General features: G+C 38.6%; 2 protein-coding genes across 5 annotated transcripts; one reads left to right on the top strand and one right to left on the bottom strand.

Annotated features, from left to right (window-relative positions):
* The first annotated feature begins 5434 nt into the window (after positions 1–5434).
* LOC147619588 (SEC1 family transport protein SLY1-like) lies at positions 5435–9029 on the top strand. The gene is made up of 3 exons (XM_086773252.1): positions 5435–5449; positions 5654–5732; positions 7079–9029. Exons 2-3 carry the CDS (start codon positions 5702–5704, stop codon positions 8878–8880), a joined length of 1833 nt encoding a protein of 610 aa, XP_086629378.1. The 5' UTR covers positions 5435–5449; positions 5654–5701; the 3' UTR covers positions 8881–9029.
* Positions 9030–20539: 11510 nt separating this feature from the next.
* On the bottom strand, positions 20540–29653 carry LOC147619587 (uncharacterized). Of its 4 annotated transcripts, none has more exons than XM_086773579.1 (5): positions 29185–29650; positions 28207–28322; positions 21650–21763; positions 21364–21447; positions 20540–21188 (listed from the first exon to the last, which is right to left on the bottom strand). In XM_086773579.1, exons 1-5 carry the CDS (start codon positions 29405–29407, stop codon positions 21132–21134), a joined length of 594 nt encoding a protein of 197 aa, XP_086629705.1. In that variant the 5' UTR covers positions 29408–29650; the 3' UTR covers positions 20540–21131. The 4 variants fall into 4 exon arrangements, with proteins under 4 accessions (XP_086629705.1, XP_086629706.1, XP_086629707.1 ...); XM_086773580.1 differs by having other exon boundaries at positions 28207–28310; positions 29185–29647; XM_086773581.1 differs by lacking the exon at positions 21650–21763 and having other exon boundaries at positions 29185–29653.
* Between the last annotated feature and the right edge of the window lie 22770 nt (positions 29654–52423).

The raw sequence follows: 52423 nt of genomic DNA, 5'->3' as shown, positions 1-52423 counted from the left end.
CTTGATGTGAAGTGGCATCAAATTCTTGTGAGTAATTATCATATATTTAGGGTTTGTCTATGTTTTGTCTTAATGTGAGAAATGATCATAGGTTTAGGATTTGATTATGTTTTGTCTTGATGTGTTGTTGTTTATTTTCACAGGAGTAACAAGGTTGTGAGAAGTAAGTTGTTGTTTATTTCTTGTTGTTTTAATCTTTATTTGTTGATTACAATCTTCTCTGCACAGTAATGATTTGAAGTAGCATAAAATACAACAGTAATGATCATAAGTTTAGGTTTGTCTATGTTTTGTCTTAATGTGAGTAATGATCATAGGTTTAGGGTTTATCAATGTTTTGTCTTGATGTGTTTATGTTTATTTTCATAGGAGCAACAAAGTTGTGTAAATCAAAGAAATAAGTTGCTGTTTATTTCTTGTTGTTTTAATCTTTATTTGTTGCTTACAATCTAACATATATATTTATTAATCTTAGCTTTATTAATTTAGATCTCTTCAAGGAGGAGGAATACTAGTAATATTCACACAGTGGAGGTGTTTAACAAGAGATATGATGAAGGTAACTGGATCCCTGATCAGTACAGTAAGTTAAATTGGATTTTAATGTGATCAAGTACTCGTGGTGGGCAATTTCAAGATCAAGCTTAAAGATGTCACAGGCCCAAACAAGCAATGGAAAGGTAGAATTATAGAGTTCAGGAGACACACAAATGGTATGAGTACAATAACAGAGGCTTTCATTCAACATGTTTATATGCACACAAAGAGAGATTCAAGTGCATCATGATAACTTCAATGAAAGACATAAGCCTAACAATAAGTTTATATCTCTGTGCTTTGTGTTCTTGTACTTTGAGTCCATGGTTATTAGATAGAGTTTTAATACAAGCATGTTAGTTGCTTGCAGCTTTATATCCATCCACTCTGCATGAATGGCAGAATGTAGAATGTTTTAGTGGAAAGCTAAATGTTTTACATGCAGAGATAGGTGCCTTGATCTAGACAACAAGAGTGCAAGCAAATTGGCATCTCAGAATGTTTACTTTTATGATTCAGTGTATGATGAGGAGGGACATAGTTTGGAGTATATTCCACTACCACCGTTGTCTAGCTAGGAATGGTATAATCCTAGCTTAGACATGTAAGAAGCATGTAGGGTAAAGATAAAAACTGATGTTCATGCTGCCATGAAACCATCCATAGGCTCTAGAGATGTGCATCTAAGTTGGTTTGTACCATTTGGTTTGTTTGCACATTTGTTTGGATCCTGCGAAGTAGTTAAGAAAACTAAGATTACTTATCAATGCAAGTGCCCATCTGAGGATTGGATGACTCAGTTTTACTGGGTGAGTCATGGCATCTCAAGAGAACTCACCACGATGATGAGTGTAGAATTACTATGTCAGATGTTATCTTTAGGTAAGATTGCATTGTTGATGGTTTTTATTCAGAAGTACTTCATTGCAAGACACTGATTGTTGAATGTTGATTGTTGATTTTATGTTTTTATGTTGGTTGTTGTTTGTTTTTTATGACAGGTACTTCATTGCAAGACAAACTTTGTGCTTTCGCTTCTTCAAGTATAGGAGGTGGCGACTTCTACGAGGGGAGTGGCTTAGCTTGGACCAAGACATGCAAGATGGCATGCATTCAGCACTCATTGATGTGGTTATTCTTTGAGAGGGTCATTACCCTTTGCATTAATGTAGAGAGTCATTGGCCCCTTAGTTTTCTGAGGCAGGAAATCTTAGTTTTCTGAGGCAGGAAATCCAACTTATGTCCAATAATCCGTCTTGTAATTTCTATTTTAAGTTGGATGGTAGGAAGGTTAGGAGTCAAAGTGAACATTGCAAAACATGCAAGCAGTGTGTTGCTCCACACATCCTTGAGATTGTGGAGTCAATGTAATTCTTATATTCTTCCAAGTGAATATAAGAAGTTGTTTCTCTAAAAGTGTTGTAAATTTTTCTTCATTTTCATAAAGTGTTGTAGTTTTTTAAGTCTACTGTGTTTCAAACCCTTTAATATGTAAGAAAATAATGATAAGTATAAGTAAGTACAAATGTAAATATAAATACAAGTATATATTTAAGTACAAATGTAAATATAAATACAAGTATATATTTAAGTATAAATAATAATATAATTAATTATGCTAGAAATATAAATATATTTTTATGATTTGTTATATTTTAATGAAGTGTTATCCCATCCTGGACTTTTCCCTTTAGGCAAATGCTTCAACACAGCTTCCACCTCATCCTCATAAATCTCTCTTTCCAATTCATTTGCAGAAACATTTGATACCTGGTGAGACGAACCAAGTGAAACAAAGACTCTCTAGCTGCAATGACATCAAAAGATATAACCTCCTCTGTGGACCCAACAAATGGTGATAAAAGTCCATACACACATCTAGAATACAAGCAAGATCAGCAATCAATACTCCTTGCCTATCTTGCATCTTGACAATATTCTCATGTGCATGCTTTTGCTGTAAACGAGAAAAGAACGTATGTGACTGACAATTAGAATCCATTAGGGCATCCATTCGATCCATAAGCTTATATCTCACATATTGATTCTCATGCAATGCTGCCACCTGATGGAGCAACCAATCAATAGCTATCTCAATGTCAGGGCAAGAACCATCCTCTTAAACCACCTGGTTCAAATCAACCAATAACGATTCTAGGTTCTGCAACTTCTCCCTAAAATATGATGCATTATGAATCCCATACTGGTGGGCAAGCTTTTGAATATTGAACATACAACACTCCCAAGCTGACACCCCAACAGAGATTACATGGCCTTGAAAGTTTTGTAACACCTGCAACATAAACAAATGGAAAACAGTATGCTCCAAGAAAGTCTGGTTAACCTTAAGAGGAGCCTTTCCCAATAATGTCCTATAAGCATCCACAGAATGGCTATGCATCTCCAATACCAAAGGGAAATGATCTAACAAAATATGATTATATTCCACCTGCATGGACAATATGATTATATTCCACCTGCATGGACAATATGATTATATTCCACCTGCATGGACAATATCTCTGGTAGAAACAAATCATCTGGCAAATATACATTCGGTCCAAATGAGCTCTTGTACCCACGTACTTTTGAGAGGCATATATAAAACCTCTCTCATGTGGGTGTAGCCATGACCACATATCTTATTTCAAAACTTGATTGGCAAACACATTCCAGCTAAGCCTCTCCATCCCATCCATAATAGAGTGAGGTGTAGAAGCATGCTCCGGTAATTCACATACATTGAAATTGCCCAACACAAAGCTAGGCTTAGCGTTGCACAAACACAATAAATCGTCCCATAACTAACAACGTTGTGCAATACCATTGGGCACATACAGCCTCACAAGCCATAATGTTTCATCCATAAACTCCACCCACAACAATGAACTGCCCCTGGACATCCTGCATAACCAATGATGGCTTAAACTGAGATTTCATTGCAACAATCATTACCCCTTATTGTGTAGTGGGGTGCCCACTATAAAACACATGAACTTCCTTGTAATCATATACTTGTCCAGCCATGGAATGTTGTTTATGATCCACAGCACAAAACATATCCCATTGACCTTAAAACACAGTACGCCACATGTGATAATTCTTGGACTGTGAACACACACCTTTTACATTCCAAAGAGCAATCTTTGTAATCCATCAAAACATAAAGCCAATCAATGAGAGGTACCACCATCGGCCTCTCTTTCCTTAAAATATTACATAGGATCCTTAATGCCTTCACTCTCCATCTGTTTCCATACTCTTCGTAGCAAAACATCCACCCATTCCTTCTCACCTAAAGGACCCATGGGCATCACTAGCTGACGTATCCTGTCTCCACTTGACATCCGGATACTTCTTATCCGAGGTTGAGACCATAGCCCCTTTTTTATCAAATAGAAGAGGAAAATTTACTTGATTTTCTTTCATAACTTGAGGTCTCAAATTAGAACAAGACCTCCCCAATAGTATGCATGGCCAATGGTAACAATTCCCACATAGTTTATGGAAAGTCTACAACCTCCACCCAAATAGGGCATGCTTGGCACAACATATATCTATACTCTGCCATAGGGCGCCATGGTACAACATGCACCAACTGTCCATCTAGAAATAACGGGACTTTCTGCATAACCAAATCTCTAACTTTCTTTGGATGAGAATAGGACCTCATAGAATCCTCTGGGACCGTCAAAGATCTTCTCCACAAAATTACCATCTAATAAATCATGTAACCAATCTGTAATCGTGTTGAAGAATGGAATTCATCTAGTAAAAAAGAAAATTGCAGCCTTGTTATGAAAGGATTCCACTTGTGCCACAAACCGACATGTTTCCACTTGGGCATCTACCACTTCCTCTATTAGAACATTGGTAGCCCTAACATGATTTTCCAGCACATATGGCTGCAAAATCTGATTAGCTTGTGCAACTTGAAAGTCAAAAGCCACCTCATGGTTCTCTTCCTGAGGTGCATTAAGAAGCAAGGTATCGTGAAGCATCCGACTAGTCTCCTTCTCTCCATATTCACCGCCGATCAATCTCTGCCTTTTAGCCCGATCTTCAAACTCTGGCTCTGGCCCTCCACCCTCAAACTTCTCTGCATCTTCTATTGAGACATGTGCCCTCTACAAAATCCATATCTATGGTTCCTTGACTCATTTCCACTGCTCAACACCAAAAATTAATGCTTCCACCAGAAGAAGGAGAAGAGTTATGTTTCAACCCTGCAAACAAAGAGGAGAAGATCCACTGCCTGGATGGAAAATCTGTCTGCACGAGTGGCTCCAAAAGGGGGTGGTAAAACCCCCAACACGGTTGGTAGAACCGCTTCAGGCTCACCCACAGAGAGAAATTAGGGCAAACACAAATACTATGCAGGCTAAAAATCTGCACGCGGCTATGATCGCGAATTCTCCACCGCCTAGATGGAAAATCTCTCGGCACGGTTGGTGGAACCACTTCAGGCTCAACCACAAAGAAATTAGGGCAAACTCAAACACTGTGTACTCTCTCTCTCTCTCTCTCTCTCTCTCTCCCCCCCCCAATGTCTACACTCACATAGACATTGGGGTTAAGATAGAGCTTTGCATAACTCTCTCCCTCCTTGCTCCATACCCATTTGTGTAGCTCCATTGGTTGAGGACCCTAGTTTCACCACAAGAGAGAGGGTTGCTCAATCTTGAACAGCTAAGGGTGCAAACCAACTATGACCCTTTATTTTCTCCCTTCCTCTTCCTCATGCAAGGTACAAGAGTTCCCATTTTGGTGAACACTTTTCATCATGGATTGAAGACCAATGGAGGCGTGGTTGAGGACCCTAGCTTCTCCACAAGAGAGGGTTTCTTGAATAAGGATACAAACTTTTATGACCCTTCTTCTCCTCGTGCAAGGCACAAGAGTCCCCATTTTGGTGAGCACTCTTCACCATGGATTGAAAAGGGAATTGTATGAAGAAGCAATTTCTTCACACTTTAATCTCATTAATCTTGAAAATTTTGTGGTTGAAAGCTTCTTTTTGATGGGCACTTTTGCTAGGCAATGGCCAAAATTTGCTTTAAGAGTGTTATTATACAGTTAATAACTTCATAACCCACTGTCGTAATTCGTTTTCAAGCATCCGATCCTTAGGGTCGTTTCTATTTGATGATCTGCACACTTCAACATGGCTCTTTCTCTTCGCCAGAAGCAAACAGGTGTGTGCAAACCCTAATCCTTTCTGAACAAATTAGCTCTAAAGTTTCACAAGAACAAACAATTGTGTTTTAGGGTTAGGGTTTTATTTTTCACTTTCTCTCTGTGCTGATGATCATGAACAATCCTTAAACGTTTTTTTCCCCTCAATTTTGCGTTGTTTTGTTGTGATTGAGGACGCTATTATGGTGTCATTGACTTTGCATTCTGCTAAGCTTGCATATAAGAATGGAGATTTGAAATGATTAAGGTAGTTTTAGCTCATGGATCTGCCACTTCAAAGAAAGAGAAGTGGTTAATTTGAATCAAAGCCTTTTTATTTGGAGTGAGTGAATCTCAACCAGTTCTGGAAAGATTTGATGTGAAGGAGGGCTTAACACATCTGAATATCAAACTCTCGACTATGTGTGACCTAACTTGTGATTATATAAGGGTAGTCAACTCCCTTTCCTTCATTTCCTTTAGCAACCCTCTACCTTATGTTGCCGTGGCACAAAGAAATACACCATTTCATTGCTGTTTGTCCAAGTAGCAAAGGAGGCACACCTGTTTTGTAATCATGTGCAGCCGGTGTAAATGTCCAATAATGATCTAAGGATCAGCTTATGGTATTCGGCAGGGGATGCAAATTCTAACATGCCCTTTTTGGATGTGGTTGGGGGCATACTGTATGCCATTCTGGACAATCAGTTATTGTGCTCTGCCTGGCTATTATGGTTTTTAAGACATGATGATGGATGCTAGCGTTTCATCGAAGCAAACATTTTCCTGAATGCCTGGGTACCAGCAGGTGAAACTCTGGTGAAGTAAATTCTTCTCTTTACCACTAGAGGTCAATCTCACCGATCAGTGGCCACCAAGGCACTTCAGCCTGTTTTTGCTGCTAAGAGAGTGAATGCTCATTTCATTTGAGGTGGTTATGAACATTCTTGTTCTGCCTGGGCATGGTCACCTTGGCCTGCACTTTCTAATGCAGGGTTTGAAAGGCTGAAAATGAGGCAAAGTGTGGTGTTGAGAAATTTGGCATGTACAGAAAAACAACAGTCCCAATAATATAGTGAACAACACCAACGCTTTTGATATCCACACACACACGGTTCATTGCTGGCAGGGGGATCACTGCTATCTGAAGGGCATAGATGGTGCCATGGCAGTCCCAGCAATTATGATTGCTGTGGGAGAGCCTCCCTCTTATCTGCTTAGAATGCATGGTAATGTGTACCTTGCTGCAGTAAGAAGGCAAGATAGACCTGGTGATGTGGTTGGTTGTTTATTGGTATTATGGTTTCTCCTCATGGACAGGAGTATCATTTGCTCTAAGGCTTTGATATTCTGTGCTTGCATGCAGATGCTGTGGTGAAGATGCTGAACTTGAACCATTCGGTTGTGAGTGGTGGCACAGCTGATGAGGAGGTTTACAAAGTATTAATCCTAGATCGCTTCTGCCGGGACATTCTCTCTCCTTTGATTCGTGTTAATGATCTCCGAAAACACGGGATAACCCTCTACTTCACCATTGACAAAGAAAGGCAAACTATACCAGATGTGCCAGCTGTATATTTTGTCCAGCCCACTGCCTCTAATGTGGAAAGGATCATCAAAGATGCATCAAAGGGGATCTATGAGAGTTTTCATCTGAATTTCTCCTCTTCCATCCCACGCCCTCTTTTGGAAGATCTTGCAGCAGGCACACTCAAGGCTGATTGCATTCAGCGCATCTCCAAGGTGTATGATCAGTATTTGGAGTTTGTCACATTGGAGCATGGCATGTTCTCTTTTGCCCAGCCACTCACATATGTGCAGCTCAATGATCCCCAAGCACAGGACAAGGACGTGGAGGCAGCAGTGGAAGGTATTGTAAATGGGCTATTCTGTGTTCTAGTCACTCTTGGGGTGGTCCCAGTGATCCACTGCCCCAAAGGTGGACCTGCAGAGATGGTTGCATCGCAGTTGGATGCCCGATTGAGAGATCACCTGGTTGCACGAAACAACTTGTTCACAGAGGCCGGACATCTTGGTAGCTCTTTCCAACGTCCAATTTTGTGCATCTTTGACAGGAATTTTGAGCTTACAGCTGCTGTGCAGCATGTGTGGAGCTATAGACCAATGGTGCATGATGTTTTGGGGATGAAGTTGAACAGGGTAGTGCAAGGTGGGAAGCCTTATGAGCTAGATGATTCAGATTCTTTCTGGGTTACAAACAGTAGTGCACCCTTTCCTAAAGTCGCAGAGATGGTGGAGGCACAGCTGAATAAGTACAAACAAGATGTTGATGCAGTGAATAAACGGACAGGCAGCAAAGGAGAGATGGATTTTGATGATCAGGAGCTACTTGGAAACACGAAGCATCTAATGAGTGCTGTAAACTCTCTCCCAGAGTTGACTGAGAGGAAAAAGATGATAGACAAGCACACAAACATTGCCACTGCTCTCTTAGGGGAAATCAAGGTAAGGTCTTTAGATGGATACTATAACCTAGAGGATGATATGCTTGGGCGAGGGAGTGTTGATCGAAATGCACTTGTGACTGTTCTCAAGGGCAAGGGGACCAAGGAGGACAAACTCCGAACTGCAATTGTATATTTGCTAGCAGTAGAAGCTACCCCTGCCATAGAAGTTGAAGCTATTGAAGGAGCTCTTAGAGAGGCAGATATAGACCTTTCATCTTTCCTCTATGTCAAAAAGATAAAATCTCTCAACTCAACTCTGGCAGCAGCGACTGGGGGAAGTAGAAGCAACCTAGTTGATTGGGCTGAGAAGCTCTATGGGCAATCACTTAGTGCGGTTACAGCAGGTGTGAAAAACTTGCTATCAGGAGGAAGGCAGTTGGCTGTCACAAGGGCAGTGGAGGCACTAATGGAAGCTAGACCTGGACCTGAAATGGAAGCATATCTTGTTTTTGATCCAAGGTCTCCAAAGACGAGCTCTAGGGGACATGTGCAGGGACCATTCAAGGAGGCAATCGTCTTTATGATAGGAGGAGGAAACTATAATGAGTATTTGAGCCTACAAGAGCTTGCACAACGACAACCACCTGTCAAGAATATCATCTATGGAACAACCGAGGTTCTCACGGGGAGAGAGTTTGTGGAACAGCTTGGAGTTTTAGGAAGGAAAATGGGTTTGGGGGGTAACACACAACCACAGTAACCATTAATATCCAACCTTAGTACAATTTCTTGTAAGACCTATGATTATTTGTATTGATAAAGATGGTGATGGTGCGAACACATTCCGCGCGGATGTTGCTGCTGTAGCAATCAAGTTGAGGAGTACTTTAATGAGTATGCTTAACCTTAGAGAGTGTTCCTCCTGTGATCACATGTCTCGACTCACATGTTCATTTACACTTGCAGATGAGAAGCTTTGTTTCTGTATTGAGTTGCTTTGAGGTCGAAGTTGACATATTCAGTGTTTTTGCAGCATCATTGTAGTGATGGCTATTTCCAGGGACTTCCAAGGTATGATGATTTGGTCTTTGGATACTTTTCCACTGGGTGGACTCCCATGGGTGGATCACCTCCAGCTTGAGACGAGTCATCACCTCCGATATCTCTTTTCATCCTATGACATGGAGAAAGAGTAGTAGTAAGAGCATGGAGGAGGAGGATGATGAGCCTTCTCATCCCTATGACATGTATAATATGCATGTCCATTATGTGTATGGTATGTTAATATGTATGGTATGTACATATGCATATGGTTGTGCAAGGTATATGCCCACATCATGGTATGATATGTCTCCGCATGTATGATATGCCCACATGTGCCACATGGTGTCCTGACTTAAAAACTACACTGCCACATTAGTAACCCTATAAAAGAAAATCGTGCCAAAAAAAGGAGGTAATTTTTAAAATATCACCAACATAAAGAATGAGAACAAAGAGTACAAAGTAGCTAACTTTCGTATATTGAACAGGTGGGACTCATTGTCTAGCATAATCAAAGCCATTTATCTATTCAATTCATGAGCGCACACAACAAAGCCACACGAGGAAGCCATGGAATAGAGAAGATGAATAGTTCTTTCTTGTCGTGTTCATGAATAATTCAATTAGAAGGGAGAAGACGTAGATTGTGCTTCATTTTGGGTCACTATCAGAGCATGCATGATGTCTCTCCATGAATGAAGTCAACTCCTCTACCTAACAAGGCAACACAGCTTACATATCTCTTAGGTAAATTAGTTGCTTACATATCTCTTAACAAAACTAGTTAAGGTATTGGAACATTTACCAATCCAATGGTAGCACAGTATTGAATGTGGCATGCATGTTTTGTTGAGGTAACCTCACCCATGTAGCCACTATCCAACACCTTTCAAGTAGACATTACAAATCTCATTTTCCACTTTCGTTGCTAAGCAAGAGATGTGTACATTATGAAAACAAAACCCCCACTGCAATAGTTCATGGCATGATGCTGCCTGAACAAAAGTTTACTAGAAAACCATATTTGGCACAGTTGAAAGTGTGTTTGGTTGCATTGCCTAAATAAAAAGTACTAAATAAAGTGAGAATCAAACTAGATCCCAAGGTTAAAAGGTTGTAGATGCAAGTGAGCAAGGATGTTATTTTTTATGAGATGAGTAATTGGTATACACCAATGAAGGAATTCCATATAGAGGCTGATGTAAACAATAATGTGGTTGCAAACAAATGGAGAGCTGCAATCACATGTGCTTAGTGGACCTGGAGAGTCCTCTAGTAGTGGGTCTATTGTTAGAGCTTGGTCAGGAAGATTGAGGCAAAATGCCATGAATTTTGACACATCATTAGTGGCACTACATGTGTTTAAAATTCAAAAAATTTACATGTATCACGAAAGGCAAAAGAGAACATGAATCAACCTTTCATAATGCATGATGTTTCAGCTTGTCATTTTAATGGGGATAGTGGCTCAAAACAGAGCCTTGATGAGGAGTTCAGGATCATGTCTGTTATTACACCATGTACAGAGAGCCAAAGAGGTGTTGAGAACACTTGGTAGTAGTGCTCCAGGTGCAAGCATGTCTACGAGGGTCTGATATCCAGTGGATAGTTTGAGATATGATGGGTATATAACCCGTCATTATGCTTAACGAGGGTCAGATATCTAGTGTGGCTGGATTAAGATGTGATGGGTATACAGTCCGTCATTATGCTTATGTGGTCAAAGCAATACAAGAGATAGAGTCCACATATTTTAAGGAGGAGGCACTTAGACATAAGCATTGGGATGATGCTATGGATAAAAAGATGGCTACATTGAATCCAAATGAGACATGAAAGTTGGTGCTTTTTCCTAAGGAGAAGAAGGCAATTGGATGCAAGTGGGTCTATAAAGTAAGAAAAATTCATATGGGTCTATGAGTAGGTAGTATAAGGAAAGATTGGTACCCAAGGGATATGCACAGACCTATGACATTGATTATAAGAAAACTTTCAATTCGGTTTCTAGGATGGCAATAATGAGAGCAAACGTTGCTATGTTTGTAGCTAAGAAAATGGTCTTTACATCAAAAGGATGTCAAGAATGCATTTCTACATGGTGATTTACAAAAGGAGGTCTACACGGTGTAGCCACTAGGATATAAGAACCATGTGCATGTTTGGTAAGATTATGGGTGATATGCCGCAAGTGGTTTACAAGCTCTGTGATATATCCATTTTGGTTTACTAGAGTTATGACATAGTTATAGCGCCAGTTCATATAGTCAGGTTTACTAGAGTTATGACATAGTTATAGTGCCAGTTCATATAGTCAGGTTTACAGGCTGTGTGATATATCCATTTTGGTTTACTAGAGTTATGGCATAGTTATAGCGCCAGTTCATATAGTCAGGTTTACACTATGAACTGACCATTTGCATGTTATAGTAAAAGATTATTTTCCCTTATAGTATGTACTCTTATCTTTATGTTATGGTTGTAGAGAAGAGAAGATAATAGAAGAAAATTCAACCATCCATCTCTCTTGTGTGCTTGTCTACTCTGTGTGTGTGTGTGTGTGTGTGTGTGTGTGTGTTTTCTCATAAGGATCTCAAGTTCACCCTCTCCTTCGCATTCTTCTCAGTCACAAACATAATACCTAAAAGCTCAGAGTTGGGAAAAATAAAGCCAATCTATATCTTCAGGATGATTCTCAAAATTTTATGGAACAGGAGATCCCATTCACTATCTAACGAAATTCAATTAAATTTACAAGGCCATGGGAAGGATTGATGAGCCCACCAAGCTCTGTTCATTCGTACTTTTCCTTGAAGGCAAAGTGGGCTAGTGGTTTAGGTCCCTAAACCCATATGAAAAGGCTAGCTATAGAGATCTTGTGACACATATTCATTGTAGGATTCTCACCTAACGGAGACAGATGGAGCCCCATCGAACAAATCTATAACCTCAAACAAGAGGAGGGAGAAACAATGCAGGACTATATCGCTAGAACCAAGTATCTCCACATGAGATGCACTCAAGACTAGACAAATTCTCATTGATCAATTTATGATTGATCTCAAGAACAAGAGGATAACCATCTCTACATCTTTGATGAGTGTTTTCGTGCAAAGCAATAGACCTAGTAGACAATCTGCAAGATAAGGATGTAGAAGTTATCCACCCGAACCAAGAGATAGGGGACACATCCTCCAAAGCCTCAACGGCTAAGGGTACCCGACAAACACCAGCTAGAGTCCTAGTCAAGGACATGAGCATGGACGAGTTGGCAAAAAATCTGCTCAACCGTTTAGGCTAGCAGTGGTGGCAGGGCCAATCCCAAGAGCAATCCCAAGGCCACCCCAGCCAGTTCCTCAAGTAGGACACCGACATTTATTTCATAGAGAGATATGGTTTGGTGTGCAATCTACAGCCGTCGAAACCATACAAGCACGGAGTGTCCAGTACTTAGGCCTAACAACAATATTGTGCTCTCATTGCCATCACCAATACTTGAGCAAGTGGTCAAGTAGTACGAACTATTGACCCCGCCTGAGCATATCCCAGATCCTATTTCTTCAGAGTAGCCAATCATAGAACCAGTAAGAAAACCTCAACCTTTAAGAGGTCGTAGGCCAAACCCGTGGGTTGTGACCATTCTTAAGAAGCTGTAAAAAGAACCAGTTCTGAGCTTGAAACGAATCCAACTAGATTCCACATTGCTAGATGTAGTGAAGGAGGGCTCAATGGGAGGTGAAAATTGGCCTTCCATGGGTCATCATAGTCACCACAATATTTTCTCCGATGTAATAGGCCAATGACGACTTTATTTTGACCCCATTAGAGGTACCGCCTCCTATAGGGACGGATCAGTGCACATACCCTACACATTGGTAGGTCCAAGCCCACCTCTGAGTGAGTTTGAGCCAAGTGAGCGTGAATATCACACGAGGAATATAGTAGCCCCACACCTCTGAGTGAGTTTGAGCCAAGTGAGCGTGAATATCACACGAGGAATATAGTAGCCCCACAACCTTCTTATCCTCGAAAATCCGAGTCCTAAAATAAGTTCTCTTTTACAAAGGAACTCTTAACTTTGGAGAGACTTACCTGACTAGATGATTGTGAATTTAGGAGCCCACACTCGTGAACTTGAAGAGAAGAAGGATGAACCGGGGTACATTGAGAGCTCTTCTTCCATACCTAAGACAAAAGGACAACCAAGAGTGCCCATGAATAAGCTAGGACACTACTAATAAAATGAATGTCGTGCTACCTTTCGTTTATAAAGGCACGATGGTCTCTGTAATCTCAAATGGTAACGCTAGTGTGTCAGCATAATCACCAAGGATTGTTGGGAGGCCTAGGGAATCCCAATGTATGTATGTATATATAAATAAATAAATAAATAGATAGCTAAAAAGTTATATATAAGTAGATATATACCTATATATGTATACTTATAGATATATAGATATATATAAGTATACCTATATACCTCTACACACACACACACACACACACACACACACACACACACAGACACATACATGTGTGTGTGTGTGTGTTTTCAGTCTTCTATATCAGCAGTCAAAGAAACTCTAAGAACCTTATCCAACTTGACCAGTAAAAACATTAAACATGATTATATAGCAATGGTTTTGTGTACAATAATCATGTTTTAAGTAGCCAGTTACTCCATTTGGTGAAAAAAACATTTTTTATTGTAGAGCATAAACAACGAAAATACTTTGAGAGAGAAGATCCTATTACCTGCATCCATCCAAACAGACAAACAAAGAGTTAGCATGTGTGTGTCTTGCAAGTGTCATAGGATCTACCATGTGTTATAGATGTCACCCAAAATATCTTATGATTTATATGGTAAAGGGATCTTAGACCCTTGATATGTAATAGGTTTGTCATCTTAGTATCATCTATAAGGAATCAATCCGCCAAAACTGATCCATTCATACTAAGGGATTAACTCTAGATAAGAAAAAGTGTAGGTCTAGTATATTTTTTTGGAAAGGCACCAAATTACTTGCTAATTTGTGTAAATCAATCATCTGGAAATTATCCCCAAAAAAGAGATGCACAATAAAATAACAATATGCATGAGTGTGTGTGTGTGTGTGTGTAGATAGATACATAGATAGTAATATATATATATATATATATATATATATATATATATATATATATATCTATCTACACATATATATGTATAAATATGTAGATACACACACACACACACACACACACATAGAGGTAGAGGTAGATAGGTAGATAATAGTTATATATATGTATACATGAATTGAAGGCAATAAATGGAAACGGGCCTCTATAGCACCCTCTACTCCCTCATACCACCTTGTCAAGACACGCACACACTCTCAAAGCAAGAGAAAATCCCAATAATCCCTTAGTGCAAGAGACTAAGAAATAAGAAAGAACATCTAGAGAAGAGAGATAGTTGAAGGGGCTCAGATTGATGAGCAAACAGTTGAACAAGCTGTTAATGTGAAGGGCTAAAAACACACACCCAATCTGATCCACTCTTAACCTTTTTTTTAAAAACACACTCAAAATGAACGCAAAAACTCTCACACTCTCTCTCTTACATAAAAAAGACTTGTTTTAAATATATATATATATTAAGAAATAACGAGTATATCTCTTGTGAGAAAGGGATACAAAAAAGATGTTTTGAATAAGAGAATCTAAGAGGATCCCTCTCCTTCCTCACTACCATCTACCTTGCAGCAAATACATAAATGGACTTTCAACACTCATGATGAACAGGTGCAACAAGACACCCAGTTGAAGAGATTCGAATAGCACTGATATCTCATCCTCGTTGGGGTATAAGTTTTCCTGCATGAAAAAGACTTGAATTCTTTGACTGATGCACCCACAAAGATTATGACATAGTTGACCTCCCTTCTTGCTAATGATGTTAAGATCTACTCTCACCCCCTCCTTTTTTGTAACACATATGATGGTTTATATAGATGTCCAAAATCTCTCTATTTCTCTCCTTTTACTTTTATAAAAGAATGGTGCTCCTCTCTTATTGTGAGTCGTGCTTGTCCCTTGCTTAAGATAGCTTTCTTGTTTTGTTTTTAAAAAAAACTACTCCTTTTTTAAAAAAAATATTATTTTTTAGGCCGGTTAAGGAAATGAAGAAAATATTCTTTTTTCACCCAAAAATGGGGTGTGGAGTCTATCTATGCATGGGCAACGGATGGGTAGTGCACAGCCACACGAGGACAAGCACAAGCAAGATGGACAGCCAACGTTGGTGGACACCCCTGAAAAAGGCTTGCAAATTCACACCATCAAGCACCCAAGCATTGGGTGCCGAGCCACAAGACCAAGAGCCACCACAAGGCCAAGAGTCACAAGAGCCACGCCTCTTAATATGTAAAGAGAGGGGATAAAGGAGAGCCCCCTATGTACACGATTTTCTCCAAAAGAAAAAAGATTTTTTTGATCTCTACTAAGTTTTAGGGAAAATGCTAAATATTCAAACTTATTCCAAGGCACAAGGTGTGATGCCAAGAGTTATTTGCCTAAGATAATTTCCATCATTTATTGCCAAGAAATGCATAGACCCCACTGTGTTCGATGTAGTTGTTCCTCCCTTCCTACGAGATCCAAAGAAAAGGAGAAAAAAATCCCGATCTTATGAACCATCTCCCAATGAATTAAGGCATTCATGGCTTACATGCTATATCTTGGATAAGTCTACTTCAGAATCCTCTTTACCATACCATATTTGTCCAAAATGGGTGAAATAAGGCTTGAGACCCCAACTATTCACTGGGGTATGCTCACGTCTACATAAATATGTAAGGTGGTAGCTCCCATTGTCATAAACCTCTTTGATGATAAATGGACCTTCCCAACACTGCAAGAATTTTGCATTAAATCACTTATCGAGACAGTTTTCATATCTAATCACTAGCATGTTTTTTGTAGACCTTTTTCCTTGAGTAAGGAATCAAATTTCTTCTTAGCATCCTAAGAAGTGGTTATAAAGTGATCAATAGCTGTCTCTCTATCCAATTCAAAATGATGCAAGGCAATGAGTCTATCTTGGAATAGATCATTAGGATCCCTGTTTATCTTCTTCAAAAACTCTACACTTGGTACATCAACTTCAATAGGAGCAAGTGCCTCTTGACTATAAACGAGATGAAAGGGAGTAAATTGTGTAGAGGCTTTAAAGGTAGTCCTATATGCCCAAAGTGCTCCATCCAAATGCCGATCCCAAGTCCTTGGCTTAGCTTCCACATGTTTAGCTATGATTTTGCACAAGATACCATTAATCTTTTCCACTAAACCATTACACTGTGGGTAATAAGGAGTAGAATATCTATCTGATATTGAGTCTATCAAGGATCTGTTTCAATATACCTTGTCGAAAGCCTGGATCACAATCTGAAACCAATTCCAAATGTGCACCAAAATGGCAACATATATGAGAAAAGATAAATCTAGAAACTGTAACTTTTGTCACCCTTGGGACATGCACTGCTTCAGCCCATCTAGTCATATAATCCACTACAGCCAAAATGTAAACTTTGCCATTATGAGTCCTAGGCAAAGGTCCAATAGCATTAATACCCATTTCTCAAATGATCCATAAGCATCAATCTCTTATCATCAGCTAATTGACAAGCATGACAAGTTTTACACCAATGAACCACATCAACATGTTAACTAGGCCAAGTATATATCCAAAAGTTTTTTAATCTTGGATGGGTCTAGTGAAATTCCCTTTGTTGAAACTAAATGGCCGATTAGAACTACTTCTTTCTTGGAAATCTTACATTTCTCATAGTTTAATTGCCCACCCAAGCTATCCAATTGTTTTGCAAACCTTCCACTCTCAAACAATGTAAAATGTGAGGGCTATAAATACAAAAATCATCACTATATACCATGATAGACTTCCCAAAGAATGGCTGAAAGACATAATTCATATACCTTTAAAAGGTTAAAGGGAAATTTGTCAATCCGAATGGCATCACATGATAGGCAAAACATCCCCATGGAGTGATGAATGTAGTCTTTTTCTGATCGTCTTCTGTAATCCATATCTGAAAACAACTTGAATAACCATCATATACCGTATAATGCTTATAAACAGCCACTTCATTAAGAATTTCATCTTGAAAGGGTAGAGGAATATGATCCTGCTTTGTTGCTACATTAAGTGGTTTATAATCCACACATACCTGCCATTTACCATTCTTTTTAGAAGTAACCACCACAAGAGAAACGCATTCAAATTTTTCTACAAGATATATAAATCCAACTTTTAATAGCCTGTTACCTCTTTAAGCAAAGCATCATGCTATACCACTCCCAACTGTTGTAGTTTTTGAGCTACTGATTTGGCATTCTCCTTCAACTCAATGTGATGTTCTATGGCATTTACTCCTCTAATCTGTGTGTAATAAAAAATGAACAAATTAGGATACCTGTTTAACATATCCAAGAACTCCTTCCTCTCTTTGAGCTTCGAGTCATCTGCTAACATAACTTCCAACTTGCTTTGATCTGCCTTCAACTCTTCTTGAACCTCAGTTGTAGTTTCCCTGTTTACCTGTGAATTAAGTGTCACCCCATCACCTCCATAGATGAATCTCCAGTGTCACTCGTGGTCTTGAATTCCTCTTATGAATATAAATACTCTTCATCAATCTTTGTATCATCTAAATTTTCATCACTGTATATCTTTTTACTTCTTTTCTTTCATGTCATAAACCACTACTTTTTTTCCATTAGGTTGCATCACCAATTGTCTTTTGTCCCATTTTCGAATCACTTTGATGGCGATCATCCCAAAATCAACGGGTAGCCATCTCCCTTGGTTGTCATAACATAAAAATCAACAACACAATAGAAACCCCAAAAACACACCTTAAGATTCTTGATGACTCAGATGTAAATAATTTGTCATCTTCACCTTAATTGGAGAAGCCTGATGTATCATGAGTCCCAACTGGTGCATTAATGGTTCCATCATTAAGCAGATCTTGGCTCCACTTTCTAGTAGGACCTTAAAAACTATTTGGCTTGTAATTACACAATCCAAAGTAGGAACGACATCCTCCTGGACCTCCAATGGTGCTATAAGAACAATAGAAACAGGCTGCTCACTCTTCTTTTTTTTGTAATTTTAATGCTTGTACTTCTATTTACTTTCCTCCTCGCCTATGAACACATAGCAAAAAACTGAGGCCAATTGATGTTAGGTCCCTGCTTCCTCATATCCCCTCTCAAATTATATAGTTCCACGCCATGACCAAGAGTAACAATCCAATTCTCCTTCTCCTTTTCTTCTTACTTCCTTCCGCAATATCTTATTTTTACTTCCTCTTCATGTTCTATTTCCTATCCCTTTCGTCAAATTCCGCTACATGTACCCCCCCATCTAGTAAAGGTGGATTAGGTGCAACCATTGCTATCGATTCTCTAGGTGGAGGATTATTCCACCTATTTTGTATTTGATTACCTCCTTATACAGGTGGATTCCAACTTCTCTTGATATAAAGACTATTATTTTTGCCAAAGCACTTCAATGGATTGAGCCTTGATATACTTTGCTCGAAAAGTTGCTTCTAATTCCGTATACTTTTCATGAATTTTCAGATTTAGAGATAAGAACCATGTACGAGTATCCTTCCGTAACACGATTGTGAAAGCACTTAGCTTTCCCCTCCGAGTGATGTAAAGAGGGACCAAAGTGGCCTATAAATGCTCCTCTTTTCCCTAAAAACTCAACATGTGGAATAAAGGAGATTCCCCTATACACGATTTTCTCCAAAAGAAAAAATATTTTTTTGATCTCTAATACATTTTAGGAAAAATGCTAAATATCCAAGCTTATTCCAAGACACAAGGTGTGATGCCAAGAGTTATTTGCCTAAGATAATTTTCATCATTTATTGCTAAGAAATGCATAGACCCCACGATGTTCCATGCAGCTAGCTCTTCCTCCCTTATTGCAAGGTCGAAAGAAAAGGGGAAAAAAATCCCTATGTATACATGTATATACATATACGTGTATACACACACACACACACACACACACACACATATAAACACCTATAAGTATATATATACTCATATACACCTATTATTTTATGTATTTATTTATACTTGTACATATATATATATATATATATATACACACACACACACACACACACACACACACACACACACACACACCCCCTATAAGTGTATATATATACTCATATATACCTACTAGTTTATGTATTTATTTATAAGTGTATATATACATGCATACATACATATATTAAATATATATGCTTATATAAGTATATACATATATATATATATGTGTATACATATATATACATACATATATATACATATATGTATTTATTTATACTTGTACATATATATATATACACACACACACACACACATACACACACACCCCCCCTTATAGTATGTATATATATATACCTATTAGTTCATGTATTTATTTAAACGTGTATATACATACATACATATATTAAATATATATGTTTATATATATGTATGTATGTATGTGTGTGTGTGTGTGTGTGTGTGTGTGCATACATACACAACACACACCATACATATAACACATTTACGTGTATACATACATATATGTGTGCATGCGCACGCGCCTACATGTATACACTTATATAAACATGTATATTTAATGTATGTATGTATGTATGTATGTATGTATATACACGTATAAATAAATACATAAACTAATTGGTATATATGAGTATAAACATGTATATTTAAATATGTATGTATGTATGTATACACGTATAAATAAATACATAAACTAATAGGTATATATGAGTGTGTGTGGGTGTGTGTGTGTGTGCACACACACACACACACACGCACGCATATATGAGTATATATGTGTGCGCGCATAATATATATATATATATATATATATATATATATATATATATATATATACCTATTAGTTTATGTATCTATTTATACGTGTATATATATACATACATATATTAAATATACATGTTTATACTCATATATACCTGTTAGTTTATGTATTTATGTATACATGTATATATACATACATACATGTATTAAATATATATGTTTATATTAGTATAAACATGTATATGTCCCGAACAGGTGGTATTGGTATGTCCAGGCAAGGAAGCATTGATTGTAGGCTCGAGCAAGGTGGAGGCTTATCTAAGGCATCTCCCCCTTGTAGCTCCTTGGCCATGAAGAAGATATGACCCCATTGGAGAGGGATGTAGTTGCTCTACATGTGAACATGCATGAATTACTTGCAACAACCCTTTCTTACTGGCTTGGTTGGTTTGACGTGGCATGATGAATTCCAACAGCATGTTGATATTGTGCAATCAACCCACTTGCAAGTGTGACTTTACAGTGCAGATGTTGTGGCGTATTGACAACCAAATGTGCCTCCCCATGATTCAACTACAATCATTGTGGCTGATGCATGCATACCGTGTGGCATCAACTTTGATGATGAAAATGTAGTGGGTGTTTGCATCCTACCATGCAGACAACCATAGCACCTTTTTGTTTTTCCCAATTGTGCCAAACATCTACACACTCAGTGCAACCAAAAGATCCAAGAAGCTACAAAGGCAATGTTGGCACCACAACAATACTGCTTCCATCTACATTCCAACTTTTCCATGAAAGCACATTAAAAACTGCAGATAACATTAATGGGCAATACACCCTATATATACAACAAGGCAGCTACAGTTTTTAACAACCCCACCTTTGACAAGGGCTTAAACCACTGAAACTGCAGGCCACACTTTGAATTGTAAGCTCTGGCTTTAGAGACAGACAATTGAGCTGAATTCCGAAAAAAATCAACTGAATCAATCTAGGCTCGTGAGAGGTGGCAATCCTTCTCCCTGGTGTTTTTCTTGCTTCATAGATTCATAAGAAGTACTTCATTCGGTCATCTCTCTTCATAGCTTTATACACTGCCTGAACCTGCAGAATCACCAAAACCCTTAATTAACCATAGTTCGTTAGCATGCAAACGCTCGGATGTACACTTAACCTGCCCACGCCTGCATGTTTATGTATATTTTACATCAACATATACACAAAGGCCATCATAATAAGATCAGAGCAACTACAGAAAAAAAAAACACAATAAAGAGACCTGGTCACTAGAATCAACTGCCACTGGTCCGATCCTGACAGAAACATATCTTCCCTTGGAGGACAAGCTCAGCTTCACTTCATCCTGCAAAGCAAAAAAAAAATCCCAAACACCAGAACTTAACTCAGTCCATAATTATTTGTCTTTATCCAGATAATTACATAAAAAGTTGGCAAAAGCTCCTCTTACGGATGCATTACATAGCCTAAATCAACTACACGTGACAACTCCAATGTCAATCTCATGAAACAGTAAATCTCGATGATTAAAAAGAACCGATAAGAACCTCTGGGATGGGACACTGAAGAACAGATTCAACTGCCCCAACCATAGCTTGAACAAAGTCATCTCCACCACTTCCAATCGCAGTGAAATTTACTCTGGTGGGGTAGGAATTCACCTGTAGAAGCCATATGTGAACCATTTAGAAGCTCTGAAAGTGCTGTTTGAGCACTTCAGTCTCACAATTTTGCACAGAAATCAAGCTAAAATTGCTAGCAATCACACTGGCCAGCCTTGTAAAAAGCATTCTGCTGCCAAACGCAACTCCGCAAAGTGTTAATATTATGGGCTTTCCATTTTAGTGTGACCACCCTGACAGAGGTACAATCTCTACCAAAGTAGCCTTCCTCTCAGAAGTACAGGAACCTATGAGACCCTGGTTGACAAGCAGCATCCACATACCTTGAGTGTGACTGGCAATACCAATTCATGACATTGCACGAGGGGTTTAGGTAGGAAACTTCCGAGTTAAGTAAATTTCCAACACATGATGTAAAAGGCTACATAAGATTTTCAGAACTTTTGCACCAAAGGCCAATAATAGTCACATGCATGATGCATACCGATGGATGCATGTGCCATGGGTACTGTGGCCATGTACAAGGTAGCTTGGTGTAGAACACTTGTGCCTATATGCTAGGGTTTTCGGAGATAGAAAGAAGAGTGCGGCCAAATCACACACAACACACACACACTAGAGTCCTAAATTACTATCTATATTATGTACAAGAAAGAAGTAATACTATTGAATCTCTTGTACAAAGGATATGACTGAGTGAAAACGTCAACTGCAGCCCTCTGACCAGCACTCCTGGCTGGAAGTTCGCCTACAGAGAAACGCTATATGAAGTCCAATGCTGAGGAAAGTAGATGATTATGAAAATTTGGCTGCCTACTATATATATGCACCAATGCTACTGGTCGGTCTGTTTTACTGTTGTTGGCCAAGTTCACGACCTGCCACGTCATCACCTCCCATGTGGCACCTACGCCTGCCCATGGGCCTCTCTCTTCTGTGTACCACAAGTGAGGTGTGTCACACTTGGGAGGGTAATCAGTCACTGTAAGCCATATTTGATACAGGGACAAGGTCACTCAATGTACAGACAAGTGCAGATGCACTAGGTTAGCAGCAGGTGCAGAATAAATCCATGTTTGGGGGCAAAAACCTATGAGAATGTGCAGGCCAGAAACATATTCAGCAAAGCGAGCATCACTTGCAGCCAGAAAATCCAAATGGACGATATGTACAGGTTTGCGGCAGTTTTGAGGGCTATCTACAGCCTGTGGGCTAACCCAAAACCAGTCCAGGCAAACCACATACAAATAATGGGGGTACCAATTGCGACTACAGAAGGATCGCCTTGGCGCCACCCAGGGTGGGGGGGTGTCATCTAATGTGTCTTGACATCTGACCGACTTCTAGTCAACTGACCTCAGCTCAAAAGCTTCTTGATAGATGTGTAGTTAAATTTCAGCATTTTATTTGCATTTTCTTTTGTGCAGTAATAATGGCTTCTCCAAGAGAGGGAAATAGGCTCTGTGTCAGATGCAGAATTGGAGGGGTATATTATAGGAGAGCGTGATGAAGAAATGGAAATGTCTACACACTTTCATGACCAAGAAGTAGAGAATGAATAAGCAGCTCTAGGTTTCCCAAGCTTGACCATAAGGTGTTAGAATCGCGAACAGAAATTTTAAAAGTCCAGTTCAGCATGATTGTAACTTCTCTAAAAAAATTGATGGATTCCATTAATAATTTACAAGAACCTCAAATTAAGGACACTCCTACGCCCACGGCCTCAATTTCCAGCTAAAACCTCTAGGTGAGTACCAATTGCGACTACAATAGGATCTACCAGGCATAAAAAGAAGACGTAACTATTTGGCCCTCCTAGCTCTATTTCACATGATGAAATCAATGCCCGGACACCAAACAAGTGGAAGAAGACATAGGGACAGGGTCCATAAGGTTTGATTAAGAAAAAGCACCATTCTTCGTCAAAAAGCAAGAAAAAGCAAAAAGTCAAACAAGGTTGACCGCAAGCCAAGGGCACCATTGGAAAGAGGAGACTGAGCCGGACCAAAAAGCTATAAGGCGCTTTCTCAAAGAGCAGCTCTAAGGCCAAAAAGCAAGGCCTTAAAGCCAAAAAAGCAAAGCACCAAAACTTGAGTAATATTTTATTAATAAAAGTAAAAAAAGCAAAGCATAAAAAGGCAAAGCAAAAGCATGGAAGAGCTTTTGGCAAAAAGCAAAGCCCTTTTCAAGTATAAAAAGGCTAGAACCTCTCTTGTAGCATCATGAAGGAGATCGTGGAGTGTGTGTGGGCATCATTATGATAATGGAGAGCTTCTTCTTCACCATCAACACCTTCTCCAACTTGCTTTTCAAATGTACGGTCAGCCCTAGACTTGTATGGGCATATGCATGGGCGGTAAGGAGCTGTACGGATAGAAATTTTAGAAACCCTAAAAATTCCAAAAACCCTAAAAACTGCTTTTTGGATGTTTTTATCGCCCAAAAACCATTAAAACAAGTTTTATATCAGTTTTCTTGCCAGAAAGAGCTTTTCCATGGTTTTCTTCATCGACAAGGTTGTAGGAGTTGTGGAGATTACTCATTGGAACTTGGATTTGAACTTGGACATAGAGCTTGGATATGGAACATAGAGCTTGGACATGGAGCATAGACATCGAGAACTTGGACATGAACATGGAACTTAGACATATAGCTTGGACATGGATTTGGACTTGGACTTGATCTGGACTTGGTTTTCGATTTGATTTGGACTTGGAACTTGGACTTGGATTCATTAGATTTGGATTTGGTACTAGCCCGACGAGAGATACTTGTGGGTCATCTCCGTCGTGTGCACGGCATCAAAGATCTCGTGCCTCGACATTGACATCGACATCGACTTGGATATCCTACATCAACATATCTATCTGTTTTGTATTCATTGATTGTATTGATCCTGGCTAGTGTGCCCATGGATTATTCCTGAAAGGGGACGAGACTTGTTCCCCGCTGGAAAGCTTTTATAGCTTTATTAACATGATTAAGACTTAATTAATGAACATAAGACAAATACTGCAAGAAAAGACTAAGTTGTTTGCATTGAGACAGGAGGCTTTCTTAAATAGAGACTGAAAGGGTATAAGTGAAGAGACACATCCTTGGGAAGGAGTGTGGCTCTTGAATCAATGGTTATGTCCTTTGAACTTAGGGGTGTGTCTTTTAATGAATAGACATGTCCTTTGATAGTGACCCATGTGTAAGGGTATCACAGGTGTCCTTTCAGTTAATAAGAGATTAAGGAGTAATTAAGGAGAGATTAAGAGAGTTAGTCACAATCGTGACATTCCCTCCCACTTCCGGCTAAGAAGAGATGGTTGTCTTTGAAAGAATTCTCGAAGAAGTTCTGGATATTCCAATAATTCTTCATCACTTTGCCAAGTAGAGTCGGAATCATCAAGATCTCTCCATTTAACCAAAAATTCTGTAGTGAGCTTATGTCGTGTTTCTTTCTATCTGACATCAAGAATTGTCTCTGGAATTAAGAGTATGTGTTCATCTTCGATTTCTGGAACATAATCCAAAATATCTAAAACTGAAAAATCACCGTCCACAAACTTCTTGAGCCAAGAAATATGGAAAGTTGGATGAATTCTACCCCAAGAAGGCGGTAACTCCAACTTATAACTGAGAGATGAGTTCTTCTTAATAATACGAAAGGGTCCATAATATCTTGGGCAAAGCTTTGGGAAGACTGATTTCACTGTCTTGTATCGATGAGGGACAATATATAATAATACCAAGTCTCCTTCTTGAAATTCAATGTGACAATGACGCTTATTAGCTGTGCGCTGATATTGCTCTTGGACGCTGACCATCTTATCCTTAATCTGTAATAGAATATCTTGCATTTCCTGAATGAGTTAATCTGCAACAAAGTTAGCAAGAACAAGGGGAGTATGGCCATAAGATGCTTGAAAAGGTGTCATTCCAATAGCTGAATGATAAGAATTATTATAAGCAAATTCCACCAAAGATAAATATTCTTCCCATGAAGCTAATCGAGACTGAACATAATGACACAGCATTTCTTCCAAAATCTAATTAACTCGTTCCGTTTGTCCATCTGTCTGTGGATGATAAGCAGAGCTAAAGAGTAAATTTGTACCAAGAGACTTGAATATCTAAGTCAAAAAATGACCTGTAAACTTTGGATCTCGATCAAAAACTATAGATTTTGGCAATCTATGAAGTTTGAAGATATATTGTATGAACAGTACTGTAATATCTGAAGCCTGGGCTGCTTTCTTGCACGGAATGAAATGTGCCAATTTAGAAAATCTGTCAACCACCACAAGAATCTGTTTATTGCCTTAAGAAGAAGGTGGCAATGAAGTGATAAAATCCAAACTAATACTTTCCCAGCATTCATTGGAAGGAAGGATGACAGAGTGTCCACCCCGTCATCAAGTTTAGCAAGAGGGGATGTCACGGGCACACCCGTGCCATGGCTAATCCTCAATATGAATAGCCAAATCCCTAGTTTAATCCATTAGTTTGGACAGCAATTAGATCATCATCAGTGTCATCATCTTCATTATCATCAATAGCATCAGTGGTACCATCATGATTATCAATAGCATCAACATCATCATCATCATCTCATCAGCATACACATCAGCATCATGGAGGACTTGGATGCCCAGTCGACAACCAGCCATGCAGCCGGGCTGTCTGGAGCATCCAAACGACCAGTCGGCCACACATCAGAGGTCGGACAACAGCAAACTAGGCAGGGCATGAGAGCAACGCCACATTTATATGAGAAAAAACATTGTTTTTTTCTTGTCCAAGGATTGGCCGACCAACACTCCAAACAAATATATAAGCATCAAGTCGTAAATCAAGTTCATTCAGTCATCATTCGCTCATTCATCATCACAACATTCAGTAGAAGAGTATGTAGGGCCAAATGTCAACCCCTTTGGGGCTAACCAAGGGCTCAATCATGTACAAGCTTTTTAGCAACCTTTTTGTACCATATTAAATACACAAAAACCCTGACACCAATCTCTCACTTTTTCTCTCTCCTGGTAGACAACAATGCCATACATAACTTCTTGAATTATGCATTGGTCAAGAAAATGAAGTTGCCCGAAACTTCAAGTGCTCATAAGTACATGGTGTCTTTGGAAAAAGGGCATTGATAAGAAGGTGTAGGACACTATTACGATTAATGGTGTCAAAGTGGAGGTTCAAGTGTGTAAACAACCTTTGGACTTTCAAATTACAAATTTAGACAAGACATATTCTCCTAGGCGGGAAAACGCTTTCTAGATTGGGCCAAGCTCTGCAAAGAAATTATTTAAACCGCTCAATTTCTTTTGAGTTTGAAGGAAGAACACACGCCAACATGATGTTGTTCGATAGAGCTAGAGCAATGGATACTGAGGACATAAGAGGTAATTCTTTATGACCTTATTTTTTGTGTTGATTTACTTTGCTATAGACAAAATTGTAAGTTATTATGTTGAATTTTCTGATTTAATTCATGAGTTTGAAGATATTTTCCTAAAGATTTGCTTGATGGATAACCACCTAGTAGGGAAGTTTAGATCTAGTGTATGGTAGTGCAATTGTGCTTAAAAATCCGTATAGGCTTAGCAAAGTAGAGCAAGAGGAATTGGAGAGACAACTAGCTGAATACTTAAAATAAATCAAGTATATATTGCTGTCCATTATTCAGAGAAGGCGACCTTGTCTTCGAAAAGACTTCAGAATGGTTATCCACGGATCAAACTGTTCACCTAAGGTCACTTTAGTTCAGCCTCTGTTTGCAAAGTTTCCCCTCAGATTTTGCTTTGTGAGCACCATTGTAGACAATTTTAAAGACTTGCTTCAGCTTCCAACTGTTGATCCCCATCATCATTAACATTCTGCACATGCTAATGTGTGACCGTCCCCTATGCCCGCCTGTCCATATCTGCCCAAAACGCTCACATGTTTGCCATGATGCTTACCTGTCATCCTGCCTAGCTCCATCGTAACTGCCTCCCCCATGACTGTGACAGCTGGAAACAGGCTGGGGTCAACTTTTCTTCACAACCAATCCCTACACTACTGTCATGGTCCTTGGTCAGCGGAAAGCCTATCAGACCCATATAACTAATTGATCTTGTTTGAGCATAAGATCCATCAGATCTGAACATATCAGCAGTGTCTGTGCACAGTTGAAGTGTCAGATCTTGAACCTGCACGTCGCTGTCAACTGAGAACGATTATGTGTCAAGGATATGTGCCCCCTCCCGTCAATCATAATGGCCATACAAGGCTAGGGGTTGGTCTTTCAGGAGGAAAAGGGCTGGCGACTGCACCACTCACCCCTTTTCCTCACATGAGGCCTTTCCTAAGTTCCTTCTATTTCCCTCTTCTCCCTCTTTATGTCTGCTCTCTTCTCCCCTTTCCTCTCCAAAAAAAAAAAGCATCATACATCATCCAATAATGCTCAATTCTGTGAACAAATTCTTACATACAGGAGAACCTACCTTCTCATTTAACGCCTTCCATTCATCATCTGATGTTCCAGAGATTGTACCTCCCATCACTATGTTTGTAGTTTGTGCAATTCTGCCCTCTGCCTTTGCAGCTTCTGAAAACAGCACTAGAAGGAAGAGGGATTCAGCTCTAAAATGCATTTTAAAGAATGTCTTGAAAAAATAAAGGTATAACAGGTATAACTCCATGACACTGCATGGGCATAAGACGGGTGCCCAGAGATTCGGCATGTATATATGTATATATATACCTAGATGAATCTAGGAACACACCCAAATTCACCTTTTAGGAACGTGCGTGTTATATACTCATGGTAGTCAACCCACAAGACTATATACTATCAACTCTATTATGCATAGTATGGACTAGATACTACGACATCCCCACTAACATCATTAGTGCCCAATAGTGGGTGTAGAACTCTGTATTAAGATATGCTCTCATACACTCGCACACACACACACACACACACATAAGAGCATATATTCACACAAAGCCCTTCATACTGAGTTTCTATCAAACCTCCGGAGATGCAGGGCACAGTCAGCCATAATGAAGCCTAGCACTAAGGGAAGTGGCAAATAGAAAGAATAGAGTCAGCCATAATGAAGCCTAGCACTAAGGGAAGTAGCAAATAGAAAGAATTAGTTCAGCAAATAAGTATGTATACCATGTATACCTCTATTATATATGTTTACTGAATGCAATGGGTGCCAAATGTTCATTCCTGAATGTGTGTATTATGTATACATGTGAATATATGTCAGTACTTCAGCATGTAAGGAAGCACTCCTTTATATACCCATATGATCCTTATTAAACCAAAGGATTATTCATGAATTGTAATGCCCCTATTTATAATTATTTTTCACTCTCTATTTTCCTTTGTTTTCCTCCTTTAAAAAACATTTTTTTCCCCCTTTTTTTTCCATTACAAGAAAACTCTTTTAAAAACCTTTATGCCATACCTGAGAGTGCTTCGAGGACTGTATCTTGAGGGGGTCTAAAACTTGAACTGGACTGTCCACGGCAAGCCAAGGGCGGAGCACTGTGTGGACTCTGCCAGAACCGAACTTGCACCTTCATCGCCTTCTGCGTATTTGCGTCCTTAAACAGATGCCATGGATGGCAGGCTCCCCCTGCGACCCGAAACCCTAACCCTAAAAACGCTGAATAAACAAGCATGCCCATTGGCTTCAGAAGTGCTAACCCTAATCACAGCTCAGAATGAGCACTGAAACCTTGATGGACACCCTAATCGCAGCTCTGAAACCCTATTCCAAGCTCAACCCTGGCAGGGAAACCCTAATCTCTGCGTGCCCAGTTTCTCGATTTTACCCTGAGTATTTTTCACCCAAGGCGATTCGGCTCGTTTTAGAGCGGAATAATGAGCTGAAGGGGTGTGTTGAGAATGTGGCGGCCACTCGAAAAATCGTCTCACACATCGAGAGATAATGGCCAAGCATCGACCTTCGCCGCCCGCATGTGAAATCGACACCGTAGATCAACCTAGCCCTTATTTTAAGGAATGAATTTTCATACAATTTAGTTATGAAATCGGTATTTAGTAAGTAAATATTTCATAATAAAAATCGATTGATTCGATGAATTTCCTTCATTTGATTGATCAAAAAATATATATATCAAACACCGCTTGGCTCCATGAGAATCTCACATAGAATTGGGAAAGTGCGCAGTTTCGAAAATTCGATGATAAGTATAAAGAGAACACTTCATGAATCCTCCATCCACCTATTGTGAATATTGATTGCATCCCTTTTTTACATTGATGTCAAAAAATTAACATTGTAAGTGCTTCAATTCACATCCATGCCTAGAGTACCAAAAGAGGTAATAACCTTCTAAAGCCAATAAAGACACAGAACAAGCTACAAAGCAAGCCCCACAAGTCGGCTCCTTCATGAACCTTTTACCTTATGTAGCTACTTGAAGAAAGGGAAGGTGTGTTATTGATATAGGAGCAAACCACATGAATTGCCTCTTATGTCCACCTGCCCATTCTCACATTCTGAAGAAACTCGATGCCAAAACACCATGTGTAAATTGTTTGATTGGTTGTTTGTTCTTACTATGGCTTGTCCTCCTAGCCATGCCTATCATGCCACTCTATTGCGTAGGGGAGTGTGTTTTATGGCTCACATTGCATCATGTATCGTAACTTGTTTTACTCTAGAGGATGACACTATAGATTCAACTTACACTCCTTGGTTACTTTTCGGTGAAGTTTAATCACCTTCTGCACTTACTATAAGGCTAATTTTTAGTCACATATTCAGGTCCATTTGAACTATTGTCATCCTCTATTGTTATGGTGATTAGCTTCCTTTTACATTGAACAATCTCATCGTCACCTATTATGTTTGGAATATGGTGCATTGGTGTTCCCTTGACTAAATCTGCCACCATCCTTGCTACAACCCGATGGGCTTGGTGTGCCTGTGTTTGTTGATGCTTAGTCATGAACCAATAATTATAGAGCATGCTTCTACAAACCATTAAATTTAATCCCTTCTTCAGCTAGCCTATTGGCATAGTTCACCTCAGCAAGATTAGTTCTTTGAGTGTATTCAAGCAAATTATCTTTTAACCCATGAGAAGTGTATATATATTAATATTAGAAGCAAATTATCTCTACCGCTTGCCTGCAACCCCTTGATGCTGCTCACCATCACCTACAATTCCTCCTTTGCTACCCACCTTCCCCCTCTACTACCCGCCATTGCTTTTGATGTAACCCTTTTGCTTACGCCTGCCTTCCCCTGCTTCACCCTCGTCGCTTACATCCCCCCATCTATTTTTACCCACCTACATCCCCCCCTTTGCTGCTCGCCATTCCCCCATCTATTTTTACCCACCTACATCCCCCCTTTGCTGCTCGCCATTCCCCTTATGCTTCTTGTCTTTCCCCCTCTGCTGCTCCTTCTTCCCCCTCCCTGCCTCTTCTCCTACCTTGGCCTACTCCCCGACTCCCCCTCCTTTTCCCATTTACCGTCAACGTCAAAAAGTTCATCCTTGTGTTTGATTCAACCTTTTTTGCTCATGGCTAATCATGGGCAAAACCATAAATCATGACTCCCTTTGTTGAGATTGAAAAAGATGCCAAAACAACCCTCATTGCCAAAATCTCGGGTCACATCCATCCTGTCTCCAAGCCCGTGATTGTGGGTACTTGTGTGGCATTGCCCTCTTTCTTTGCACTCCACTTCAAAGATGCAAGAAAGTTTAGGATAGGTTCTTCCAAGTGGACTTTAATGCTGAGGAAGCAGCCTCAGAGGTGGTGAAGTTACGATAGCCCATTCCCATTGAGCCCAAGAAAGATGTATTTCTTACCATATACCAGCTATTTTGACCTTGTTGAAGAAGAGCAAAATTGCTCTTACACTCAAATTCCCATGTCTTCTGCACATGTATTGCTGGTGGAGGCCATTGGGTCAGCTTTTGGGTTGGTCCTAGAGGTGCCCCCTATCCCTGCCTTGCTAAACTCTAGCATCCAAATGGCCACTACCTCTCTGGCACGGATGGTGTTCCTAGGTTTATGGTGCTTACTCGTGTGATAGTGAGCTTATTACAGACTTTGTGTTGCTTCCAAGACCTAACGGTTTATTAAAGTGACATGGAGTTTGTATGTAGGCTTGGCCAATGTCAAGTTTGTTAGCAATAGGGGCACTTAGCTAGGGATTGCCCTAGGGCTAGGGGTCATAGAAGATAACACAAACACGTCTCTCATACAATGCAATAGCCTAAGGCTCCGTCTCAACACAAAGTGCATTTTACGTGGAGTGGTAAGTCATCTCTTATAGCCACACCCTCGTGGGGTGAGAATGATGGGACACAAGCTCATACATTACCCACGCATAATGTATTGTAGAATGATGAGGTATTGGGTGAGAGTGACGAAGCCATTGAGTCATCTTTGTAGAAGGATGATGCATCAAGTTGACTTTGTTAAGTCCTCCCTATTGGGGTTGGATAGTACATGGCACGGGGGATCATGAAGATGTACATGAGGACTTGTCGCCCTCTCATTAGGAAGCTTATGAGACTTGATTATTAAATTAGCATATTGACTCTCTAATTTAAACCTGTCATGGTGATTGTCTCAAGACAGTCACTATATGCATGTTCCTAAAAGAGATGAACATTTAGTATGAGAAATGCATTAATCTCTTTGATAAAAGATGTGATAGCAGTAATTACATTCTCTTTTGAGAATATAAGTGATGCTATGATGGCATATAAAATAGCTTGGATTTGTAAACAATTTCCAAATTTGGGGCTATATGTAGGCAAAAGTGGCAGCTTTAAATGGTTTCTTGTAGTATTTCTCATTTGAGTAGGTAACTCTCTAAATAGGGGCTAAGCATTTGTAACGAATCATAGTGATATAGCTTCTTTCCGCTATGGATTATAGTTTTGTTTAGTGATGTGTAATCCTTTATTGTGTGCTTTATACTTGATGCAAGATTCATAGTTGAATAATATACTTTGTGTTGTGGGCTTGATGTACAAGATCCAAGTTATCAATATGATGATAATGAGGAAGAAATACTTAGTGATAAGCTTCAAGTCCGATATCATAGTGGAAACTTCTTCTCCAAGTAAGAAACAATGCATAGAACAAATTGGTGAGGAAAAAGGTAACACTCATGTGGCGACACCACTTCAAAGCTTTGTAGTAAATTGTGGAGTGCAAGCATTCTTGAGCAATGGAAACAAGAATATGATAGAACAAGACTAAATTTGAAACAAATGACAATTGCAAGGGATGATAGGTTTGAGTTGCATAGTGAAGACTTTAATGGAGAACCCCAAGTACAACTTTGGTGTCATGAGTGCAGCTCTTTATATGGGAAAGGTTCAATAGAAGGGAAGCATGTGGCACATAATTGCATCTCTAACTTTATGAAAAACCACATATTGGAGAGTAAAAGATATAAAAGAAATTACATGGTTTTTCATGGGATTCGAAAGGAAGATATGTAACATGTACCAAGAATAGGTTGATAGAAAAGAGATAAAGGCTTCCATAGAGAAGCGACATTCTTACATGGCGACAAATGAAGGTACTATTTCTTCCTTTTGCTCAGTTTAGTAATATCATTTCTTGTCTTTGCATAACTTTAGTGATGTGTATATGGATGGAGTCTATCTTGATATCAAATTTGCTCCAAATTTGTAACTTGTATCATGTTTCATATGCATACAAGTTGGGATTTTAAGGTGATTGTTAGCCACACTACGTGATTTAAAAGACAAGAGCTTTGTTCAAGTGAGGTGCAAGTACGGTGATACATGGCTACATTTGTGCCTTGTAAGGTCAGATTTGTATACGGTTCTTACCAAGCACACAAAGTCCATCTCTCACAACAAGGAACTTATGAAGGAGGTGGAAAGTTCTGAGCCATTATTGTTGACGGGTTTACGAGGGCATCCTCGAAATGGGAATCAGCACAATCTAAAGTAAACACCTCTTAGCAAGTTTGTGGTTTCCACAAAAAATAGAAGATGGGTCACTCCTCTCCTCTCAATAACCATGAAGAAAGTGGAACATCTTTGACGAGTTTGAATTTATTATGTTGGGGTTTGCGGTGTCATGAGATTCATGTCAACAACGAGAATGTTAGCATAAAGCCTCTTGCTAGATGATCAACCTTACAGTTTTAGTTTATAGAGCCTTTTGAAGACTTACACTGAGGTAACCTTACACTGAGGCAAACTTTCATAATGGAAGCTTTCACATAGATGGATACCTTCATCACATAAGTTGTCCATGAGTTTCTAGTAATGGACGGCCATTTGAATCTTCTCATGGAACCATTGCAAAGGGATCCCCAAGCTTCATGATTTTAGGATGAGATTATACATAGAGAAGACCATCGATAAGAAGAGAGGTAATAGGGGATCAGATTATGGGAGAAGATTAGATTATATCACTAGAGAAGAGCTTAGACAAATAGCTATTATTGCTAAGAAACATGCATAGAGAAGACCATCGATAAGAAGAGAGGTAATAGGGGATCAGATTATGGGAGAAGATTAGATTATATCACTAGAGAAGAGCTTAGACAAATAGCTATTATTGCTAAGAAACATGCAAGAGATTTGTCTCTCAAATTGTGGTGGGAAAAGTCTCATTGCGATTCTTTCAGTGAGAATACAAACTTTACGAGAAGCAAGCATGGAGCCTCTCAACCAAAGGATGTAAAGAGGTTCTGTAACAACATAGTAGAACCCCATAGATTAGGTAAGTTTGGTGGTAAACTTGCTCTATGGGACTTCTTGTGCAAGATGTAGCTACAAACATGTTGAGGTCAAATTAAGGACGAAGATATAGTGAAAACACGAAGGCTTGAGGTCGCAAATATGTGGGCTAGATCGAGGTTGCACGATTTTATGAGTGCCAACCTTAATGGCCCATCACTATCAACAACAAAAGAGAAGATTTGGCACACAATTCATACCGGGCATACATGGTTATGCATTAGGAATTTTTTGGACCCAAAAAGGGCCTCCTAAGGATTCCTAATTTTAAGAAATTAGAGCTTAAAAAGCTGGGCTTAAGGGAGACAAAGGCTATGATTTTTTGCCTTGCCACATTAGCCATACCCCCCTAGTTTTACTTTTTAAAGGGAATATTCTCATACTCTCTCTCTCTCTCTCTTACTTTTTGACTTTTCTCATACTTTTTGAATTTTTTATCTTCACTCTCTACAAATTGAATCTTTCTTGTCAGTTTGAAATCTCCTTTCTCATTAACTCCCACCATATCTCCCTTTCACATTAGCAAAACATTCTCATATTTAGGTGGGCGCCAAAAAGTGAAAATTTTTTATTTTTTATTTTTTTACATTTTAAGGTGGAAAAAACACCACCCAACCAATATGTATGATGAAAATAAAATTTTTCCTCCAAAAAGCTTGTAATTCAAGAGTCATGTCAAAAGCCTGTCAGGAGCCAGTACATCTATAATTAACTGTCAGGTCCCCACAACCCCATAAACATAACTAACTGTTAGGAACCACTATATCCATGAGATCCCGAAATTGTGGGGACCCAAAAAAATTATTATTTTTTAATTTTTCTCATAAATATAATTTATTGATGAAAAACTCCATGTTAGTATATTTGTATATCGAAAATATCATTTTCTACTTAGAAAAACGGATTTGTGTTAAACCTTCAACAACAAACCTTTAACAGTCTCTCTCTCTCTCTCTCTCTCTCTCTCTCTCTCTCTCTCTCTCTCTCTCTCTCTCCCTATGAGGATCTTTCTACTTTAGCGTCTTCCTCTGCTTAGCTGTGGAGCCTTTGCAAGCTGTGTGTGTAGCCCCTTGTGAAGCTAGAAAACGGAAGGTTGATTTACACATTCGTATTCCTGAAGAACCCATCCTACTGATGCACAATCTATCCAAGCTCGTAGGATAGCTAAGGAGAAAAATGTAGATCTTTGGGTTGATGGGCGTCTCTATCCAATTGACCCTCCATTAAGAGCAAAACCTCCTTTCCACAATTTATCATCTTTTATGCAATTTGTTGGTGAAGGAGAGCTTGACTTGTTAGGATATTGCAAAAGATTGACTACAAGTGGAGCTTGGCAAACCCATATTCTCCAATCTCAATTGCAAGCATCACAATTCACCCTTTTACAATGTCAAGAAGGACTTAAAACATCATGAGATAAAATGAAAGAGATCTTCGCAGAGAATGTGGAGAAAGATGCAAAGATTCAAAGGCTAGAGGAACTTATCAAACGACTCAAAGCAACGCCAAATGGTGCTCTCGTGAACGCAAAAAGGCATTGGCTGGTATAGAATCTCTTGTGTTTAAAGGTGGAGCACGGAAGAAAAGAATTCGTACAACAAAGTAAGTAACATAAACTTTCATTATGCACTCAGTGATTTAAACAAAATAGTCATGATTTGTGTTCTGCCAAGAATTTTCTACAAGAGGTGTGTGGTTCTAACGAAGAGGGATGGAAGGATTTGGTCAAAGCCATTCTGAATACCAAGGATATTCTCTCAATTATTACTGACCCTCATCGTCCTAAAATACGCCAAGCTGTTGTCAGCAATGTGGTGAGCGAGATTACCACCTCCATCAATTCTTCATTAATTCAACATGCTTGTAATGCGACTGGAATCAGCATGAAAGGGTACCAAGCAATCCGTCAGGTTGTAAAAGATGCATTTCTAAGACAAGGAATCATTGGCACTTTATTTTCTAAACTCAAGATGATTTACAATGTCAAGCATATCAATAATGATGATGTGCAGCGAGCTATAGGACAATTTTATCACATTGAGGGCACACTAACATTAGACACAAGGTCGAGCAGAAAGAAAATCAAGACAACAAGTATGGAATTTCATTATGATGTTTACAATAACATCTTTGTTCATATTGAGAGACTACAACAAGCTATGGTGAAGTTCTATGGTCTTTCACTAGAAGGTGAGAACTTGCAATTGCTACTATTCATGTTTTTCAGTAGAAAATGAATACGATTATTTTGTTTTGAATATTGTAAATTACCATTTATTTGCAGTTTTGGGGAGCACACTTTCATTTGTGCTGAAGCTAGGTGAGTGCCAAATTGTGAAAGGTCGGAAGCTGGAACGTATGAGCATTACGCTCATGAATGAGGCCATGATATGTGCATGGGAAAAGACTACCAAACCAAGTTTTAGTATGTAATCTGAGAAAGAGGTCTGGTGGCTTGGTGCACTCGAGGTACCAAAGGAGACACATGAGGTATTAACATGGATGTTTGAAAGGACTCCCTGGATAATAGATGTAATCAAAAAGCAAATTCATGAGATGTAGAAAACATAGAAAAGTTCAAGGTGGATTGGTATCTTAGGGGAGATTTAAAGACAATTAAATGCATGGTGGGTTGTGCTCAAGGCGCGACATCAAGATGGCCTTGTCCATACTGCAATGCTCAGATTGATATTCCTAGGCAAAAAAAGACAAGTGGAAAAGGTATGCAGAAGGTTGGTTCTGTTGGGAAGGATGCCTCGAAAGGTCCCAAGAAAGGGAAGAAGCAACATGAAGATGCAGTAGATCCAACCGAGTCAACTGATGATGAAGATGAGGAACAACCAAATGCAAGATGGGTGGAAGGTGTCATGTCTCCTGATATTGTAAGATTCCTCCCTCCGGTTTTTGAGGTGTGCAGGTGTAAAAACCTCCCCTTCCGATCTTATAATTATTCCCCTCTGTGAAATAAAAGAAAGATCATGTTTTACCCTGTTTTGGCCTAGAGAGAGAAAATGTCTAGAGGGAGGTAATTCAAAATTGAGATATTTTTGGATATAAAAATCTTCCTAGTGTCTAAAATGGTTTTCCCTGAAACAGATATTCAAAAAGAAATTTCCAATGTGCAATTGGAATAAATTGAAATCAGGTAAAAAGGACCTTAGCCTAAGGGTCTTGATTTTTTGAAATTTTTGAATTAAGGTTCCTATGGACCAATTAGATTAATCCAAATATAGGGAGGAGATAAATTGAAGAATAAAAGAAAATCCCCCCAAAAATGAGTAAATACTCACATAAGATGAAGAGTTGACTAAGGACAAGGTTATTAGTTAAAAAAGAAGAGGTATTTAGAAGAAATGATGCATTTTTGACACCTTAGTGTGGGGGAATTCCTCTCATGAAGGAGGCGCCTATTTCACATGTGTGGTTGAGTTTTAAAATCACAAATAATGAGATATTTTCATCTCTCCTCTCTCTTGCTTCAACTAGATCCAAAAAGTAAGCTAAACTGACCTAAAAATGGTCAAAAATTGACCAAACTGATCTAGAAAATTCTAGAATCAGAGGCTCACTTTTTCTTATAAATGAAGCCTACCCCTTTGTAAATGGTTAATAGTGTTTTATGCACTGTTACTCTACTCCTCCCCATAGCCAAAAACAGTGAATTTATTGATAATTCATTAGTTTTTGACCATTTCCTCTTCAAAAGAATTGGTGGCCACTCTTGTTGCAAACAAGAGTAGATCCCTCAAACCATCAATCCAAAGGAAAGCTCACAAAAATTCATGTAAGCTAGAAATCCTACTTTTTCTTTATTCTATTTAATGGTTTTCTAAATTTTGTTTTCTTTAAAATGAAAAATGATGCTATGCCTTGTTGGAAAGGCTTTCCCCCTCTCTTCATTCTTGAATTCAACCTTTCTTTATTCTAGATGTGTAATCAAATTGTTAGGTCATACCGTTGTAAGAGGTTTTTTCAGCCCAATGAAATCATGACATAGACAAGCTTAGAGGAGGAAAAGGCAGGTTGTAGGAAGATATGATGTATATATGCTAGTATAGAACATAGTGTGTAGCTGATGTAGTATGAAAAGGATAAATAGGAAGGCCATGGAACGGCTAGAAAGGGAAGGTATGCATGAAGAAGCGTAGGGAGAAATCTAGATAATGAAAAAGGAAAGCAGGCGATGGGTGGCAGTTTCGTTTTAGAAAGGAAGAGTAGTGTCTTTTGGTTGGGGTAAAAGGGTTTTCATTGCAGAGGGATGCGCAGAATGCCAGCAAGGAGGGAGAAAAGAGAAGAACGAGGAGACACCCACTGAGAAGTGAGTAAGTGAGGGCAAGACCAGAGTAGAGGGAGTGCATGTGAGTCAGAGGATCAACTGTAGGCTGCAGAGGCAATCCTAGGATCTCTATTTGCATCTTTGTTAGAACCAGGTGGTAAAAGCAGAATTTGATTAGTTTAGAATGCTTTAAACCATTTGGGATAATTTCTAAGTAACTTGAGAATGAAAAAAATTAAAAAATGGTCAGCCATACAAAGGAGGTGATGGCAAAATTTTCTTAAATTTTGTGAAATAAGTTTTATCTTTTATTAGTTAAAAAGAGTAATCCCCACCGCTTGTGTATTCTAAAAGTGTTATTTTTATTCTATGTATAGAAAAATGCATATTAGAAATATTTTTATAATAAAAGTGCTATTTTCATTAGAATTAATTTCTATGCATAGAAAGATGCATATTGGGAATATTTTGATTATAAAAGTGTTACTTTCATCAAAATTGATTTTTATGCATAAATAGATGCATAAAAGAATTTTATTATTATAAAAGTGTTACTTTCATCAAAATTGATTTTTATGCATAAATAGATGTATAAAAGAATTTTATTATTATAAAAGTGTTACTTTCATCAAAATTGATTTTTATGCATAAATAGATGCATAAAAGAAATTTTTTATTATAAAAGTGTTACTTTCATTAAAATTGAATTTATGCATAAATAGATGCATAAAAGAATTTTTTTATATAAAAGTGTTACTTTCATCAAATTTTGATTTTATGTATAGAAAGATGCATAAAGAATTTTTTTTTTATTTCAAAGAGTTATTCTCATCAATTTTGATTTTATGCATAGAAAGATGTATAAAGAAATTTATTTTTATTTCAAAAGAGTTATTCTCATTAAAATTGAATTTATGCATAGAAAGATGCATAAAAGATTTATTTTTATTTCGAAAGTGTTATTCTCCTTAAAATTGAATTTATGCATAAATATATGCATAAACGGATTTTTATAAAAGTGTTATTTCCCACTGAAGTTGTTCTTATGCATAAATAGATGCGTAAAGAATCTTTATATAAAAAATAAGAATTCTCTTACATTCTATAAATAGATGTGATAAGATGTGATATGAATCAGATAGATGGGAATGAATGGATAGATGGATGTGATGAGAATAGAAGTGATAAGAATGAGAGGTAAGTAGATGTGATGAGATGGGATGCGAATCAGATAGATGGGAATGAATGGATGGATGGATGTGATGAGAATAGAAGTGATGAGAATGAGAGGTAAATAGATGTGATGAGATGGGATGCGAATCAGATAGATGGGAATGAATGGATGGATGGATGTGATGAGAATGAGAGGTAAATAGATGTGATCATATGTGATGCGAATCAGATAGATGGGAATGAATGGATGGGTAGATGTGATGAGAATAGAAGTGATGAGAATGAGAGGTAAATAGATGTGATGAGATGGGATGTAAGTTAGATAGATGGGAAAGAATGGATGGATGGATGTGATGAGAATGAGAGGTAAATAGATGTGATGATATGTGATGCGAATCAGATAGATGGGAATGAATGGATGGATGGATGCGATAAGAATAGGAGTGACGAGAATGTGAGGTAAATAGATGTGATGATATGTAATGCGAATCAGATAGATGGGAATGAATGGATGGATGGATGCGATGAGAATAGGAGTGACGAGAATGTGAGGTGAATAGATGTGATGAGATGTAATGCGAATCAGATAGATGGGAAAGAATGGATGGATGGATGTGATGAGAATAGAAGTGATGAGAATGAAAGGTAAATAGATGATGATATGTGATGTGAATCAGATAAATGTGAATGAATAGATGAGATGTGATATCATATGAATCAGGATGTAAATGATGTAAGATTCCTCCCTCCGGCTTTTGAGGTGTGTGCAGGTGTAAAAACCTTCCCTTTTGATCTTATAATTATTCCCCTCTCTGAAATAAAAGAAAGATCATGTTTTACCCTGTTTTGGCCTAGAGAGAGAAAATATCTAGAGGGAGGTAATTCAAAATTGAGATATTTTTGGATATAAAAATCCTCCTAGTGTCTAAAATGGTTTCCCCTGAAACAGATATTCAAAAAGAAATTTCCAATGTGCAATTAGAATAAATTGAAATCAGGTAAAAAGGACCTTAGCCTAAGGGTCCAGATTTTCTGAAATTTTTGAATTAAGGTTCCTATGGACCAATTAGATTAATCCAAATGTAGGAAGGAGATAATTTGAAGAATAAAAGGAAATCCTCCCAAAAATGAGTAAATACTCACATTAAGATGAAGAGTTGACTAAGGATAAGGCTATTAGTTAAAAAAGAAGAGATATTTAGAAGAAATGATGCATTTTTGACACCTCAGTGTTGGGGAATTCCGCTATAAGGTCCCTATCCCCATTGCGCAACGAATTCAAGGGTTCTAGCAACGGAAGTAGCACTTCTTGCACGGGGCAGGGTCTCACACTCGGGGCCTCGCCCCACTGATATCTGGACAAGAGAGTAATCCATCGGTTCTTCCAAAACTGATCTCGAAAAAACTTCCCTTGCCCGGAAAGCACGGGCGATTCCTCCAGGATAACTTTTCTCTAACGTAGTCAAAAGCCTTAACTAACTGAACTGATCTGACCGAACCCGTAAGTCCCAAATCAGATCAGGGAAAAGATTGCACTTGGATCATAGAGACCAACACTTTTTTCCTCATTGAGAGGCACAGCCGTTGATTCTTTTTCATAGAATAATTTTTGTCCGAGATTTGCTTCATCTATCGTATCATAACAGAATTGAGTCTCAATTTAAGGATCCATCAGTCCAGCCTAACCCCATCCAGTCTCGTGGGTTAGCCAACCGCCCAACCACTGTAGTGATGGGATCCAATTAAGAATTTGGTTAGGTTTTATCCTGGGTACCAGGGAAAAGAGTTCCCAGGTCCCCTAGCCGGATATTCATACAAACTTAAAACTAGTCACACCACTTACATGCCCAATATGAAATTGCCTTTTTCTCAGCATCAGCTATCTTTAAAACAATCATTTAATGAAACCATTGTGTCACTGATCACAATCCTCAAAATCTCATGTTGAATCCTTATTTCCAATCATTTCTTCATCGGTGTACCTATGGCATCATTAGCAACCAGAATGCTCACCACCTGTTCACTCAGGGGCCTTTTTGATGGTTAGAGGATTTTGTTTCTGTTACGTAAATTTACAAAAAAGCTCTGTATACTGTGAGATCCCACTGTCCCCTCCACACACCAGATTCCCGGTAGTTGGCAGCAGGGCAGAAGCAGCTCCCTCGTGCACAGGGCAGGGTTTCCTACTCGGGGCCTCGCCCTCGAATGTCTGGGCACGAGACTAAGCTGGTGGTCATTCCGAAAATCGAAATCGAGAAAATTTTCCATGCCCGAAAAACGGGGACGATTCCACCATTTTGAATTTCTTAACAAATTTTTCTAATGAGGTCAAGATACTGAACTAACCTTCATCTGAATAAACCAGATAGAAGGGAAACTATTACAGACTTAACTTGAAGGGATCAACGCTTTTTTCCTAATTGAATTAGGCCCGCACAGCCGTTGATCTATTCATTAGAGAAGTCTTCAGGCTTTTATTTAACTACTCGAGTTCTAAGCGTATTCCTATTAATCAATTTTATTATTAAAACTCTATTGATTCCAGATGGGTTAGCCATCGCCCAACCACTGGAATTGGTAGAACCAGACAAGTACTCACCCACCCATAATTGAATGCCTTTCTTAACTTTTGCTTTAGAATACAGATATGCACACACTCCTCTTTAAACTTTAACTTATAAAACAATTATTGGTTATAGATATCATAACTCAAAATTTATATCCAGTTCCTTGTTTCTCAAAAACAGGTATCACTCTGGACTCTCCGTCGAGACCACCTGGTCAGCAAACGAGATCCAGTAACACATTACAATAATTTTTTGTCATCATACATATATATCTTCCACAATATATGCATGGGTGTCCTAAGCACCGCGAGCCCGTGCATCGCCTGGTTAGAACCCTCCAGGATCCTCCTTAGGTGTCCTGGCACTTCACTTAGGGACCGCTTCGTCGGCCCTCGCCCATCGTACCGAAAGCACACCATTTTTCGCCATACCAAGGCTGGTCAAGACCTGGGTAGGTTTTTGCCGCGTGAGCTATCCTTTGAACACTCCCCCACCAGCTGTTGCAACCGAACTTCCCTTAGAAAAACACTCCCCCACTAGCTGTTGCAACCGAACTTCCCTTAGAAAAACACATATACCAAATGCTCCCTCCAGCATTCTGGCGCAAGACAGTCTTTTAAGAAAACAGGGTTTCTATACAAGTTTTTAATTTTGAGTTTCTTTTGAATACAATGAGTATATCTTAAATCCATATCCTAAGACTTTCTGATCGCATGTCTGAATTCCAAACAGAATTCCTCAAATTCTGTAACCTTGATCTCAACTTAGTTTCAGATTTGGTGGGTGATTTGAGTGAATTTTCCTGAACTGGTCACATCGTCTTTTCTTGAAACTGACGAAGGAGTTATGTCTTGGTCATAGTCTGATTCAGGGTTTGAGTCTGGAAAGGTTCTCCCTGAACTATCTTTCTCGAAGGGTAATATTTCAATTACTACTTTACTGAATTTCATTCATTGAGTATTTGCTTAACTAAATTCAAAACTAATCACGAATTCCTATGAGGAATAAATTAATCATTTATCTAAAATTCCGACTTCGATAGTTTTTGTGAGTTTTCTCATTACTATCCTAGAGAATATGAAACGGTAGAATTTTCTCTCACAAAGTATTTACTCATTCATTTACCAATATTCATGGGATTTAAACATAGGATTAAAGAGAACTCTTATTTTGATATAAAAATTCTGTATGCATCTATTTATGCATAAAATCCAACTTCTATGGAAATAACACTTTTATATAAAAGAAAATCCTTTTATGCATCTATTTGTGCATAAAAATCAAATTTGATGAAAGTAACACTTTTAGAATTTAAAAAAAAATTTCTTTTATGCATCATTTTATGCATGAAAATCAATATTGATGAAAGTAACACTTTTATAATTAAAAAAAATTCTTTTATGCATCTACTTATACATAAAAATCAATTTTGATGAAAGTAACACTTTTATAATAATAAAAAATTCTTTTATGCATCATTTTATGCATAAAAATTAATATTGGTGAAAGTAACACTTTTATAATAAAAAAATTATTTCCAATATGCATCTTTCTATGCATAGAATTTTATTCTAATGAAAATCGCACTTTTATAATAAAAAAATATCCAATATGCATCTTTCTATGCATAGAATTTAAATCTAATGAAAATCACTCTTTTATAATAAAAACATAACCAATATGCATCTTTCTATGTATAGAATTTAAATTTTAATAAAAATAACACTTTTACAATAAAAATATTTCTACTATGAATTTTTCTATGCCTAGAATGAAAATAACACTTTTAGAATACACAAATGGTGGGGATTACTCTTTTTGAATAATAAAAGATAAAACTTATTTCACAAAATTTAAGAAAATTTTGCCATAACCTCCTTTGTATGGCTGACCATTTTTCAAATTTTTCTATCCTCAAGGTACTTAAAAATTATCCCAAATGGTTTAAAGCATTCTAAACTAATCAAATTCCACTTTTAAAAGAGAAACAATATGAAAAGATTGATTCTAATAATTTGATTACTTATCTAGGATAAAGAAAGGCTGAATTCAAGAATGAAGAGAGGGGGAAAGCCTTTCCAACAAGGCATAACATCATTTTTCATTTTAAAGAAAATAAAAATTAGAAAACCATTAAATGGAATAAAGAAAAAGTAGGATTTCTAGCTTACATGAATTTTTGTGAGCTTTCCTTTGGCTTGATGGTTTGAGAGATCTACTCTTGTTTGCAACAAGAGTGGCCACCAATTCTTTTGAAGAGAAAATGGTCAAAAACTAATGAATTATCAATAAATTCACTGTTTTTGGCTCTAGGGAGGAGTAGAGTAACAATGCATAAAACACTATTAAGCTTCCACAAAGGGGGAGGCTTCTATTTATAGGAAAAAGTGAGCTTCTAACCAAGCAAACTGATTCTAAAATTTTCCAGATCAGTTTGGTCAATTTTTGACCATTTTTTGGTCAGTTTAGTTCACTTTTTGGATCCAGTTTTGAATTAGGAGAGAGGAGAGATAAAATATCTAATTTTATTGATTTAAAATTCAAAAGCAATGATGGGAAAAGACGCATACTTCATGAGGGAGAATCCCCACTCTGAGGTGTCAAAAATCAATTTTTTAAAACTATTTTCCTTGGTCCTTGGTCCACTCTTCATCTTATGTGAACATTAACTCATTTTTGGGGGGTTTTTCTTTTTTTCTTCAATTTACCTCCTCCCTACATTTGGATTAATCTTATTGGTCCATAAGAACCTTAATTTAAAATTTTCAGAAAATCTGGACCCTTAGGATAAGGCCTTTTGAATAGATTATAATTTATTTCTAATGCACCTTCTGGAATTCTTTTTGAGCTTCTGTTTCGTGGGAATTTATTTTAATAAGATGAGATATTTTTCCATCCGAAAATATTTAAAAATTAAATAATATCTCTCTAGAACATTTTCTCTCTCTAGGTCAAAACATCTTTTATATTTCTGAAGAGGGATTTGATTATAGGGGAAGATACTTGACTTCTTGAGAGGCTGGGGAGGAATCTTACATTCTCTTCCACTTGAAAAATGCGAGATGTCCTCATCAGACACTATGGAGAAGCGTTGTACAAAGGGGCATTGCATTTGGATCGCATTTGGTCAATCAAATCAACTTTGCAAGCTGATTGTGCAGAGTGGACAGATTTCAAATAGTGAATGTGAATGTACAAACTTGACTAGGAGTCAAGTAGCAAGGTTCTAATAAGGGGTTGATTTTGCAGGTATTTGTGTAGAGCTTATTGTCATTGTTGTGTGTCCAATAGAGATGGCAAAGACATCCAATCCATTGACGAGAGACAAGCTTGACAAGAACAACTATCAAGCCTAGAAGTTCAGGATGATGAAGAACTTCTTGATGAGCAAGGAGTTATGGGGGCTGGTCACAAGTGAAGACCCCAAGCCTACTAAAGATGAACCAAAAGCAAATATCACATTGTATTACAAGAGATCCATGCAGGTACTACATTAAATTCAGTATATCTGATGCAATGACTAGACATATTCAAGATGCCAGGTCTCCCAAGGCAGCATAGGATGCCTTGTTTGAGTCGTCTTCCAAGCCGAGGAAGCTTCAACTCAAGCAGGAGCTGCATGAGGTCAAGAAAGGTAACCTCAGTAGAAATGCTTATGTCTTGAAGATCAGGAAGATAGTGGATTAGTTGGGATCCATTGGTGTTGCACAATTGAGGAGAATGATCTTATGTTGGTCACACCACTCATCAGAGGTTTGGGCAAAGAATACAAGCCATTTGAGACATCTATTTCAATTAAAGACAGGTTTCCCAACTTCCAAGAGTTGATACTTCTTATGATGTCAGAGGAGATGAGGTTGATAGAGAATAGTCAACCCAAAGCATTTGGAGAACATGATTTATTATGGGCAATAGAGGAAGAGGTGGCAGGTCTAGAGGAGGCCAAAGAGGCATAGGTTTTGGTAGGTATAACCAGCAACAAACTAGCTAGTCAAATCAACAAAATAGTGGTCAAGGTGGACAAGGACAAGGTTAACAAAGTGGCCAGTACTACCAGGGCCAACAAAGCTCGAGGCAGAGGATACCTTGGGAAGCAAGGTATCACAAGGCAAGTCACATGTAGGTACACAACTTAGTAGAATGGGGTAGCTAAAAGAAGAAATAGGTACATAGCTGAGATTGGTAGAGCCATGATGAATGAGAAGAGTATGCCATTAAAACCAAGTCTGCAAATGGCTAAAACCAATTGTACATATGGCTACAGGTCAAACTATGGAAGTCAATTTTGGACAAATTGACTTCACCAGGTTATAGTAAATATGTTGGAAAATCACCAAGTCAAGCCCTAGGAAAAACTAAGATGTTTGGACTCATCTACAGACCAGGTCTAGGTGGCAGTAGAGCCATGCATAGTGTAGTTTATAGTAGCATTATTTTTGATGATTTTGGTGTAACAGATGACTTCAACAGAGGTTTTGATGTAGGGATGAGTACACCCATGATGTATACATGTGAGCCAATCAATTTGGATGGTGTTGGGACATGTGGGTCCCATAGGTATAGCTCAGACTAGTAAGCAACAACCTAGTCTAAGAAGGACAAGTAGGGTGATATACCCAATCCACATGCTCACATATGATGGTCTCATAGCAGAGCATCATGCTTACATGGCTAAAGTGATTCATCATCATGAGCTAGATACATTTGAGCAAGCTATAGGTATCCCAGAGTGGTATTGGCCATGGATGAAGAAATGAATGCCCTTGAGAGTAACCAAACATGGACATTGGTGGATTTGCCATTTGGGAAGCATTTCATTGGTTGAAAATGGGTTTATATGATCAAGTGCAATGATGATGGTATAATCAATAGACACAAAGCCAGGTTGGTTGCCAAAGGGCATTGATTATGAGGAAACATTCAATCCAGTGGCAAAAATGACTACGATCAGAGCAACTGTTTCATTGGCTACAAGCAAAGGTTGGAATTTATATTAGAACGTTACTCCCAACACCGTTGTTGGAAGAATTTGGGCATCTTTAGGCCAACCCCCGCTCACTCCTTGGCAAATGAATGTGCTAGATGCTGATGGCAAAGACCTCAAAATCTAGGGTTATTTCCCACACAGACAATTCTTACTCAAGATGATAGCATCGAATGTGAATTTCAAGTTACCCCTGAGGAGCTTAAAGAGGTTGTTCTTGGTGGTGATTGGTTAGTCAACACTTGGTACTCTACTGATGAAACAAAGCAAATTATCTTCTTGGAAACCCCTGAAACATCCTTCACATTACTCTTACAACCAAAGGAGTCCTTACCTGAAAGTGGTTTTATAGACTTTGAACACCTCTTTCCAAAGTCAAAACAACTAGAAGCTCACCAACTTGACGCTTCAAAATCTAAGACCCAAGCAACACAATCTTATGACGTATGAACTATGGCGTTGTATAAGTGAGCCCAGCTTGCACGCTCATGAATGGATTTCATGGACTGATACTCAAGGTATGCCATGTCTAGGATCTTTTGAATGCATAGTTTATGTGGACTCTAACCCCTTGAAATGTAAGATTTGTGTGTTAGACTATGTGCTAGAAGCAGATTTTATCCTAAAAAGGGATTTGGGCTACCTTGGTGCAAGCTATACTGCACTTCATCAGTCGGACGTGTGCCATGAAAATTTCTAACAAAGAAGTGGTGGTGCCATTCTATGAGAAGGATGAAATAACACTCAACGCTCTTTATAACCTTGTTTGAAAAAAAGCAGTAATTAGCTTCTACATCAGAAACCTCTCTTGGTGAAGACCCACCATCTCCATCGAGGATCCTTTATGATGAACTATGTAAATCGGCCATATCCCAAACAAAGAACGAGTCCCAAATCTACATATTCAGAGTCCTCAAATTGTAGATCTCCATGAAGGTGACCATTTTGTTTCTTCAAAACTCAGAATAAAGACCACATCTTTTTGAAGTAAATGCTACCCCCCAAAAAATAGCCACTATGTCTAAAGAAACTCTTCTACAACTTTCAATGAAGCAACAAGATCTAAAGCATCAAACCTCGTCTACAAAACAACCACTCCTAGAAACAACTCCCAATCACCACCAGTGGCATCAATGGTCAAACCAATGTCTAACAAAGAACACAAGGATGAAAATTATGTTGAAAGGAAAATTCCTCAATCAACATCACCTCACACTGAAGGAACCTCATCATTAATCACCTCCCTATTGTCACATCCACAATCCTTGATAATAGCAACCAAGTTTATCACTGCCAGGCCGACTATCGAGAAGACCATCAAGATATTTTCAAAGCATCAAAAGGTGGGCGGAAAAGTGACTACTCCAAGTACACAAGATCTACAAGGGTAGTAATAATGTTTGGCTACCTAGTCAAAATAAGTTGCATTCATCTAGAGAATTTCAAAGGCTTGACAAGAAGAAGAAAATAGGATAGCCTTAACGATGGCATTCAAGGCAAACACACAAGAGAATGCCAGTAAAGGACATATGGATTCCAAGTGTATTATTGCAAGCCCAAGGATATCATGAAGGTGTTACCCAAATTTGAATCCCAAAAAGGCAAACCATGCTCCTAAAGAAGCAGAGGTTTGCAGCTAGGAAGATGTCTGTATCAAAATAAAAACTACATCAGCTAAGGTACCATGCTCGATACCCACAAATTCATCAAAGATGGGTACTTAAAAACCTACTTTGGTCTTAAGGATACTATGAGGACCAATGGGCCCCTAAACTTGTCAAGCTTAATCAAATTTCATCATGAGCTTCATCAACATAGGGTACTCAAAAGATCACTATGGTGTCGAGACCAAAACAAAAACAACCTAGCCACATGGAAAACCCTACTTCCCCACACTAGGAGGAATTTCCCATCACTTCCTCTAATGAAGGAACGTAATAAGAGATGTCCCCATGGATCATATACATGAACCCACTCTTTGAACCAGTTGCTGAAGTTGCAGAAGCTCAGTTGTAGAAGTAGGAACCTACTTTTGGGGACCATGGTGGGTGTATGCCTGACCCATGCTTCAACCCATCACCTATAATTCCTTAAAGTTTAGTCTCACCAGCAGCCAATAAACTCGTCCAAATACCCTCTAATCCTTTCCAACAACTGGCTCCACAACCTTGCAAGTCAACTAAATTCTTTTAATCCTCTCCAAATGTTTCACAATTAGCTCCAACTAAGTTTAAAGAGTCAAATTTTTTTGTACTTAATGGTATATCAACTTGACCAATGGTCAAAGAGCATCTAATTGTTCTTAATGGATAAAAAGCACATAGGAAGTAAAGCAGGTCAAATCAACACAACATCCTCTCACAGCCTACAAGGGACACATTAAACAACAAGATGTGCACATAAAGGCTTGCTTATTCACGATCCTCGAGACCTTGCCTCTCTTATTCAATTGCTAATAGCCATAGAATCCCTGCTAACCTCAATAAACATTGTAACCATGCATGTGCCAAAAAGAAGAAAAACAAAAGAAGAAGAAGAAGAAGAAGAAGAAGAAGAAGAAGAAGAAACAAGAACAAGAAGCAATCACATGCAATGGCCCCCACCCCCATTAGGATCCCATTTGTTATTAACTTTTTCATTTACTAACTAGCTTCTTCATCCCTTTGGAGGATCAACAATGACATGCAATAAACACCTTATCAGCACCATGCATACATCTAACCCTCGATAGAGTCTTTAATTCGATCATAAGGATACGATCGACATCAAGAAGCGGGGAATGTTAACCTCATTTTAGGGTTAACAAGGTTTTCCACACCTAATTATATGCTAAAGCATGAGTAATCTATATCAAATGTCAAGGACAGACACACCAAACTCATGTACAAACAAGCCATGAAGCAATGGTGTCCAAATCGCAAACGTGGATGGGTGCTTGTAAAGGTCCAATGGATAATTTATGGTGTTTCCTGCTCCAAGAGCATGTGGTAGTGAGCTAGGATGTGCTCCCTAGTGTTGTAATGCATCAATGCATTATGAGATGAAGCAACATGTAAGCAATAGGCCATCTAGAAGCTTTGGGTGTTGCCCAGCCAGTTTAAGTGTGTGTGAACACTTATGGCCATGTATATAAGGCAATTTCTCTCATAATGCAAGGACACACTCCCCAATATGCAATAGAGGTTTTTCTCTTGCTAATATTCTCTCTAATGCATGATAGTAAGTGTAGGTGAGGAATTTGATGTGAGCGGAGGGAGAAGGGCCCGTAGTGCAACGTGATGGTGTGACAACGCTCGCGGGAGAAGGTAAATAGTAAAGCCACCCATGGCGGTGTTGCGTTTGGAGACCTTAAGGGTTAGGAGTTTGGCCATCGAAAAGATCCCCACCATGACATATTGAGAAGAGTTGAGGTGAGTGGTTCCCTCTTTGATATCTCTTAGCTTTAATAGCTACCTCCCTTGTTGGAAGACAACAAGATATCTCCTATTTAAGGTAGCTCTTCCCAAAGTGCTTCGAAGCTGCCTCCCTTTTGCAAAGACAATAAGAGATCTCTTATTCACTTTAAATCTTCCCACAAAGAGAAGAAACCTATTGACTATGTGAACTTTATAAAGAAAATCAAAGACCCATGTTGGACAAAGAATTAATGAAATAAGTCCAAGAGCTTGCAAGGTGTAGGTCGAACTAGAGCTAGAACTTGAGTAATGGTAAAAACAACTAACCTTGCTTGAGCTAACACCATTCCAGAGCCAATCATAGAATCAGTGAGGGGACCTTAGTGCGAAAGACTTGATAGAGACTTGATAGAAACTACCATGCCATAAAAGAGCTAGCTCTAGAGAGCTAGTCTTAAAGCCTCTGCCTCTGGAACCAATCTAACCAGATTCCACATTCTAGATGCAAGGAAGGAGGACTTAATAGGAGGTTAAAGTTGGCCTTCCATCATAGTCACCATAATAGTTTCTTTGGTATGATAGATGACAACTTCATTTTGATAGATGTGATATGACAACTTCATTTTGGCCTTTACAAAGGCACCGCCTCCTAAGGAGGGATCAATGCACATCCCCTATACGTTAGCAGGACCAAGTCCACCTTTGAGTGAGTACGAGCCAAGTGAGTATGAATATTACCTGAGGGACATAGAAGGCCTTTATAGACCTCTTATCCTCATAACTTTGAGTCCCAATAAGTTACAAGGAAATTCATAACTTTGGAGAGACTTATCTAATTGGATGACTGGGAATTTAAGAGCCCACACAATTGAAACTGAATTGGAATAGGAGGGGTGCATTTTTTCAGCGACCAATTATGTGCGAGCAATTTTGTGGAATTGGCGAGCAGTTGAAATCGTAGCACATAGGTACCTCTAACATTACTCTCTCTCTCTCTCTCTCTCTCTCTCTCTCTCTCTCTCTCTCTCTCTCTCGGGTTATTGACATATGCACACACCAACACATCGTACACGCACATGAGATATTGATAAAAGTCACTTCCAAACATGACACATTGAATACAAAATCCATAGAAAATATTAATAAGTGTTCTTGGCAACCAATGATGGCCATCTCCATGACTTATATTCCGTGTGGGGCACCAGCACTACTTGAAGTTGCACGATCTTGTTGGTTTATGGGGGTCTCCTCCAATTTGAATACTGATATGGGTCGATCATGCTAGGCTGTGATATATGATAAGGGTATGGCATCACTGCCTCCTCATGTGTCATTTCTACTCTAGGTGGTGGTGGATAATAAGCAAGTTATCGGGCTATATTGGTAGCTCCAAGTTGTGGTGCATAATAAGAAGGTTGTCGAGCTATAGAAGTAGCCCCATGTGGTACATATGCACTATGCCCTAGAAACCATTGTTGTTGTCCACATCAAGATGCCTCCAACAAAATATGAGGTTGTGTGGTTGCTTGA

Source organism: Cibotium barometz, chromosome 33, assembly GCF_041138505.1.
Source record: "Cibotium barometz isolate CiBa-2024 chromosome 33, ASM4113850v1, whole genome shotgun sequence".
NCBI classification, from domain to species: Eukaryota; Viridiplantae; Streptophyta; class Polypodiopsida; order Cyatheales; family Cibotiaceae; genus Cibotium; species Cibotium barometz.
This window is presented reverse-complemented; position numbering and strand designations above follow the sequence as displayed.

Coding starts and splice junctions, on each gene's coding strand:
- LOC147619588 (XM_086773252.1), top strand. CDS start 5,702: ATGGCTCTTTCTCTTCGCCAGAAGCAAACAG. Junction 5,733..7,078: donor TCTTCGCCAGAAGCAAACAG/GTGTGTGCAAAC, acceptor GCTTGCATGCAG/ATGCTGTGGTGAAGATGCTG.
- LOC147619587 (XM_086773579.1), bottom strand. CDS start 29,407: ATGGGCATGCTTGTTTATTCAGCGTTTTTAGGGTTAGGGTTTCGGGTC. Junction 28,323..29,184: donor AGTCCTCGAAGCACTCTCAG/GTATGGCATAAA, acceptor TCTTCCTTCTAG/TGCTGTTTTCAGAAGCTGCA. Junction 21,189..21,363: donor CAGTTGATTCTAGTGACCAG/GTCTCTTTATTG, acceptor GTGATTCTGCAG/GTTCAGGCAGTGTATAAAGC.